We start from the raw sequence: 72089 nt of genomic DNA, 5'->3' as shown, positions 1-72089 counted from the left end.
ATATATATATATATATATATATATATATATATATATATATATATATATATATATATATATATATATATATATATATGTTGTCGAAAAGATTTAAAACTAATATTTTAAAGTTCATAGATATCAAAATATCTTTCTTATGTTGAGAAGATGTTTCAGTAATCTTTGTTGTGTATTATAAGATATTACATTATAATTTATGTTAAAAAATGAATGTTTAGGAAAGCTGAAGTTTTAATTATAATTTATAAATATATCTTGATTACATTTTTGTCCCTCCCTATTCATTTCCTTCACTCTTTGTCTCTATCTCTCTAGATCCCACTATTTATTTTTCTCTCCATCTTTGTTTTTAACATCTTTCTATACCTGTAAAAGTATATATTTTTATCTATACTTTCAGCTCTGAAAATTTATTCTTCCATCTCTATCTTCTATCTTCTATCTTATTGTTGCTTAACCCCCTCCCCCCCATTTATCGATCTCTCCCACCCTCTCTCTTTATTCCTGCAAATGTTGTAGGAGTCCTTTGATAAGATGTTTTGTTCCACCTTTTATAATTGATTTGAAACTATTACTTCTGCAGTGACATTTTTTCACACAACCATCAATGCTTACCCAATGACCTACCAAATGATCTCATATAATTCAAATTGTATTAAAAAGAAAGCCTACTTTTACTTCAAATTGACCTGCCAGACCTATTTAACATACCCATTATACATCAAAAGCGATTCCTACTCAATACATTTAGTATAATAAAAGAGAAAAGTTTTACAGCCTATTAATGATGGAAGGTCGGAAATGTTTTTTTTTTTTATAATTGAAATAAGAATCTAAGAATTACAAAGTGATTAAAAACAATAACCAAAAATAGATATAAAAGTTTGACAGACAAACGATACAAAACATTAACTACCTAAGTCTTAGCAAGGGTACACTTAGTTTTTCAACATTTACATTTTAGTGTAGATTTTAGGCAATAAAATGGTTGCACAAGTTTTTGATAAATGTCTATCTTTACACGGTCTGTGCAGATTCCAGACCATACAAACCGAGTGGAATATATTAACTTATCACAACAACAAAATGTTCACTAGGCACGTGCTATCTCAGCGGGAAATACACAGTTGTCCGCATGACTTTGTAAGCTATGCTTTCCGGTCTTATCTAGGTTTTTTTAAATATATTAAACCAATAGTTAACTTCAATATATTTGATTTTCTTGAACTTGACCTTATAGCTTAATCTAACTCCTCTCTTATCTAAATTCAAAACATCTTTCATCCAAGCATGTTAGTTTTTCTACAGTATCTCTCTTAGACAGAACCGCTGCTTTGGAAAATGATGACAACGGATTGTCTTTCATCCTTTTCGCCACTTTTTCTAATTCTACCACTGTTTCTTATATCTTGTTCACTATTTGCAGAGAGCCTTGCTATTACTCCCATAGCTGCTTATGGAAGCATGAATTGGAGAAATAATTTCCAGTCTCTAGACTTCTAGACATCCTCTATTTCCAACGATGCACTCGTCAGACCGATCCTTTTGAGCAGAAATACCGCATATAATAATATGACTCTGCAGTCTGTATGTGGATTCTTCTGCTATTGCAGCCCTTGTGAAACAGGCTACCTATTTGTAACTTTCTTTTTTGCCTACGCCACTGATATTAGTCTGTTTGATATGCAAATGGTGTGGAGTTCAAACAGATACCAGATGGTGCAAGAAAACGAAGCTCTAATGCCCACCTCCTTAGGAGAGCTTGTACTACGTAACTCAGATGGCAGTCTTGTCTGGTCTACAAATACTTCTAACCAAGCTTTTCAAAGGATGGTAATGCAAGCTTCTGGAAATCTTATTCTCTATAACACCTCTGGTATGGCGATGCAAGATTCTAGGAATCTTATTCTCTATAACATCTCTGGTGGAATCAGCTGGCAGTCTTTTGATTATCCACCTGATATCAGGCTACGAGGGATGAAGTTTAGGGAGGGGCAGAAATTTATTGCAAACATCTCTCCAAAGAATACAAGCCTAGGTCAATTCTATGCTACCATGCTTCACGGTGTCTTTGCTATTGTTAGTACAGCCTCTGCACTGGCTGAAATGTATTACAGATTTCCTGAGGAACCTTTAGGTGTAGAGTTATCTTATGCCCAGTTAGACGATCAGTCGAACAATTATTATTCTCAAGGACAACTATAACCTACATATAAAGTAGCAACACCAAATGACATACTTTACAATAAAATGGATTCAGATGGGAATTTTAAAGCGTGCTTGGTTCAAAAAACAACAATAAGATCTTACACTGCCTTTGCACCATATTTCATGAAAACGGTGCTAGGGTGTGTTTCTCCAGGAGCATGCAGAGACTATGGTGTCTACGCAAATGATCAGTGCCTTTTTCCAGGAGATGGAAATGCTTTTAAACCAATTGATGTAACAAAACCTAATTATGGATTTGCTCCGCGTGTTCCTCTAGTTTGCTCACCAAATAGTACACTCCAAGGTCATCACTTTTTGGAGCTTGAGCACGTTGCCTATTTTACTTATCGTTATGAAAAGTCTTCAATGCTAGGGTTGCTATCAAAGGAAGAATGTAAAACACTTTGCCTCAAAATTGCTACTGCAAAGCTGCTTTTTTCAGGTATAGAACTAATTTTTCAATTGGTTATTGCTATCCAGAGGAAGAGTTTTACAATTGCACTACATATGTTAAAATCTAGTCAATATCCATGGGCGTTGAGTCCTTAGTGGTTGTCATCTGTTGCGCTTCTACAGGTGGAGCAATAGCTCTGTTAATCTTATTGTGGGCATGGATAAATAAGTCTCGAAAGCATAGACAGCGGAAAGAAAAGGATAAAGATGATGATGGGGAGGATCAGGTGTAAGAACCATGTTCTAGTTAAAATTTGCCACATCATCAATTGCAGAAAAAGTGGAAGAGAATCAATCAAAACATAGTGGAATAGTCAAACTGTTTAACCATTAACAATTAGTTTATTCGCATAACAAAAATATTAAGATGTTGATCAACAATTCCACTTTTATGTATATTTAGAAAAGTTCAATGTTATATCAATAATGGTGATGACATATCACTCATCAAATCTCATTATTTATCAAGTAACATTAACCAGATTGCTGATCCAACATACAATAATTATAGTGATTACACATAATTTACATTTTCTCATATACAATGTACATAGTTCGTCTCTTGGATGATAGTTACAATAGCATGAAGTTAACCTTTCCTATTGTGTTCTTTAGCGTAGCCTATCTCCAAAGCGATAGGACATTGTCCATTTGCTATCTAAGATGGGAGTGTGGCCCAGGTGCTTTAATCTTGCCAACCATGGAGTGAATAATTCCCTGGGATTTATGATATGAAGAATTCCCTGACCCTGCCACGAGAAGCCTAGCTTCCTGGAAGAAGATGGATCAGATGGATCTGATGCGCCCATGAAAAACACTATAGTACAATTGTGTGCTTAGCAGCCTAATCACAGAATGTAGCAAGGAATTAAAAAATAAACTACACATCTATACATATGTAGTAAAACCAAATAAGCATAGCCACATACACACATATGCATTATCTGGAAAATCAAATGGCTTGGCTAAGCACTTTACAAGCCAAATTTAACAGTCGAAGAAACAAGAACAACATGTATCGATTCTATAGAACTGGCAAATAGAAGAAACTAAATGTGAAGTATCCATTCTATCTTTCCCAGTATCGCTACATTACACCCAACCATAAAGGAAAATATACACCTATATGCTAACCACAACAAGACGTACAACTAATCTGATTTACATCTACTTATGTTCATTGCCTCTTTAAGGCACAACCAAACTCAGCAATGCTGGAAAGAATACTTTTTTCATCTAAGTCACATAAAACATATATCCAATCTTTTCCTATGTTTTAGTCAACCATAGTCTTTGCTGAAATGCATACTAAATAGCCTCAATAGCCATTAACAACTCATTTTGTAGATTTTGAATGAAAGAAAAGTATTCACAAATTATTTAATCTTAACATACACTAGAAGCTTTAATAGAAAAACATTCTAAAAGCTGGAAATTATTGAAATAGAATAACAACCTCCTAAGATCTGATTCTAACAATTGGTTACTTAGCAATTTCCAAATCTTAACATTTCTCTAAAATTACATTCCTTCTTTAAACCAGAGTTACACGATGGAAGGAAAATCTTTTGTCTTACAAATTTTATGTGGAGATTACAGAAGCCATTTAAGGGTACTAATAATTTTTTGAGTTTGCATGCTATCCTATAGGATACAATCTACTCGGATATAATTCAATACTCAAATTGTTGTAAAGTTCTTTTCTTTTTTTTAACACAAAGAAATGCATACATGCTTGTCCAAAAAAAAATTCATAGATAGGGTAATAGGTAGTCAAAGAATTAGTTATTGCACAAATTTGGAGTTTATAAGCTCCTAACAGCCTGCTATGTTGTGTTCCATAAACTTTAGTGACACTAAGGTTTACAACCACTCATGACAAGAACATGCCACCAGTTCTCAAATGCAAGAAACCAATAATAAATATTTATGAAGAATTAATAATAATAGTAATTCTTCTCATCCTAAACACAAATAATGCACAAGTTTTATTATCTATGCCATTATATCAAAAATGATTTAGTTATATCAAAATGATTGTCCTTCTTGACAAATCACAAGGGCTCTTTTGATTATCTATGCAAATATTTTGAGAACCTCTAGGTATTTATGTAAAAATAGTAATAATTATTGTCACATTTCTTGTTTTCATAATATGGTCAAATCCCAATTGTGTTTTTTTTAAGTTTCTTAGACAAGAAAAACAAGATCAACCAACTCAACAATCATGATAGATAGGTATGGTGACGAGTTTTCCTTTTTGAGGTTTATGACAAACTGTGTATTTGGCATTACAGTCAATGAGAATATGTAAAGAATACTTAAATCGACGATAATCACGATATGCTTATTACCTCAAGGTTCCCCCAAATATAAAATTTTTAACCACATCAAAACTATTTTATCATACATTTAACTGATTACGGAATAAAACTTCTGCAAATACTTGATTTCTTACCCATTGGTAGCAATGAAAATGTGACAAAGCTTGAATTGTTGGTTACACTGAGCAATCCTTGACTTCTCCAGCCATCATCATTGGTTCTTCTATTTCCCCAAAGCCCTCTTTATAAAGCCTCTTTCCCATAACTGATGTAATGTTGTTTTCTTTCCTTTCCATGGTTTGGATAGATATGTCTTGGTTTTTTTTTTATGGTTTCAAAATTGAAAACATTGTTTTCAAAATACGTTTTTATTATTTGGAAGTTTTAAAAGAAAATTGATGTTTTAATAAACACAGACATAGATATATAAAAGAGCATTATATTTCTAAAATCATTTTCAAATCCAATTAAAACATTTATATATGTATATATTAAAATCAAATAACAAAACTCTTCCATTAGAAATTTTATTTATATTCATGTTCTATTTAACATCTTTAAATATATCCCTATAAATCAAATGAAGCACCTAATTCATTTCAATCTTTCAACCACACTCTCATCGTGACGATCCCTACATCCACTCAAACACTCGCAACCAAAAATGAGTCACTATCCATAAAAATCATTATATCATCATTAAGAAGTAAAAACATTAGCCTAATCACATTATTAAATCATAACATTTAAAACACTTCAATGACATCATCACCATAACATAATATCTCATGTATTTCCATATGAAGATAAGTCATTTCATTTTGGTAATCTAAGATGTTAACTTTCATTTATCTTAAATTAAGATTACTCCATTTTGACCAAGTCAACCTTTGCCACATAAGAAAGAAAAGAAAATGATTCTAGGGAAAGATGTGACATCCTTTCCCACTAGGAAAAGGCATTGTCCCAATGGCTTTCACAACAAAATTTAGTTTACACATACCAAAACTATTATCCAATCTGAAATAAAACAGCTATACAAAAAGATGGGGAAAAGATTTATGTAAATCCTCCGCATCCTCCCAAGTGGCACTATCCACACCAAATTGGTCTTATTGGACCTTATACTGGAGAACATCCCTTTCTTGTACCCTAAGGGTATTCTGCTCAATAATTCGAGTGGGTTGAACAACCATCATCCCTGGATCTTGTACCTACAACGAATGCTAGTCAAGAACATGAGATATATCAGGTTGATAGGGTTTAACCAAAGACACATGAAAGACGTTATGAAAGTAGGCTAAAGTAGGCAGTAGAGAAAATTGATAAGCAACTAGGTTGATAAATTCTAAGACCTCAAGTGGGCCAACAAATCTCGAAGCAACCTTTGAACTCTTGTTGAATGAGATTGAACTCTTTTATGGCCTAACCCTTAGAAACACTTTATCCCCAGTTTACAATTGGTGGAAAATATGTTTCTTATCCACATAACTCTTCTATCGATCTGTTGCCTCATTCAACTAACTACAAATTAAGATCACCTGCTCGTCCATCTCTCTTAGCATCTCAGGACCCACAATAACCCTATCATCAACCCTATCCCAGTTGATAGGAGTTTCACATTTCCATCCGTATAGAGCCTAAAATGGAGCCATACCTAATTATGAATGGTAGGAGTTATTATAAGAAAATTCTACTAATGGGATATACTCCTCTCATTTGTATTGGTGATCCATGCAGTACATGCATAACAAATCTTCTAACACTTTATTCACCCTCTTTGTCTATCCATCAGTCTTAAGGTGGTATGTTGTACTAAAATTAAAATGTGTACCCAAAGTGGAGTTCAAGGTTGTGCAAAACCTTGAAGTCATTCAAGTGTCCCTATTGGAAATAATGGTCTCTAGAATACTGTGTAGTCAAAAAATCTGCTAAACAAACTTTCTTTCTAATACTGAAAATTCATCCTTTAGAATGCTAGGAATGAAATGGGAAACTTTGGTTAACTTGTCAACTACAACCAAGATGACATCATGCCTGTATTGAGTCATGGGTAAACCGTGTACAAAATCCATGTTGATAACCTGCCATTTATACTGCGAAATTCGATGGGGGTAGAGAAGACTTGCCGAATGGGCATACTCAACCTTGACATACTGACATTCCAAAAATTAGGCTAAATATTTTGTCACATCCCTCTTGAGTCTTGGCTAGAAGTATAAAGCTCTCAAATCAGCCATCATTATGTTTAACCCTAGATGCCCTAAAAATGGAGTGCAATGGATCTCCTCAAGTACAACTTTCTGCAACCCTTCACGGTTGGGAAGATAAATCATGTTTTGGTATTCAAGAAAACCATCCTCATCAAAAGAATAATCATCAAACAATGAGTCAAAAGTAGTTGTATCCAATACTCACTTCACCCATTCATAATGGGCATCTCCAAGAAGATACTGAACGATATACTCTCTTATATGAGTTTGAGAAGAAGAGATAGTAGCAATATGTCTCCTACGACTAAGTGCATCTGCTACTCTATTTTCTTTGCCTTTAATATACTCTATGCTAAAATCATATTCACTAAGAAATGTGAGCCATTGTCTCTTTCAGGCATTCAAATTAGGTTGAGTGAAAATGTACCTCAACCCCATATGATCAGTCTTGGGCTTAAATGGCTTTCCCAATAAGTAATGCCACCACATATGCAAGGCATGTACTATTGCAGCCAACTCTAAATCATGGGGAGCATAATTTACTTCATGTGATTTGAGTTTCTTGGACTCATAGGCAACAACTTTATCATCCTGCATCAATACACCCTCTAGCCCATCTCCAAAAGCATCTATGGTGATAACAAAATGTCCATTCGGGTCTAGTATAATCAATATAGGAGCTTTAGTAAGCTTTTTCTTAAGTAGCTAGAAAGCTTCCTCACACACTTCTATGCACCCAAACCTTTTACCTTTGCATTGAAGGGATGTGATCAAAGTTGCTATATGGGAAAATCCCTCAATGATTTTTTGGTAATACCTAGCAAGACCCATGAAGCTCCTAACTTCAATTGTATTATATGGAGTTGGCCATTCAAGGATGGTTTTGATCTTTGCGGGGTCGACTACTATACCTTTTCTGACAAAATGTGTCCCAAATAGTGAATCTTCATATAATAAAAGGAGCACTTAGAGAGTTTTCCATATAGTTTCCTGTCTCTCAGACGTTGCAATACTATACACAAATGTTTTTTGTGCTCTTCTAAATTCTTGGAGTATATTAGGATATCATCTATGAATATATCTATGAATTTATCAAGACAATCTCTAAAAACACTGTTCATTAGGTTCATGAAAGCAGTAGGTGCATTTGTCAGTCCAAAAGGTAAGACTAAAAACTCATAATGCCCATATCTTGTTCTAACTATTGTCTTAGATATGTCTTCCTCCCAAAACTAGAGTTGGTGGTATCTAGATCTCAAATCAATTTTTGAGAATACAGTTGCTCCCTTCATTTGATTGAAAAGTTCATCAATTCTTGGAAGAGGATACTAATTCTTTATGGTCACCTTGTTCAAAATGCAGTAATTAGTGCACAACCTTAAGGTACCATCCTTCTTCTTGATGAAGATTACAGGAGCTCCCCATGGCAACACACTAAGGTGAATGAAACCTTTATCTAGGAGTTCATGTAGCTAAGTATTGAACTCATACATTTCTATAGAAGTCATATATGGTAGGGAACCTTTGATTGAAGTTTTAGTCCTGGTACATTTAATCACCTTATCCTAACAGTCTACCAAAGCCTTATGCTCACTTAACTAGTTGATGCCTAGGATGACATCATATGAGCCCAAAGGTGCCACATACAAGATGACCTCTATTTGAAAGCTAGGGAGTTCCAACCCACTTCAAAATAAGCATTGCTCTACCCTATGTTCAGCTCTATTACCATACTCTACAGTCCAAGGTTTAGCCATAAAACCAGCCCTAACAAGTATCTTGGCTACTATCTTAGGATCTACAAAACATTTAGTAGCACCAATATCTATAAGGATAGAAACAAGGTAACCAAAAAGTGTACGAGTCATCTTTATAGGATTGGCATGATAATTTGGTTGTCTATGATCAACTGTAGCATGAATGTGGTGTTGCAAAAGAAAGTCCCTCTTATTGGGTCGTTGTGGGCACTTAGCAACAAAATTGTTACTTCCACATACATAACAACCTACTCTAGGTGCTCTTCTATCCTCATTCCAGTTCTAATCCCTTCAGTTGTTTCCATTCCTTCCACTTCCATTTCTAGGATTTTGGGTTTTTTTGCTGTTCCAATTTTCCTTGTTCCTATCAAGATTCTTTTGTCCTTTATCCTTCATGTTTCTAATTTTCTTCTTCTTTCCATTTCCCTTTTTCCTGATGTCTTGATAGTTCCCTTGTTATCCTGATAAGACCTATTAACCTAGAACTTCCTTTAATAGTTTTCTTTGAATGATATTTATGAAGAAGCATCCTCCAACCTCTGTTCCTGCTTAAGGGCCTTACATAATGCAAAGTCCATGGTTTTAGGATCCTACATCTCAACCTCACTATAGATCTCTAGTTTTAAGCCCATTAGAAACTTTCGAGTTATAAATAAGTCATCATGTTGATACCGAGGAATGTACTTCACCAAATGAAAAAATCACTCATGATACTATGTAACATTCATGTTCCCTTAAACTAGTTTGTAGAAATCTATTGTTTTCTTATCATAGTACAACTAAGGTAACCATATTTTTTGGAAAACCTACAAGAATTTTTCCTAGGTTACCTCCCCATGCTGGAGTTTCTTTTCAGCCATGACATTTTCCCATCAAGTAGCTGCCTCACCCATTAGCTGATAGGTGGCCCAAACTACTCTAGATTTCCCTGTATAGTTTTGAACTAGGAAGTACTCTCCATGCTAGTAATCCATGCCTCTGCATCTTCTCTAGAAGCTTTACCATGAAACTTGGGTGGAGTAACCTTATTGAAATCTTTTCTCAAGTCATTTGTTATCTGAATTCTATCAAAATTAAGGACAACACTCTGATGGTCAACTTCCACCTTTTGCTCCATCTCAGACCTCCTAAGAGCCTCAGCTAATTGTTCATCCTCATATTTCTTCCTCAATTCCTCTTCTTATTTAAATAGGGCTTTACTGATCTTCATCACATTTCCTTGCCTCTTCTTCAGTGTGTCTACCTTAAGCCTCATGCTCTGGGTTATCCATCCTCTGGCCCTGTTTCTGTAACAATGCCCCCTATTGGGTTAGTAGTGCCATTATCTGATCTAACCTCTCATTAACCAAATTGCTGATCCAACATACAACAATTAAAGTGATTACACATAATTTATGTTTTCTCATATACAATGTACATAGTTCATCTCTTAGATGATAGTTACAATAGAATGAAGTTGACTTTTCATGTAGTGTTCTTCAGCGTAGCTTGTCTCCAAAGCCGTAGGACATTGTCCATCTACTATCCGAGATGGGAGTGTGGCCCAGGTTCTTTAAACTTGCCAACCACAAAGTGAATACTCCCCCGAGATTCTTCCTAACATGAAGAATTCCCCAACCCTACGACGAGGAGACTAGCTTCCCAGAACAAGATGGATCTAATGGATCTAGTGTAGCCATGAAACACACTACATTGCAACCATGTGCCTAGTAGGTTAATCATTGAATGTAGTAGGGAATAAAAAATAAAACTACACATCTATACATATGTGGTAAAACAAAATAAGCATAGCCACATACACACATATGCATTATCTAGAAAATCAAATGGCTTTGCCAAGAACTTTATAAGCCAGATTTAATGGTAAAAGAAACAAGAACAACATGTATCCGTTCTACAAAAATAGTAGATAGAAGAAACTAAATGTGAAGTATCTATTCTATCTTTCCTAATATCACTATATTACACCCAGCCATAAAGGAAAATACACTTATACGCTAACCACAACAAGATGTACAACTAATCTAATTTGTATTGGCTTATGTTTATTCCCTCTTTAAGGCACAACCAAACTCAAAAATGTTAGAAATAATATTTTTTTCATCTAACTCGCATAAAGAATATATCCAATCTTTTCCTATGTTTTAGTCAACCACAATCTTTGCTGAAATACATACTAAATAGCCTCAATAGCCATTAACAACTCAATTTGTAGATTTTGAATGAAAGAAAAGTATTCATAGATCATTTAATCTTAAAATACACTAGAAGCTTTTAAAAAAAAACATTATGAAAGCTGGAAATTATTGAAATACAATAAGAACCTCCTAACATTTGATTCTAATAGCTGGCTACTTAGCAATTTCTAAATCTTAACATTTCTCTAAAATCCCATTCCTTCTTTAAACAAGAGTTACACGATGGAAGGAAAATATTTTGTCTTGTAGATTTAATGTGGAGATTACAGAATCCATTGAAATGTACTAATAATTTTCTAATTTTGCATGCTATCCTACAGGATACAATCTACTAGGATATAATTCAATACTCAAATCCCTGCAAAGTTTTTTTTTCCCTTTTTTTTTAACACAAAGAAATACATACATGCTCATCTGAAACAAATTCATAGGTAGGGTAATAGGGAGTCCAATAATTAGGTATGACACAATTCTAGAGTGTAAAAGCTCCTAATAGCCTGCTATGTTGTGTTCCATTAGCTTTAGTGACAATAAGGTTTACAACCACTCATGACAAGAACATGCTACCAGTTCTCAAATTCAAGAAACCAATAATAAATAGTTATGAATAATTAATAATAATAACAATTCTTCTCTTCCTAAACACAAATTCTACACAAGTTTGATTATCTATGCCATTATATCCAAAATAATCTAGTTATATTGAAATGGCTACCATTCTTGACAAATCGCAAGGGCTCTTTTGATTATCTATGCAGATATTTTGAGAACCTCTAGGTATTTATCTAAGTATAGTCATAGTTACCATCACTTTTCTTGTTTTCATAATATGGTCAAAATCCCAATTGTGTTTTTTTTAGTTTCTTAAACAAGAAAAACAAGACCAACCAAGTCAAAAGTCATGATAGATAGGTATTGTGTCAAGTTTTCCTTTTTGAGGTTTATGAAAAACTACATGTATTTGACATTATAGTCATTAGAATATGTAATGAATACTCAAATCGACAATAATCATGATATGGTTATTACCTCAAAATTCCCCAAAATACAAAAGTTTAAACCACATCAAAATTGTAATTATCATACTTTTAACTAACAAAGGAATAAAAATTCTACAAATATTTGATTTCTTACTTGTTGGTAGCAATGAAGATGTGATGAAGCTTGATTGCTAGTTACACTGAGCAATCCCCGACTTCTCTAGCCACCACTGTTGGTTCTTCTATTTCCCCAAAACCCCCTTTTTAAAGCCTCTTTCCCGTAACTGACCTAATGTTTTTTGTTTTGCCTTCCATAGTTTGGATAGATATGTCTTGGTTCTTTTTGTAGTTTCGGAATTGAAATTTTTTTTTTAAAAATATGTTTTTTTTATTTGGAAGTTTTAAAATAAAATCAATGTTTTAATAAACACACACATAGATATATAAAAGAACATTATATTTCTAAAATCCTTTTCAAATCCAATTAAAACTTTTATATATCTATATATTAAAATCAAACAATAAAATTCTTCCATTAGCAATTTTATTTATATTCACATTCTATCTAACATCTTTAAATATATCATCTATAAATCAAATGAAACACCTAATTCATTTTGAATTTTCAAAGTTAACTCTAGAAATGTAATAAAACAACAACATGAAATTCTACATGATGTGTGTGGCTGGCAGCACGACATTCGATGCATCCCCTTCCGAGAGGCTATCCATCTCTAACTCAACCACACTCTCATCATGATGAACCCTACATCTACTCAAACACTCACAACCAAAAATGAGTCAGTATCCATAAAAGTCAATATATCATCATTAAGAAGTAAAAATATTAGCATAATCACATTATTAAATCATGACATTTAAAACACTTCAATGACATCATCATCATAACTTAATATCTCATGTATTTCCATATTAAAATAAGTCATTTCATTTTGGTAATCTAAGATTTTAACTTTCATTTATCTTAAATTAAGATTAATTTATTTTGACCAAGTCAACCTTTGCTACATAAGCAAGAAAAAGCAAGAAAATAAAATAATTTTAGGGCAAGACGTGACATCAGGTGGATTGGCCAGAAGGATTATCTCTATGTTACACATTCAAGGAGTTAAAGGGTGCTACAAAGAGGTTTAGTATGAAGCTAGGATGTGGATAATTTGGCTCAATATATGAAGGTGTTTTGGCTGATGGCTCAAAGATTGTAGTGAAGCTTCATGATAGAGCAGGACAAGGGAAAAGGGAATTATGAGCCGAAATTGAGACTTTAGGAAAAGTTCATATCATATTAATTTAGTAAGACTGAAGGTATTCTATGTGAAAAAGGCTCATCAAATGCTTGTATATGAGCATCTTCCAAATGGGTCTCTAGATCAGTGGATATTTTCCAACAATATGCATCAACATTTGTTAGACTAGAAGACTAGAAACAAAATAGTTATGAATATTGCAAGAGGATTAACATACTTACATGAAGATTGTAGAGACAAGATAATTCATTTACAAATCAAGCCTCAAAACATTCTCCTGGAACAAAATTTCAATGCCAAAGTGTTAGACTTTGGCTTGGCAAAGTTGGTTAATAGAGAAAAGAGTGAAGTGATAACTGTGATGAGAGGGACACCTAGTTATATGGCACCTGAGTCTCTAATTTATTCTAAAATGTTTGAATAGGTCTTCATAGTAAATATGTAATCCATTAACCACTATAGAAACTTAAATAGGCTCATTTAGAAAACATCTTATGTGGTTATAGTCTATCATATAATAAATGCTTTTAGCCAATGGTCATAAAAGGGTTCTCTCCTATTATCCTAGTTCTATTTTTTATATGAGCTTTGCATAATTTGACTTTATTTGATGAACAATCAATAGTTTGGGATCACCATATGAGTGCAATAGTAAAAAATATTTTTATAGGCTCTAGTAATGAGTATTATCAAAGTTAGTCATCATTAAAACTTAGTTGTGCAAAGAATTTTATTTTTATCAAAAAATTTAGGACATCAAATTTGGTAGGATTATTAATTGGAGTTTCCTTGTCAAGTATAATGTTAAATTGTCAAAATAATCTTTCATTTAATTTGGAAAAGTTTACATTGTAAACATCTAAATGATATTGAATTAAAATATCCTATGTTACAATTTTAAAAATTATAAATACTAAATTAAATAAACTTTATATAAAATTTATCATCATTATGTTCAATATTTCAATGTTTAAATAAATATTATTTAGAACTTTTCAATATCATAAATATATATTATTCATTATATACCTTGAAATAAATATATTCATCTCCATAATGTCAAATTTGTTGTAAAATATCTACAATCTAGCTTATAGTTGTTGTCTATTGGGATAAAAAAGAAGAAAAAAGAGTATTATCTCACCATCATTGATAAAATTAAAATAGTTATATATGCACCTCACAAAATTCTAGAAGATAGGAAATAAATAACATGAAGTAGATAGAAAAAACAAGAGCTCTTATTGAGCCGAGTCCTACCATGTGCATTAAATTAGGGGACTATTTGTGGGCATCATAAAAAAATATAATTTGAAGAGTTATGGTTTTCTTAACAAAAATTATTCAAAGTTGAATAGTTTCTAGAGTCATGCTTATCTCAATCTAAATGTGATGTTTGCAAGGTATTATTCACAAAGAATACTAAATCTGGCTTGGTTTGGAATCTTAGATCATTTGGAGGTTGTAGATTGTAAGCTACAATTTGTTGATGTGGGATAGATTTGTTTTGACTAAATTGAAGCTTAGAGTGACTTAATGTCTTGCATACAACACCAATGTCAAATAAATATCTATTTATCATATAAAACATTAGAAAAGATGTTCTAAGATTTGTGAATGAAGAGAAATAGTAAATTTTAGAAAAAACTTAAGTCTAAAATTAACTTGTTGATTGGTCAATGTACAACCATGTTAATATTTGAACAAATATAAATTATGAATATACTTTCTTGTTTATGATATTACAATATTTGAAACCCTATAAATATTATTAAAACTTTGGTGATAAAAAAGAGTTGAAGTATATAAACCCTTAGAACACAAATAGAGCATGAATGCACTTGTTGATGTAAATGACAATGGAGTTGCTGATGTAAATGAGAAAAATAAAATTACCAAGGAAAGTCCTTATATTTATTCATTGCGTGAAAGAGAAATTTCCATTGATAAAAAATAAAAAATAATATGTAGAAAGATTTACTAAAACAAATCTATGTTCAAAGTCTTTGAGGGCCTGAAATTATTACAACTTGTTTTACTTTAGAGTAAATTTAGGGTAAAAGCTTGAATCAATGGTTTCCCTTGTGTGACTTTAGGGTAAAAGCACAAACTTGAATCCTAAACAAAAAGCTTGTGTAACTTAAGGGTAAAAGCACAAACATTGGTTTCCCTTTATGATATCCAATAGGGTTACAACCAAACATGTAAAGGATGAAATAGTTTCATTGCTACCCACTGGGTGCCACATGGTGTCGATGTGGCATGGAGGTGGTCTAAAGGTTATGAACAAAACCCTTTGAGTTGAAATTGTACACAAAAAATATATTTTTGGCATAGTGACCCTTAGCAGGTTAGTTTCATTGTAGCAGCTTCTGGATTTGAAGGAGTGGGCCAGGGTGTTTTGGTTGTAAGAGGTAGATGAATTGTTAATATTATTATTATTATTATTTATTTTGATGGTTTTTAACTAAGTATATGTTAGTATTAATTAGATATATTAGATTTTAAGTGTTTTGTTAGTTAGATTTATTAGTTAGCTTAGTTTTTTTAGTTATTATCTATTAGATAGATTAAATACATTAGAAAATTATATAGTTAAATTTAATCTAATTAACCATGCGTGTAGATTTAATGCTGACAATTATAGTCTTACAATTTAATATCTAGTTAATTGTAGACATTGATTAAATGTAGATAAGTATAGTCAAATTTAGAATTTGTCAATTATAGTCATAAATTAAATATAGTTAACATCAATTAGTGTAATAGTTAATTATACTTGAGAAGAAGTTAACTTAGTAATCCTAGAATCCAATGTATCTAACTTATAAGGTATAGAACTAACATAGTTAACCATCAAGTAAAACTAAAGTAGAATAAATTAGTTCAAACTTATTCAAAAGATATATATCATAAAATCTAGAGGACCAACTTAGTTTTTCAACTATATATACCCTGGAGTTACGTTCCATCTAGACATCAAACCTAGAAAACTTGTTCAAACCTATAATTAACTTAGTTGTTTAAATTTTGTAAATAACTTGTATCTATAGACTTAATTTCAAATCAACTGAACTAGAGTTTTCTATTGTGCACGTGCATGTACATATTTTGTTCAAATGGGTGAGCTATACATTATTGATATTGATATAGATGTACATGTTTTAAAATGATCTATAAATTTTACTTGTTGAACTTAGACATGATTAAATAATGCATATACATAATGTTGTACGTATATGTATTACATTAAAAATTGATTATGTTTACTTACATTGTATGTGTATGTGTACATATATATATGTATTGGGTTTTCTTTTTCCCTATTTTTCCTAGTGGTCCAAGGTTGAAAGTTGTTTATTTTTTGTCAGTTCTTTGTTGGTGTCACTTTATTTTAAGTGGATGTGATTATGGAAATTATGAAGTGGAAGGATATATGATTCATTACTTTTAACATTGGAAATTGTGGCATCTCCCTGGATTTTGAAGTTTTCCCTCAATTGGGCCTATTTTCTTTGTTTTTCATTTTAATTAGAAGGAGGCTGCAAATTTTAAAGGGCCCCTTTGGCCAGTCAGTGTTTTTAATATTGAAGATGTGTTGTAAGTGAGCTCTCTTTCTGCTTTGGTTAGTGAGCTATTTTAAAGTTGTTAGTGACACTAGCATTTATTTGTTCCATTGGGCCATTCACCCATTTAAAACTTCTTTAAGTATAAAAAACATGTCAAAACCTACTTACGATCATCCTCCAAACTTCCCTATGTATAACACAACCAATAGGTATATATCTTTTGCGATAGCACATCCTAAATTATTCATAAAGCTATGTGACACAGTAGTGGTCTTCATAGATATTTAACAATAAAGAGAAAAAAGGCTCATTGTAGTAATTTAAAGTTTGGTTCTACAAGTAGAAGGCCAATGTTATCTTTCAAATAAGTGGAATCATTGAAAAAATAAAGCTAGAGCTTTATTTCTATCTATATTTTTTGTTTCTTATATTAAAAGAAACCAAAATGGGGGCTGACCCAAAGATGTAAAAGAGCTTAGTTAAACATCACTAAACATCACCGAATAGTTATTTCATATTTATTAACCTACCCCTTCCTTAATATCGAAAACCCCTAAACTAATGTATTTCTATATCTAAAGATACTTTAGTTTATAGTTATCATAATACCATTAACACAAACAAGCCTAGCCCAATTAATTCATCTGGACATAAACCAAGTCAAGAAAGTTTTAATATAAAAGTACCCATGGGCCATAGAGTAAACTATAATCATAAAACACCCCAAAAAAATTGAAATGTACCAGGAGCTAACTCTCCTTCTTATCTTTATCTAGGATCTTTAACAAGAGCCACAACTAATAATCTACAAGGAACTTATAGAGAGAACGAGTAGTCTCCCTATCTTTAGCACCATTAATCTCCACCTTCCTATCCTTAAAAAGATGAAGGGCAGTGGCAACTGAGTGCATGAAATCAATAGAGAATTTTTCCACCATATCAATATTTTCCTCCAAATCCTCATTCTTCTTGATTAAGGTAGCGATGGTTTTCTCCAATTTGGATAAGTCATCCTTCTTTGTGGGAAACCATCAAAGGTTTTCTGAGGAAGGGAATTACCCCCCTTCTAATTATCTCCTCCCATAGGTTCCTTGAGCTAAGTCTCCCCAATCTTCACAGTCACACGATTCTGAGTATCAATTTTTAAGTTTCTAATAGGGAAGGTGACACTCCCTTGAATACCAACTTCACCCCCCACCTTACACTCAGGGGTATTGGCTTCAATATTGGCTTTGTTATTGATTAAGGAAAAAATAATTTAATTTTACTTCAAATACATAAATGGATATGTGTAATTTTTCATCATTTTCCTATTGAGAATTTTTATTTATCTTCATTGGTTATTTTTAACTTAACTCCATAGATTGTAAATGGAAGAGAATAATTTTATTTCTTTTTCTACTAAGATTTATTTATTTCCCATAATTGTTATTAAGGCACGTTCTAGAATTCTAGAAGTGGAAAGATAGCTATTGACATATTTTCAATTACGAATGCAGTATTCTTGTTTCTTCTTTTGTATCATATATAAGATAAATTAGATTGTAAATATTTCACAATAAGAAAATACCCTAATAATCATATACTATTAGTATTAATAAGCTTGCACAATTTGTCTCATCCATAATTTTCTAATAAATTTTTAATTGCCAAGTTTATGAACAACATATAATACTCACCCCTAAAATGTAACTTTAGTTGAAGTAAATAGATTAAACTAACATTTATTATACCAGTCTACAAAGAAATATCGAGCAACTATCATTCCTAAAAATGACAGTCAGTAGTTCAAAACATTTTTAAATCTGAGAATAGAAGAAAAATATTAGATATTCCATCTATTTTCACTGGCTCAACTCTCAGCACAAACTATATGAAAAATGATCACATGGAAACATTAGTTGCTCGTCTTATAGAAGGGCAAATAAAATCAGAATGTCCGAAGTCAGAACTAGAATATTAGGAGTGAGCCTTGTTATTAGTGTGGGCTGATAACAATTTGTCTTATTACAGGAAGCCTCTACCTAGGTTACCATTTTCAAATAGGCCTAGATTTTACATTTTATAGCAGTTAGCAGATCACACATGTTCTATGAAGACCTATTCAAACATTTTTGAACAAACACAGAGATCACGGGGTTTTTTCTTAGAAAAGACTCGAGAAGAAAATCAGCAAACATAAAAATTATCTAGGTCCAGATAAAATAGATGGCTCGGGTGAGACGATAGATTGATTGTAAGAAGCAACTGTCGAGCGTGATAACACGGAAGGAACATCATAAAATGTGTCAATTAATCCCTCCAAAGCCTTCACCACAATGGACATCGCATGTCTTCTCGTAAAATTGTCTTGGACACACCACATCCCAACGTTTAACAATTTTACTGCTACTTTTATCCCCGTCTCCTCATCTACAAGTCCTGGTGTCCCTCTCATCATGTTTATCACTTCACTTTGATCTCTGTTAATCAACTTTGCCAACCCGAAATCTGACACTTTCCCATTGAAATTTCGGTCCAGGAAAATGTTATGTGGCTTGATATCAAAATGAATTATACGTTCTTGACAATCTTCATGCAAATATGTCAATCCTGTCGCAATATCAAGAATTATCTTTGATCTAGTCTTCGATCTAGTCTTCCTGTTGAGAAAATATTTCATGGCCCTTTTTGGAAAAAATCCATTTACCAAGAGATCCATTTGGCAAAAGTTCATAGACAAGCATTCGATGGGATTTTTCTTCACAGAAGCCCTTCAGTCTAACCAAATTAAGATGATCGATTTTTTCTAGCATTTCCACTTCTGTCCCGAACCCCCTTTCTCCATGTCCTGCTCTTTCAAGGCGCTGCACTGCTATCTTCGAGCCGTCTGACAGATCATCCACATAAACCGATGTAATGCTAAAGTCATTTGTAGCATCCTGCAATTCTTGAAATGAGAAGCGCAAGGGTGGGCCTGCCGACCAATCAACATGATCATCATCGTCGTCGTCTTCTTTCTGTTGTACTCTATTTTGAGACTTGTTTATACGTGCCCACAATAAAATAAACAAATCTATTGCTCTACCCACTGAAGCACAAATGATGACAATAATCCGTGACCGCTTACTGCACTTTGACCTAGGCTAGATTTTAATGTAAGCCGGGGTTGGTGTCAAGACATCAACCCTATTTTACTTATGCTTTTGAGAATTCTTCAAAGCCAGGATTGGTGTTAAGAGCTGAATGTAAACACTTTGCTTCGAAAACTGCTCTTGCAGAGCATTTTAATTGCATGTAGTTCAGGCATCTGAAGTCAAGTGAATATCCAATTTCTAGTCCCTGCCTTTTATAAGGCAGATAATATTGTTTTCACTTGAATTATAAACAATTAAAGGTGCTTTGAAACTTCCAAAACATTAATATATCCTGTGTTCATAGTATTTAAGATGTTAAATTTTGAAATTTATTAAAATTTATGTATTTTTCGTATTGGCTAGTTGGTTTTTGCCAGTAGTTTAATTAGTTTTGTAAATTAAAAATAGGAACTAAAAAGCGAGCAATAGCCAGCTGTAAAGATTTTATTAATGTCTGATAGGACAGTTACCTGGCTTTGCATGCTTCAATATTTATTCTCTTATTCTCATAATAATTAGTATTCAATGCGGCATTAAGTTCCTTCGATGGATGTAGCATTCAATGGTTGGATTAATATGGAACTGGATTTACTTTACTTGCCTTTCATTGTTTCTAGAGCAGATCGTGGAGCTTTCTGAATTCGCTAGGTTTTTTGTTTCCTGCTTGTATTTGCTTATGTATCTTCTGCAATCCATCTCTCAGGTATTTGTTTAAGTCGCATGACTTTGGATTTTATTTGGGTATTTCTGGATACTGATGCTTCTAATTTCTAGAATTTTGTTAGGATTTTTCATTTATTAAATATTTTAAGAGGTAGGGTTTGTTGGTGTACCATTCTCCTATGTGTCTTATAAGGATAGGCAACAGATCTTCCAGGCAATGCCTTTTAATCTTGTTTTCTTTGCAGTTTATTCAAGATGTTTTTACATTTGGTTTAGAAAGAATCTGCCCTGGCTTGGATGCTCTAATTGTTCTCTTTTCTCGACATCAAGGGAAAATCTAGTGGTGTGTTAAAGTTATTATTCGATTTCTTTTTCTTATCCCTATCTGGTTTGCCGATAAATTATGCTCTCGCAAAATTTGTCGCTGAACAATTTTTTCTTCTGGAGTTCTGGCTAGAGATCTCTCTGCTTGCTCATTTAGTCTTCTGCTACCTTGTTTAAAGAGCTTTGTAGTTCTCTTTCTACCTGTGGATGGAGATTTTTGCTTAACCTACCAACTGGGAGCATTTGGCAAGGCACTTTCATTTTTATGGTATTGTGGTCTCCCTAGAAGAGAGTTTTTTTAGGTCGCCTTCTGTAGTATGCACTTCTAATTGGGGGATTGAAGGATATTGGTTTTGCATTTTTTTTTGGGGTGAATTTTTCTTTTATCAATATTGGTTATTAGATAATCTTCTACCTGCCTCTCACTTAGTGTTTGTTCTATTTCCCTGACAAATATTGTTCTAATCAAGGCCACCAAGATATTTTATTTTTAAAATTGGGTCATTCAAGAGTCTTGTCTCTGGAAGTTGTCCCTTTGATAAAATATGTTGTTTTTTGAGTTCTACCTTTTGTTTTGATATACTTTATTCGGAAATAATGCTATTCCAATTTGGAAGGTTGAGGAATTTTGCTAACTATGGGCGTCGAAGAATCCTTTTGTATTTCGTTTGGGTTTCTGCATCTTTTTCAAGTGTTCTTGTTTTCACCATCTGGGTTGCCGAGAAACCATGCTCCTTCAAATTTGCTAAATGGAGATTTATGTCTCTAATTTGGGTTTTTTAAACTTCATGGTGATTGACAATCGCCTATCTACTTGGATTGGGTCATTGCGACTTATTGCGATTTACTGCTATGTTACGTTGAGTCCTTGAGAAACCTCTATCTGAAATTTCAATTTATGTGAACCTTTCCTATTTTTTTAATCTTATATGAGAAATTTAAACCCAATGAAGCTAAGAAAAATGGACAAATCAAAAGTGGGTTGGATTTTGATCATTCAGTAGCAATTTCTTAAGAGTCTGATGTTTTGGGTCTAACCACTAAAACCCATTTTGGGTAGATTATTCTAAGCCAATGCTTCCTTGAATAAATAGATAAATCATACATTGATACTTGAGCCTTTTATCACTACTATTTATGCTAACTATGTATCTTCTTACACGGAGCCAATATTTTGTGTCAACTGTTCAAATTAAGGACCTAAGAAATTGGCAATAGTGAATTTTTAATGCTTGGTGTACATTAGTTGTAACTTGAAGTATCTTGATAGGTTAGCATCTAATACCATCTGAAAAATACAATAACATGATTATCATAAGAAATTCTAGATGACTTAGTCAAGTGGGTATTGTTGGAGTACTAAGATATATTTGTCTTGCAATATTTACTTTTGAGGCTATTCAACCCTATCTGATAGTTTTGTTTCTTCTAGTTTTTATGTGGAGAGTGACCATTTAAATGCGATACACATTTTGGATGGAGCATATAGGAATATTTTCCATATAAGAATGTTATTACTAAAGAAATCCAATTAAGTTTTTACATGTTTGATTTCGTTGGACTTGGTATTTTTATGTTTTTTTTAAAAAACCAAATTATAAAATTGTGGTTTTCATACTAAATCAACATTTTTTTGTAGGTTAAAGAACAAAACTTATGTTTTAAAGAAACTTTTGGGTGATTTTTTTTATTGAAGTTATGATAGGTTCTATTGGTTTTTGAATGTATAGAAATTTGAGTTGACATCCAGTTTGGATAGTGATCATTCTCATGTATATCTGTAAGATAAGCTAGAATTGTTTTTGCTCAAATGAGTTGTTAACTTACTGCTTTTGTAGAGGCTCTAGTTTCTCATTTTTTTTTTGTAGCTTTTGTTTTATTCTCAAGATCTAGCAATTCTAATCCAAGGCTTAGTTTTGGCATCTTGGTTAGGAGTCGAGACAAATAATGTTACACAAGAATGTTGGCGTGTCAAGATATTGAGTTTGTCCTAAAGTCCTAATTTTAGGCTTGCATAAATGTTAGATTGTTGGCTGCAAATTCCCACCATATATTACTTATAGATTGCCCCACATATTTTCTTACAATTTTGACCACTTTTATTTAGAGCACGTGTAAAGTTTTTCACAGATTTTATATATTTTGAACAACATGACATCACATAGAGTTTGTTAAACATGTTTATATATTTTTTCAAGGCCTTAACTTTTCCTTGGAGAAGAGATTTAGTTGGCAATGGATCACTAATACTAAAATTGGAGGAAGAATATTTATTAGTGAAATGTCCAACTAACAATTTCAAAAATCATATGAACATTCATGGTGAGAAAACATAAATGTTTTTTATTTTACTTTTTCATACAGTTCCTTTGATTTCTATGAGAATTTACATTTTGATTATGATAATGTATTTAGTCATTCCTAATTCTCTCTTTATTTTGCAAAACCATTTCAACTGTTGTAAAGGTCAAGAATGCTACAAACACCAATGCCTTCGAAATTTTTTTTTATTACAAAAGTGAAAGTTACTTCTGCTTATCTTAGTGATGGGTTCTATTACAAAATTTGTATGACATTGAGTGTATGTGTAAACTATCTAATTCAGATTCAAATTTTTAGGTGGTAGTATTAGGGTTGTTCACGATCAGGCAGATGTACCAATATTATGAGGTAGTACAAAATGCTAGTAAAACACTTAATAGGGGGACCAATGGGTGGAAGGTCTCCTATCTATGCTCATTGCAAATTCACTTTGGGGTGGGGTTTTCCATTTCTAAAATGCTACATTGCTTAAACATTATGGCTTGCTATCATTTGTATCAACAACGATAGTGAAAGAAAACATTTCCTTAATTTGTTTTTGGGCACTTATGTGACCTTTCTCAATATTTTATGCCTGGCAGATGCTGATTATGGAATGCCTCCATTTTGTATCTCATCTCATTTAATAAAAGAATATTCTTTATTTATCCTTGTACTGGACTTGAGCAGGAGCTTTTTAAGTTTTCTTCAAATGCTATCATTAGTGAACTGGAGCATATCAAAAATAATAAATTATTAGACTTCAAGGTCAACAATAATGCATTGCATCTAATCAATAACACAAATTTCTATTGCTACAAATTTGAATGAAAGCTGTAGAAATGGATAGGTAAACTTGTGGTCATTCTGTCATTGTTAGGCTATGAGTCTAGTTTTTTTCCTGAATATGTAATCAAGATTGTTTTAGAAAGATGTCTTTGGTGGAAACTATTTTTGAACTTTAATAAAAAAGTATGACAATTTTACATCTTTCAAGTGAGCCATTTAGAAGGCCAAGAAACTGACTCAGAACCATCCAGCAGCTAGAATTTATTTCATTGGCCATTAGAATATCTTGTCCGTAGCATAAATCCAGATGTAGATACACTGCAGGTTAAAAGAATGTAAGAGAAAGAATCAATCCATTCCACATTCTTGAGACAACTTCACAGACACATATTAAAAGCAATAATTATGATTGCATTGATATACACCCAAAATTCTTCGGTTCTCCTTTCCATGAATTACTCTATGGTTTTTTCTCACTAATTGATTCCATGTATATGTAGAAGGCTTATTAAAACTAAATCATTCATACTAACTAAATCTAACAATTTATCTCTCTCTTCTTGTTTTTGTAATAGGCAGGGACTCTAGCTCCCATTGAGCTCTTGTTATTTTTATATTAGGTAGAATTAACTGTTGAAGGGATCTACATGTTAATGTTTGATTTTCAGATTAAAAGTGTTAAATAGTCAAAGTTAACATACTTTTTCTATACTTAATATTCTTCTTAGTGTGTAATGTTCATCAATGGTAGATAAGTCATATAAAGAATGAAAAATCCTAATATTATCTTCATGTCTATATTTCTGAACCCTCCATCAAAAAAGATTTAAAAAAAAATTGATCTATGTTTCATTAGTGGTTAAGAAGAATCTATTTCTAATGAGAGTGAATTGTACATGGGTACATTTGGTAATGGAGTTTAAATTGGATGTCAATGAAATTCAAAAATATTTGATAAATAAAAGTAATATAAATTCGTTTTGACATTGTTCTTGAATATTTAACTATTGAGTTTTTGATCTCTTAAATAGAGTGATTAAGTTCAATTGTGATATAAAATTTAATCAATAAAAGTAGGACAATTATTTAAATAATTGTGACATGATTAATCTATTATATTCTTATTAATTGCATGACCAAGAGATTTGATCTAAGTTAAAGCATTTGAGACAAATCATAGTGAGTTTCCCTAACAAAATTTCATAGTTTTTTAAATCATAGATGTTACAAACTAGCAATTTCACCTTGGTGTGTGATGAACACAATAAAGAAATGTAGAAGAGGAGCATTGAATTTGAAAATCAAATTGAAATGAAGATGAAATGCTAAATATTTACAAGATAATTATTAATTTTTGTGGAGAGCAAGCATTAAACTCAAAATTCAAAATGAAATTAAGATGAAATGCTAAATATTTATGACATAATTTTTATGTGTTGTGGAGAGAAACAACTTGTTTAAGTGAATAGAGGGGAACAATAGTTTGAGGGAAAAATTAAGCTCTATGTATGGAGAATTACATGGTTGGTAACTTTTAGAAGACATTAATCTTTAAATGTCCAATGTTTAATGAAAAATGTCAGTCAAATAAAGGTGGCATATTAAATATCTTGAAATTTGTATTTTGTAGCAATGTTTAAAGAATTAGAAAAGGTTAATTTATAAAACATTCTTCGAATGCTTGAAATTAATTTATATTATTTAAATAATTTCAATTTGATAATATTTCTAGGCATGTTGCTTATTGTTTCTATCAAGCAACATATGCGATTTTTTGTATGTGTGTATATCTTTCAAAAGTCTAGGTGGGGTGACTACAAAGATGTGAAAACTTGCAAACTCTTCAAATGGCTATGAATGTCAAACCTTTTTAGTCAATGTTGACTATATCTTTCTACAGTGTAAGACCTTGTAATTTTTATGTTGTTAAGGCTCATGTCATTATTAGTGGCATTTAATATTTCTTAACAGGATTATTTGCAGTTATGGGGATGTTTTGGATTGTGGGATGATTTCATGCCTATTAATATGTATGATTTCATGCCTATTGATTGACACATTTAACATGTAATTAGATTAGGCTATTTAAAAACCAAATTATATCAAGTTGTATGAGAGCATGTGCAGGATCATGGTCAACCAAACTATGCTCTTAAGTGGCAATAAAAAATCAGTAAATCAGGTTATGTCAACCTCACGTGCAATTTTCTACTTGATATAAAATTTATATCAAAAAAAGAAAAGAATCTCTACTAAATTGAATTTAGTTTCTAAACTACTAGGCCTTATCTAAAATTTAAAAAAAAAATATTGGTAAAAATTTTGAATTTAAATGCAATAGTACAAAACCTTCAGGAGAAAAATAAGAAGTAGACGTATGTCTGACCAGCTTAATCAAAATCAAATGATAAGATTTATTAATAATATTATAGATAGAGGAAGTAGACTCATGACTAGATGTGACACATATTTTGGGGTAGTTTTATTCCAAATAAATAATTGATTGTTAATATTCTACTTTAGTATTTTTGGAATAAAAAATTCTTGTGTATTACCAGCTTAACTAATTCAAAACACTGCAAAATTTAAATTTTCTTTAGTTTTTCCCTATGGTATAAGAAGAATAGAATGTGATGTATCTTTTTAGTTTCAAAAATGTTGTACCATTTTAAAGTTGTAGTTTTTTTTCAAGTAGTGTGTCAATCAATACTTTATGCATAACTCCATTATAAAATAAGTAATAATTACTTACTCAAATTGTAATTTGAAAAGCCTTGCATTTATGGGAATGTAAGAAAATTTGTAAGAAACCCTTTTCATTTCATCAGATTTTTGTGAAAAATAGTGGTCAGCTACATGTTTGAAGTTAAAAAATACACAAGAACGGGCCAAAAATACATTTTTAGGAGATTTTTAAAGTATAGGGTTGGTATCAAAAGATATAGTAGGCATTATAAATGTATTCATTATTTTTTTTAGTATCAAGATGGATGGGAAAAAAGATGGAATAGATTTTAAAATGCTTTGCGGCATTTTAGAACTACATATTTTTCAGATTGCCACATTTTGGCACACCATAATCCTACACATACCCATGATATAAGAATAATAATAAAACCATAATATTATGAGTGTGTGTATTGATATAGTGAATGTATAAAATTACTTATATGGTCTATTTTGCCTAGTGTAATTTTATTTTGGAATAGGAGGAGATAGAAAAAAAATTAATAGTTAAAGAAGCATTATTAAATATGAAAAAAATAAAAAACCAATATACTTAAAGGGAAATTTATAATTAGACAAATCTATACCTTATGTGACTAGTACAACTAATTTATAACATTTTGTTGTCATCTCCAACATTGAGGGTCCAACATGATTTCCTTGTAGTATGAATCATCATGCTATATACCTAATCCAAATTTTAACATTTAGGCTAAAGATGAAATTATAGGAGGTGAAAATCCCTCAATAGATAGCTAAGAACTTCAACTTCACTCTACAATATTTTCCTCCAAGACATGGTGTTTTCTAAATATGAATCAGACTACCAATAGAATCTTAGGATTCCTAAATTCAATCTAAAGTAGTAACTTTTAGGTGGTGGGACTCCCTCGATAGGTAACAAATATAGTTTCAACTTAACTACACAATATTTTCATCAAAGATACACATTTCTCTAAATATGAAGCATCTTAATGCCCACAAAATCTTACGATTCCTAAATTTAGGAATCATAAAGGGGAATTTATAATTAGACAAATCTATACCTTATGTGACTAGTACAACTAATTTATAACATTTTATTGTCATCTCCAACAATGAGGGTCCAACATGATTTCCTTATACTATGAATCATCATGCTATATACCTAATCCAAATTTTCACCATTAGGCTAAAGATGAAATTATAGGAGGTGGAAATCCCTCAATAGGTAGCTAAGAACTTCAACTTCACTCTACAATATTTTCTTCCAAGACATGGTATTTTCTAAATATGAATTAGAATACCAATAGAATCTTATGATTCCCAAATTCAATCTAAAGTAGTAACTTTTAGGTGGTGGGACTCCCTTGATAGGTAACAAATATGGTTTCAACTTAACTACATGATATTTTCATTAAAGACACACATTTCTTTAAATATGAAGCATCTTAATGCCCACAAAATCTTAGGATTCCTAAATTTAGTCTAAAATAGAAAGTTTTGATGTTTGTTGAATTTAAAAAGTAGCAAGAGGGTGCTGACCTGAGGTACAAACAAAGAACACTAGAAACTATTAAACACAAAATTAATAGCACCAGTGCAAGACATCCATGGAGACATCAACTAAGGTCTACCTTTATCAAAAACAAAGGTCCAAATGTAGCAAATCTAACAAACATAATTTGATTGCTAAGGAATAGCATGAGACAAGCCTTCATACTAGCTAAAAACTCAACCCAAAAATTTAAAAAAAGGACCCAGGTGAGCCCTTTAAAACAAACAACAACCATCTAGTCACAAGAGAAAAAGGAACTTGGACAAAGAGACAAACTCAGACTCAGAAGGCCTAAAAACAAATCACAAGCAATGGGTAGCTTTTTCTTACTACACTCTTATAGCTATAGGTCCACAACCAATAGAAACACTAATTCAAGTCAACCATCTCAAAAATATTTAGTCCCCCCACAAACTACATTCCTGCCTTAATAACAAAGGGGTCCTCCTCAATAATAGGAGGGGGAGGGAAGATCCCAAATTTAAAGTTGGGGGAGAGAAACTCCCAAACATCCACAATATCTCTAGTAGCCACCTAGGTTCCATCCCCTTTAATAAAACTAGCCTCTACCACCAAAAACACCAAAATCAACCCCACCTCTATAGGAGTTAACTCACAGTCAATATTGTACAGGACTCAGCCAGAAAAATCCACATCCACTTTGGAGGAACACTCCAAATCAACAAACAAGGCTTAGAAGAAGCATCACTCTTGATATATCTTCCTTCACCCTTAAGAATAAGGAAACCAACCTCAATGAGGATAATGAGGAGGAAAAGAAACTCCAAGAAAACCCTCTTCTGAAAACACTCCGCCTTTATGGCACTGAACAAAAGAGGAGTGTTATTCAGCCAACTATCAGCAACATCTGCACAATATATCACCACCTTAATTGATGATATCTCCACCTCAATAAGAGTTGTGCAAATACTATACAACAACATGAACCATTCCTCAAACCAAAGCACCAACTGAAGGTGCCTTTGAAATTGAGGATGAGAGTTCATCTCAATAGAAACAACAACCACCTGGCAACTAATAGGAAAACCAAAAAACATAGCCCACTTAATAAAATGGCCAATACGCATCATGAAAGAAGCACCAAAGCTTGATAAGAAGGAAAAGTGAAGAGATACATGAATTCCAACCATTGAACAACAAAAGAGCACCCAAAATTGGTAAACCCAAAAGTAGAACTCCCCTAGGTGAAGAAAGGAGGGGCAATTACAAAAACTTCCCAAAACATGAAATACCTTCAAGGATAGTTCCCCATTATTCTAAGGGAATACCAAAAACTCCCAAGCCAACCACTCCAAAGGAAAAATGAGGATTCCCAAAACTACCAACAAATAGAACAACATTACTCACCCAAATCTAGGTAACCTAGCAACACAACACTCCAGAATATAATACGAAGAGGCATGAATAAAAAGTTCCAAGCTGACAAACAAAGCAACCATCACTAAGGGAAACACTCCATAGTCTAGAGGTGAACACACCAATGACCAAACTAGGTCCCCCTCTACAAATCAACATACTAGAGAAAATGTCATCCGCAAAGGGCTCGAAAGGAAATGACAACCAAGTCCCCCACTTTGTAGTTGAATCCACCCATAGTTCGCAACAACCAACAATAACCCAAGAGTGGGTAGGCATAGGAGATTCTCTCCTTCCATCTGGCTTAGCATTAACCGAATCCTCACCATCTTCCTCACTAGATTTCATGGCACCTGAAACCGTAGCTTAAACACAACACCATGCTGCTGCTTCCACTCTCACTCAACATCTTTATGAGCTCTGATAGTTATTGAGGGGTCGAAATTATTTTATGTTGTAATATTGAGCTCCTTTTTTGATGTTATTAATGCTATTTTTTATAGTTTTAGTGTAGCTTGAGGGAGTTTTTTAGTTCTACATCAATTGGAGTACATGTTGAAGTAGTTAACTCATGGTTACTATCAGTTCAAATATTTCTATTTTGAGCTTCACTTCTCCATAAGGGTTCATGTTTTTTAATCATTTTGGGGAAATATTTTTGCACTTTGAGTGATGCATTAGTTACACTTCAATTCATGGGCAATTTTCATAAAGTTCATTCTTAGTTTGGTGCATTTTCATGCAATATTTTTTTGCATTTTCTCTCATATATGAGTCAGGGTTTATTTATTTTATATATTATATGTTCACCTCATTTTGAGGTCCCTTATTTCCTTCTCATATTTGTGCACATTTTAAAATTTTAATTTGAACCCATCTACATTATAAAAGAACACATTTTGACCCATGACTTTATTTCTTAAGAAAATGTATCAACACAGGAGGAATATTTATCTTTAGCAACACAAATAAACCACTTTTTATAGGCCATAGCTATCTATTTGGGCCTAATAATGGCCAAAAATATGGGGATTACTAAGGTTTGGGTTGATATTGAAAATCTAAAGAAAATTGATTATACTAACAAGTTTACTCCACCCAAGTGGTCAATTAAACATTTTACCAATGACTCTAAAGTTATTAATTCCATCTTTGTGGCATGGAAGGTATCTCATGAGTATTGTAGTGGTAGATTTGTTGCATATATTTCCTTAAAAATATAGGTGTAACACCTCATGAAAATTTCTATTGGGATCATCAGAATATGGTCCCAATGGAGCTTAGCGAGAACTTAGAAAATAATGTCAATGAGTGGTCATACTGGGATTATTTCCTTCTCATTACTCTCACTCGTGCAAGAAAAATACCTCATTATGGTGGTTTTATCCTTGGATATGTAATTGTTTACCATAATTTGGGTGGTTTTCTCTTTTTTATTCTTGCATAGTTTTATCTATAGGGAAATAAGTGGGGACAAATATAGGTTAGAACCTATTTCTTAAAACAATGGTTAAATATACATGTAGTCTAGGAACAATTTTCTCCTAGAGGGCTTACTCTATATATGGAATTCTTGCATAATGTGAATACCTTGGTTAGGAAGACTTCTATGGATGATTGAGAAAATGGTGTTCTTATGTTGTATGGTATGGAGCTATGTAGCAATCAAGAGTTGATCATAGAGGTTTCTATGATGGATGACACTGGTACTAAACTCTATAGGGATAAGAGATATATTGCAAAAGTGGTGGATTACTTGTTTCACTACAAGAATGATGTGAGATGATCACCAAAACCATTAATGGTGTCTATGAGCCTACTACTGTATAGAAGCCTTGGTTAAAGTTGTCAGAAGTTATTATGCAGTATGTTTCCCTCAACTATCAATTTGGGATCCTTTTCATTTATCATATTTTGATTCTCAACCATTTCCACCATGATAGATGCATTTATCTCCCTTTTTATTTGGCCTCTTACCTATATTAGAATTTGGAAGCCCATGAGAAAATACCTTGGTTCTCTACACTTTATTAGAGTTTGTTTCTTCCTATTATGGAAAAAACCACAGACCTCAGTATTGCACAAATCAACCATGTAAAAGAAAATGTGGAGTTTAAAAATAATATTTTTACACGTTATGATAGTGAAAAGGTGGATTATGATTTGAATGATTCTAATGATGATGAAGTGTATCACTTCTATGGGATGAAGAGAAATTCTATGGTTTTAGGTGGTCACTTGTCTTCTCACTAGAACAATGTGGTATCTTTTGAAGAGGAGGAAATGGATGATGAATCATCTTAGGAGCATTTAGATGACTCATTGAATTAGGCCACTACAAAATTTTGGGTCAAATTGTGACAATAGGGTAATTTGTGGGGATTTTCAGTTTTTTTTTACAATTGCCTACGATGTTGTTGCAATACTAACCTTGGCATCGCAATTGTGACACCTACGTGAGTATAAGAAAGTTTTTTAAAAAAGTGATATAAATTATTTTACATTTATTTTGATCAATCATGGAGAGCTTCACATGAAAGAGGGTGGGGAGCTTTGAACATTGGTAGAGAGCTTTGAGCTCTGAAAGTTGGTGGAGGTTTCATTTCCATGCCCTTGTGATGTTTGAATTTTGTTGTTGTGACCTTGGTGGAGATAAGTGGAGTTCTAGGGATTTGTTGTTGTACCCTTGTGATCTCAACATTTCATTTTCCTACCCTTTCTTGTCATCTCTACATTTCATTGCTATGCCCTTGTGATCTTCATGACTTTTCTCTTTGATTTTGCTGCCATTGCTGGAATTAAAGGTAGAGTAACTAAGAGGGGGGTGGTGTGGGGGTGGGGGGGTGGGGTGAATCAGTTACTCACAAAAATTAATCCATAGATCCCTTAGATGTCTTAAAGATCTAGTTACTATTGATACTCAGTAAACAAATGTTGTAACTCGGTAAATAAAACTATTACTTATCTTCAAGCATTCATGCATGCAATTGAAAATAGAATGAACATAAGAGACACCAGTTTTAACGTGGAAATCCAATATGGGAAAAACCACCAAGTAACTAGTTACTAATTTTTTACTCTTCTAAAGTGAGCCTTGTTAGGAGCCAACCCTGTTAAAGGTTGCAATACACACTATTAGGTGTGACCCTCTTAGAGGATTTAATCACCTTGTTAGGAGTGGCCTTGCTAGAGGTCTTTAGAACAATTCAACTAAACTGTCACTTTATTAGAGGATTTACAAAATGGCTGTTAAACCAACTCTGTTAAGAGATTTGAAATCACTGCTACAATGGTTAGAAAGAAATAATGAATTGACTTGAACAAGATGCAATTGAATTTGCTGGCTACAGGTCTCTATTTAGCATCATTAGATCGTCCTTGATGAAATATAGCTTTGTTGCTCCTCAATAATCTCTGATCATCCTTCAAATTCACTTCCACAATAATTAGTCTTCATAACAAATTAATTCCAAACCCTTCCACACACTTAGAATTTGCAACATGACATCTTACTTATACCATTCAGATTGTCAAGTCACCCCATTTAAATGTTACATTTACCAATAAACCATACATCAGTTGGCTATAGATATTACTCTAAATAAATAAACATTATTTCATAAAACAATAAAATCCTTTACTGGCTAACCCTGCTCGGTAAATACTGCTTCCAAAAATTTCTTGAGTTAACCTTCTTGACTCGGTTAATATTGCAATATCTGTAAAATCCTTTGGCTATCGTGTTTACTTGGTAAGAACTGAATTCCTTCATGAGAGCTCGGTAAGAACTGCTTCTGCCACATTCCCTTTGATGACTGAGTGAGCTTGGTAAGCATTGTTTCTGCCACATTTCCTTTGATGACCGATTGAGCTCGATAGATTTTTTCCTTTTCCTCGTTGACCATCTAAGCTTGGTAAACACTATCTTTTTCCTTGCTAACCTTCTAAGCTCGATAGAAATTGTCCTTTGCCTTGTTGACCTCCTGAGCTTGGTAGACACTCTCCTTTGCCTTGCTGACCTTCTGAGCTTAGTAGACACTATCTAATGACTGATATGACATTTGTGTGACATCAGAGACAACACACAATTGTAATAATTGTATCCAACAATCTCCCTCTTTGGCATTGATGGCAACACAACATGTCATAGCAGAATCAAATTTGAAAACAAATCTTTTACTAATAGAATACTTCACTTTCTTTTTCAAATACAAAAAACTCCATCTTTCATAATAATCTCTCCGTCTTATACAAACTCTTTTTGGTTTTTGCAAATTTTAGAAAGATATGATAGTATACTCTCCCTCTTTGACAACACATGCCAAAGACAACTCAAAATAGCTGAATAGCATTGTACTTGATGTACTGATTCATATGCAATGTCTTCAATTGTTTGCTGCATCAACTGATAGTTCTTCAATTCTGTTCCTGTTGATGCATAACTAGAACTATATTTTAGTGAGCTTTAGATAAGGGAATGACCCCTAACTTACCTCTTAGATACAAGAATGCATCCTTAGGTAAAGGCTTTGTGAATATGTCAGCAATTTGTTTCTTTGTATGGACATATTCCAATCTTATTTCCTTTTCTTGTACCAATTCTCTAACAAAGTGATACTTTATGGCAATATGCTTGGTTTTTGAATGCATCACTAGATTCTTGGAGATGTTAATTGCACTTGTGTTATCAAAAAACATAATAGGTTCTTTGACTTCTTGCTTCATACCTTCCAATAATTGTTTAAACAACATAATGTTTGAGCAATTTACTGCTACTGCAACATATTCAACCTTTGCTATGGATTGAGATGTACAATTTTGCTTTTTGTTTTTCCAAGAAACTAACCTTTTTCCAAGAAAGAAAGCTCATCCACTCGTGCTCTTTTTGTCATCAATACTTCCTGCCCAACCTGCATTACTGAACACCTTTAAATCCAATTTTCCGCCAAGTTTATACCATAATCCATATTCTTCAGTTCCTTTTAGGTATCTCATGATCCTTTTGATTGCCATCATGTGATTTTCTTTTAGTTTTGTTGAGAATCTTGCTACAATTCCTACTACAAGGGCAATGTTTGGTCTTGTGTGCACTACATATTGCAACTTTCCAATCATGGATCTATACAATGTCTGATCCACTTCCTTTGATTCATCATCCTTGGTTAGTTTTAATCTAGTACACATAGGAGTCCCAACTGGTTTTCAGTCTTCCATACCAAACTTTTTCAATATCTCCTTGATGTATTTAGATTGAGTGATGTAGATGTCATTCTTACTCTGTTGAATTTGAAGACCAACAAAGAATTTGATTTCGCCAAACATTGACATTTCAAATTCCTTGTTCATTTGTTGTGAAAATGCTTTGGAAAGATCATCATTTGCTTGTAACAAAGTATCATCTACAAATATTTTTGCCAAAACAATCTTATTATCTAGTCCTTCCTTTATGTACAAAATATTGTTGTCATTAGTTCTTTGAAAACTAATTTGAATAAGATAGTTATGCAATCTTTCATACCATGCTCTAGGAGTTTGTTTCAGACCATATAATGATTTATGCAATTTGTAGACCATGTCCTTCTTGTCTGGATCAAAGAAACCTTTAGGTTGTTCAATGTAAACCTCTTCATCCAATATGCCATTGAGAAATGCTGACTTAACATCCATCTGATAAAATTTGAATCCTTTGAATATAGCATATGTAAGTAAGGTTCTGACACCTTCTAATCTTGCAATAGAAGCAAAAGTTTCTCCATCGTCTACACCTTCTTCTTGAGAGTATCCATTGAATACTAGTCTAGCTTTGTTCCTTGATACCGTACCATCTTCATCTAGTTTGTTTCTGAGTACCCACTTTGTTCCAATCACATTTTTGTCTTTGGGTTTAGGTAAAAGAGTCCATGCTTTGTTTTTCTCTATCTGTTCTATCTCTTCATTCATAGGTTCAATCCAACTTTCATTGTCTAATGCATCTTTGACATTTCTAGGTTCAAAATCAGCAAGTAAACAAGTTCCTTTCAACTTACTTCTTTTAATTGTTCCTTCTAATTTATCTCCAATGATCTAATCTGGTGCATGATGCCTTCTAACATACTTGGCTAACATGGGAACCTTGCATTTTGAATGACTTGCACTATTATCCTTTTGTGTTTCAACTTCTGGTTTTGATTCTAGTTGCTCGGGCTCGGTAGATGCTAACTTAGTAGCTTTTGTTTGCAACTCAAGTTCTTGCAGCTCGGTAGGTACTGACTCGATTTGAACTTCTTGTGACTCAGTTAATGAAGACTATGGAGTTGAGAATTCTTGATTAATAGGTATACTTGGCAGTGTATTAGGTTCAATGTAAACAAATCTTTTGTGGTCTTCAGGTTCCTTTTTGCTTTCTTCTTCTGTTCTTTCTGCAAACTCATCAACTTTCACATGTGCACTTTATATGACTTTGTGAGTAGATAAGTTCAAACATCTATATGCTTTGCTTTTGCAAGAGTATCCCAAAAATATTCTTTTATCACTTTTTACATCAAATTTACCATTTCTAGATTCTTTCAGAATGTAACATTCTCTTCCAAATACTTTTAGATGACTTACATTGGGTTTGTAGCCATACCACAACTCATAGGGTGTTTTGAATGAGTCCTTTTTTAGCCATACTTGGTTCAAGGTATGAACTATAGTGCTGATAGCTTCCTTCCAATATTTGATACCAATGTCTTTCTCAATCATTAAAGTTCTTGCACAATCCACGATAGATTTGTTCCTTCTTTCTGCTATTCCATTTTGTTCTGGAGTTCTAGGTGCTGAAACCTGTCTTTTGATTCCCCTTTCAATGCAAAAGTTATTGAACTCATGTGAAATGAGTTCACCACCTTTGTCAAATCTTAAGCATTTCAGTCTTTTGCCTATTTCCTTTTCTACTCTGGCCAAATACCATTTGAACTTTTCGAATGCTTCGGATTTCTCTCTAAGGTACATGATAGTCATCATTCTTGAATAATCATCAACGAATAGAATAAATTTTTTTTCACTTGTATAACTTTCAATGCCAATAGGTCCACAATTCTTGCATAGACCAACCCCAGGTTTCTTTATGTTAGGAATACCTCTTACTTTCCTGAATTTACTGATCTTTATTAAGTTGTTAAAGTTTACATGACATAACCTCCTATGCCACAACCAACTTTCTTTGATTTGAGCAATGAAATATGAACATTCATCAAGTTCAACATAAAATAAGTTATCTTTTGTTTGAGTGCCTGATCCAATGACCTTTCCTTTTCCATCTAGCAATCTTTCTTTTCCATGCATAAATTCTACTTTGAATCCATTATTGATTAGTTGTGCCACACTCAAAAAATTATGCTTTACTCCTTCTACCTAATATGCATTATCACATACAAGTTCCTTGGTTAGTGAGATTCTTCCTTTTCCTCTTATACAACAAGGTTCATTATTACCAAATCTTACACTGCCACCATCATAGTCTTCAAAGTATTCAAACTTAATTTTATCACCAGTCATGTGATGAGAATAACCATTTTCTATGATCCATGTATCATTTCTGCTCATATGAGAAATACGTGTCATTTCCTCATCATTATCAGACTCATCTTTCATAGCAATGTAGACAATTTCATCTTCTTCTTCATCATCTAAATCATTAGAATCTTTAGCCACAAAACATGTTTTCTTACCTTTATCCTTGAATGATTTGAACTCTTTCTTTCCATTGTAATTGTGACCCTTCTTCTCATCTTTGTTCTACTTATTTGGGCACCTAGCTGCAATATGTCCAATTTCTTCACAAGAAAAATAGATTAGAGGAACCTTACCTTTGTATTTCCCTTTGCCTCTTGAATATTTTCTTGCTAGTAGAGCTTCAACCACTTCAAGATCACTATCTGAAATTTTTTATGATTTTTCATTACTGTTTGATTGTGGATCCTTCATCTTTTCCCCTTTTTCTTTGAGTGAAAGCTTGGCTTCAAATGCTGATTCAATGTTCTTGGTAGCTAGAACATAATTGTCATAGTTGTCTAGCTCAAATGTAGTCAATCTTCCAACTATGGCCTCTAAATTTGTTTTATGATTTGCCTCACATCTTCTTTTTTGAATTGCAGAGAATCTGATTGCATAAATGGGAATTAGAGTTCTAAGAACTTTGCTTATAACTGTCTCCTCATTAATGTCTCCTCTAGATGCTTTGATTGCACTAACACATGCTTTAACTCTTTCAACATACTTTGCAATGTTTTCATCCTCTCTCATCCTCATTTGATCAAATTTTTCTCTCAAACTTTATGCTTTGGATCTTCTTACATTATCATCTCCTCTATAGATCTCTTTCAGCTTGTTCCACATTTTAAAGGTAGTTTTGCAATCCTTGATGTCATCAAATTCTTCATAACTCAAAGTAGATGTTATATCTATCATCATGTTATTGTGAGTCTTCTTTTAAGAAATATCATTGAAAAATAATGTACCAAAAGGTTCTTCATATTTTTCATCAAGGTACTTCAACCCTGTATCACCAATAGAAGCTAGATGAAACCTCATCAATCCTTGCCATGCTAAGAAGTTGTCCCTGTTAAGTCTTAGAATTCCCCTTTTGTAAGACATCCTGATCTTTAGCTTAGATCCTTGAAATCTTTTCCTATAAGCACCAAAAGCTCTGATACCAATTGTTGGAATTAAAGGTAGAGTAACTGAGAGGGGGGCTGAATCAGTTACTCACAAAAATTAATCCATAGATCCCTTAGATGTCTTAAAGATCTAGTTACTACTGATACTTAGTAAACAAATGCTATAACTTGTTAAATTAAACTATTACTTATCTTCAAGCATTCATGCATGCAATTAAAAATAGAATGAACACAAGAGACACTAGTTTTAACATGAAAACCCAATATGGGAAAAACCACCATGTAACCAGTCACCAATTTTTCACTCTTCTAAAGTGATCCCTGTTAGCAGCCAACCCTATTAAAGGTTGCAATACACACTATTAGGTGTGAACCTGTTAGAGGATTTAATCACCCTGTTAGGAGTGGCCTTGCTAGAGGTCTTTACAACAATTCAACTAAACTGTCACCTTGTTAGAGGATTTACAAAATGGCTATTAAACCAACTCTGTTAAGAGATTTGAAATCACTACTACAATGGTTAGAAAGCAATAATGAATTGACCTGAACAAGATGCAACTGAATTTTCTGGCTATAGGTCTCTATTTAGCATCATTAGATCCTCCTTGATCAAATATGGCTCTATTGCTCCTCAATGATCTCTGACCATCCTTCAAATTTGCTTCCATAATAATCAATCTTCATATCACATTAATTCCACACCCTTCCACACACTTAGAATTTGCAACTTGACCTCTTACTTATACCATTCAGATTGTCAAGTCGGCCGATTTACATGTTACATTTACCAATAAACCATACATCAATCGACTATAGATATTACTCTAAAAAAAAAATGTTATTTCATAAAACAATGAAATCCTTTACTGGCTGACCCTGCTCGGTAAATATTGCTTCCAGAAATTTCCTGAGTTAACCTTCTTAACTCGGTTAATATTGCAATATCTGTAAAATCCTTTGGCTACCGAGTTTACTTAGTAAGAACTAAATTCTTTCATGAGAGCTTGGTAAGAACTGCTTCTGCCACATTCCCTTTGATGACCGAGTAAGCCTAGGAAGAACTGTTTCTGCCACATTTCCTTTGATGATTGAGTGAGCTCGGTAAATTTTGTCCTTTGCCTCACTGACCATCTGAGCTCGGTAAACATTTTCTTTTGCCTTGCTGACCTTCTGAGCTTGGTAGACACTATCCTTTGCCTTGCTGACCTCCTGAGCTTAGTACACACTGTCCTTTACCTTGCTAACCCTTTGAGCTCGATAGACACTATCTTATGACTGATATGACATTTGTGTGACATCAAACACAACAAACAATTTGAACAATTGTATACAACAGCCATGCCATGCACTTGTGATCTTTGTGCCCATTCTTTGCGATTTTCTTCAAGGGGAGAAGAGGTACCTATGAAAATGTTCTTAGTTTTTCCTTCCAAACATGTATCTCTTTATATTTCCCCTAGCAAGTGAATAGAGAAGCTTCTCTTTATGTATATGTATGTGTATATATAAATACATACATACATGTGTGTTTACCTATGTATGTATGTATGTATATAAATAAGCTTCTCTTTATGTATATGTATGTGTATCTATACATACATACACACATACACACACACATGTGTGTGTGTGTGTGTGTTTCTATGTATTCATGTATGTATGTATACAAAGAGATCTTTCTTAAGGTGCTTATTACATCTTAGCACAACAACAAAATTAATCCAGTTGCATACATATTCCAGAATATAAACAATAAAACAATAAAAATCACTCAACCCATGCTAGGTGACTTACCTCAGAATCTTGCACACAAATAATGCATACTAGGAAAAATGGGCAGAGTTCACAAGAAATTTTACAAAATATATCATAGTAGATATTTTTAGAAAGGAACAAGTAATAACCGAGTCAAATTGGTCCAAATGTTGATTAGTTGGGTTGATTAAAAATTCCTACAAAATATTAATGAGATTAGGTAAAATAAAATGAGCAACAAGCTATTCCCATCTAGAAGGAACAAATAGAGTTTTCCAAGGTGATAAAATTGCTTAAATATGCAGATGCATCACTTGCATGCCAGGGATGAAGTGCATTCCCAAACTTATAATGATTAGTTTGATATAAAGTCTCCATATTGATGCAAAGATAAGGATGGTGAGATTTAAAACTAGTCAATCCCACTTAATCCTATAAGGGAAGTACAAGATCCCCCAAATCCTTTGCAAATAAAAAAGTACACAAACAACTCCAACACCTCCCCAATGAGTAGGATGAGTGTCTTAGGCCAAATCAAGGTGGATTAAAAGGTTTCAACTAATTCTTGGTCCTAAAGAAACATCCAACACCCAAATCTCTCAAACTATCCTAAAGGGCTAATTGATTTCCCAATAGCCCTGCACAAACACAAAAGTGAATTTTCCTCTAAAACTCTCCAAAACACTCCCCAAAAAAATGGTGGGTTTAGATACCCATTAATCCATGCTACAACATATCAGAAGGGTTCCATTTGTTCCTTTGGACCATATCCTTTTGTTACCATACTTTGGCTCAAAAATGCATGAAAAGAGGGCAATTTAATAAAGCACCTACAAGTTTCTTGTATTATCAAGACCCCAAACTTTTGGTAGTCTATCTTCATGTTGTAAATGTTTAAAATCCAAAAGGAATTAGTCCTAAATCATTTGTAACCCCAAAAGCCCCAAATCAATCTCCTACAAAACCTCAAAGGTAGGGTTTCCTAAATTTCTTCCTTCGAACAACCATTAGAATCAATTGAAGGTTTTTTCACCTTGTGTCCAACATACCAAAGCACTTCCAATCATTAAACACTAACATCTAATGTCTAGAACTCTTGTTGCTGCTCCATAGCCATGAATTTAGTGTCCTTTACTTCACAAACTCCAATGTTGATCACCAATCCTTAGAACTTTTTGTCAAATAATTGTTCTAGATATTATTTTTACATACTATTATAAGATCATTCCATGAGTCTTAGACTCCTCCATTCATGGATTGATCATTTCAAGTAGAAACTCAAACTTGTTAATGAAAACAATGAAACCCTTAAAGCATTGACAACAAACTTGAAAGGAATGAACTTCATGAATCTTAGTGCATTAGGAATTGATCAAAAAATATGAAAAAAAGGCTTATGAGATTATTATACTACAAGAAGTCAATGATAGTTAAGCCACCATGCACCAAATACATGAAAAATGAAGTTTTTATAAAATCTCTTTACATAGTTCGAACAATAGATCAATCCCAATACTAATCTCTCCATACAATGCCTCAAAATTGACTTAATATAATCCCTTACAACTATCCCAACCAATTTGGGTCAGTTCAAATGCCTAGTTATGCCTAAAACTCATTAAATCTAATTTCTCCATAAAATAGAACTAACCGTAGGGATTCAAATATTTGAATTTCAAAACCTACAAATTATGGAATAAAACAACTAATTAACCCCTTAAACTTGCCTATTAGGTCCTCAAGGCCAATTTATCAAAGGACCCAATTAAATCCAATATGCCATTATGACCATATTTCACTATCAAAGATCCTAAGGTCCTTAATAAGCCCTTTAGGATTCATTACATTTTTATCATCTTTAAAACCTTCTAGGGCCATGATTGGCTTCAACACATGCCAATTGATTGGTTTAAACTTGTTCTTGCCTCTACTCCATCTTTTGTCTTCTCTAGGGACCCTTTCATGTCCTGGTGCTCTTGCATCTCATACGTTGGCCCAACAATGGAAGCCAAGGATGTAACCATGCATGTATATGCACGGTCTCCCTGCAAGAATCCCAAGTATCTACTATTGTTGTTAATTTGGGCATCACTATATGATTTGGAATGTTGTAAAGTATTGAAGCTAGTATTAACTTCTCCCATGTCTTGAGAAAATGTAGCATAGGTTTAGGGTCCCTTGGCTCTGAGGAATTTGTAGCAACTATTCTCACAGCTGAAAGCATAACTTTTAGTGAAGAGTTGAGTGTAAGGAGTTGAAGAAGCAAGTTTTGCTTATGTGTAAATGCCATAGTCATGAGGCTCATTCCCATGTAAAAGTCTCTGCCACAATGACATTTCCTCTAAACCATGCAAAGGATGTTGAAGTGGTTCCCAACCTTGAAAAACTATTATGAGTAATGTCAAAGAAAATGCATATGCAATACATATATTACTATTATAAAAAATATGTCTATGTATGTATGTATGTATGTATACATAGAGATCTTGGCACAACAACAAAATTCATCCAACTACATAGACATTCTAGAATCCAAACAATACCACAATAAAACTCACTCAACCCATGCTAAGTGACTTACCTCAAGATCTTGCACAAAAATAATGCAAACTAGGAAAAATGGGAAAAGTTCAGAAGAAATTTTATGAAAACATATCATAGCATATCCTTTTAGAAAGAAACAAGCCATAACCCAGTTAAATTGGTCTTGTTGCTAATTAGTTGGGTTGATTACAAATTCTTGTAGAATTGTCATCTAATTAGGAACAATAAAATGAACAATCAATTGTTCTTAGCTAGTAGGATCAAATGTAGTTTTTCAAGCTGATAAAATTGCATATGCAGATGTATGTATGTATGTATGTATGTATGTATGTATGTATGTATGTATGTATGTATATATATATGTGTGTGTGTGTGTGTGTGTGTGAATATATACATACATACACACACATATGTGCGTGTCTATGTATGTATGTATGCATGTATATATAGAGAGATCTTGTGGATTACAGATTATGGATTATAAGCAAAACAAAAAAGAAAACATTATTCTAATCATTCTCCATTTGTTTTGTTTGATTGTGGAGAATTGGATGCAAAAGAGGGTGGAGAGCTCCAAACGAGATTGTAGAGCTCTAAACATTGGTGGAGATTAGTGTAAATCTAATATTTTGTTGCATTTTATTACCGTACCCTTGTGATCTATTATTTGAAAAAATTAATAGACCTATTAAATAAATGTAATTGTGGTGCATTTTTTCATCTTTTCCTATTGTCCATGCATATAGGACATAGTTGCACGTGCATTCCCAATTTAGAGTGACAAAATCTTATTTTGGATAAAACAAAAAAATGACATGCACCAGAAGATGGAAAAAATGATGTCACTTTTGCAAGTGTGGAACATTTTTTGTTATATTTTGTCACATGTATTGACATGGATATAAATATTTTTTCACACATATCAGTTAAGAACATTGTTTTCTTCATATTCTAGGTTGAAATAGGTTAGACCATACCCTCAAGTCATATATCCTAAAATAGGTGAACATTGTTTTCTTTTTCATTTTGATAAGAAAAAAATAAATTTAATCATGTGAGAAATGAATATGGATTTCTCCTAAGAGTAGCCCAACTTCAAGGTACTTTAAAGACTGATCCTTTCTTAAAGATTTTAGATCTTAATAGGGAATTTAGGTATTCGGGGGGGAGGGAAAATGAGCTTCCACCCTCATGTGGTTGGCCATGATTAGTAGATAATATTAGATTATTCTCAAAACCAAGTGAAGCTCAACATTAACCTATGATTTCACGACAACTAACTACATGAATCTCTTGGTTTTAGGCAATGTAGAAGGAGACCATAGCTCAATATGCAATCTCAATTCATATGCCACAGGTTTTGGTCAATATGAAATTTCTACAATTTTAAATAATGTAAACATAATAGTTAAGAATGAGCTTTGTACATTGAAAGGAACATTAATGTATGTATGCTACACTTGACTAGGATGGTAAGTCTCTACATAGATAAAAAATACCAAGTAACCTTTCAACAATTTCATCATCCCAAGATCACTAGTTGGACTCCCACATGAGTATCTTTGTTTGTCTTTAAATATTTGATAGTATTATGGGTTCCTATTTTGAAATGGATACATGTGATCAAGCACTGTCTTAACTCTTTGTTGGTCAATGTTGCACTTGTAGTTGAACTTAATAGCTAGAGAGGAAGTAGTAGTTTGTTGAATGATCACTATTATGTATGTTCATTGTATTGACATGTATATATGTGATGATAGTTCCTTGTCAATGCTAGATTGTATGAAAGTCAAGAAGAAGTTGTTCATAGAGAAGAAGTACTTGGTAGATTGGATAAGGTAAGTTAGATTTTTGAATATGATCATGGGTTATTTCAGAACGTGTGCCTTCCTTTTCATCACTTATTATGAATTTTTCAGGTTGTTAAGAAATGGGTGAAGAAGATATGCAGGGGAAAAGGCCTTATTGAGTAGCTTGTCCATGAAACTAATGCAAAAATATTTACATTTGGGTCCTATTAGCTTGGTGTCAGTTAAATTCCTTCTCTATGTTTGTTAGTCATTGATTTCTCTTCATACAAAGGCAACACTCTCTTCTATTTTATTTTGGGTATTGATTTCAGAATTTTCTTCTCCAAGGTATATTCTAACATTTGATTATGTATGTCATTATAGTGTAAGTAGGCATTAGCTTTACAAAGATATGAACATTTGTAGGAGTTCATAATTTTGAAACATACGATAGTGTCCTTTTATATATTTAAAAATGATTACAAAGAGGAGCATCTCCTAAGTTAATGTATAAGCTCATACTAATGAGATTGAAGGTGAGGGATTTTGTTGTTGTGCTTTTGTAAGAATTTTCGTAAGGGAAAAATTCACCCAGGAACTAAGAACTCAAACACAAGCACACAGTAGACTAGAGAGAGAGAGTATGATCAGAATGATGATATATTAAATATGCCATAATAAGAGTATGCTAGGAGTGCCTATATATAAAGGCCTCTCAAGAAGCACCTAGAATGTCTGTAGAAACAACTAGGAGATAAGACAACTAAGCACCTTATCCAATATTCTAGATGAATTGATAAGAATGACAAAGTGTCATATGTGTATAGAAGATTCCTGTGTTGTAGACAACATGTGCTTAAAAGAGGTGTAGACCCCTATGATGTCATCATGATAACTCACAAGAGTGCACATACTCCTAAGTGTCCCACAAATAAAAATAATGCAAAATAATTAAATAGTGCATTAACCTAAGTAAACTTAAGTAAGTGTAAATAGTGAATACTAATTTACACCAACACCCCCCCTTAAGTGCAGCTTAGGGGAATGTCCTTAAGCTTACAAAACTAGGATGAAGATGCATAATGGGTCCCAGCTACTAGGTCATGTTAGGTACCCATGTACATAATGAAGATACAATCTCTCATAAAGTGGAGTAAGAGAAAACCTTATGGAAAAAACCCTCCCCCAAAAAGAGAGATAAATAAGGATGTATCAATGGATGGAGTAATCAAGACCCCCCCATTACGACATACATCTAGTATATACATAAGAGAATGAGAGAAGGAAGAGAGATAGAAGAGGCTCCCCCCCCCCCCCCCCTCATTTAAAGAAGAATGGCAAAAAGTGAAAGCCACTCCGATGAAGAAGCTGGTCCAAGAACGTAGAATAGTTTTCCTTCCCTTAGGAAGAAACAATGTCAAAGGTATAGTCTTGAAGATGTATGGTGGCCCTAAAACCTACTCAAGTATCCCTATGTTGATGTTGGTAGTCCCCCCTTCCAACTATGCTGAAAAGAACAAATGCAGATCTGACAAGGATGTCTATTGAACTTGTTCCATTGAACGATCTGTCTCCTTAATTGATAAAGAGACCTCCACTAATTGTTGTTCATAAGGATCCACAATCACACCAACCTATATAGATTGATCATGTAGAGAATGTACATAAGGGTCAGAGTGAGCCCTCGCAACAACTGTAGAAGGATCACCTTCATCAATGAGAAGATGTAAGTCCTCAAATTTGTCTCCCAAGTCAACTGAAGCTAGAGCTAGAAGATGAGATGTACCATGTTGTGATGGACCTTTCACTATGGAAATGTAAGCATGTGAACTAGACTGATGTGATCTCTCACTGCAACTGTCGATAGAACCCCACGTGTCTGAACCTATTGAAGCACTATCGCATGTGTCACTATTAGTTTCGACTATGTATATGAAGAGGAGTAGAGGATAAGCTTGGTGAACTTTCTTCAAAATCAACATCCTTCTCCACAAAGATCTCATGTGTCTTGGGATCCATAATTTTGTAAGCCTTCACATTGTCTTCATAACCGATGAAGGTACAAGGCCTAGGTGTCAGTGCCTTGCAACTCTTAGCAGATAGGTTAGCCCATGTTGGATAACCGAAGACTCTAAGGTGACTCACAACTAGTTTTCTACAACACCATGCCTCAAAAGGAGTCTTTCCATCTAAGGCATTATGAGGAGACCTATTAAGTATGTGAGTAGCACTGCTAATGGCTTCAACTTCTAATGTAGGATCAAGAGACTTGGCTTTGATCATGCAACTTGCCATGGTCTTGATAGTCCTAATCCTCATAGTTGCAACATTTGTCTTGTGTAGACTAAATCCTGGTGAGTTATAAAATTCAATCCCCTCAATTCTACAAAATTTCTTGAGTCTTCTATCTATATATCTATTCTCATTTTCAACCCTTAATACCTTGATCGCTTTCCTTGACTTGTGTTCAACACGAGTCTTGAAGTCTTGAAGCTTATGAACCACTTCATTCTTATGATGAAGCAAGTAGATACAAGTGAATCTTGAAAAGTCATCAACAAATGTGAGGATGTAGCGGCCCTAACTAACTGAAGTCACTGCAAAGGATCCTACTAAAACCATGTGAACTAGCTCAAGAACAATTGGAGCTCGAGAAGACTTCCCTTTATCATACTTCTCCTTGAGATTCATATCCACTGAACGAGATGAAAATTCTCCCTTAGAAAATTTGATATTAGGTAGACCTTTGTCCATATGTTTTGAGCAAAGTTGCTGAAGAGACCAGAAGTTAAGGTGACCAAATTACTCATGCCATAATGTGAGTTGTGAAGTAGAGCGAGTCAACAAGGCTTGAGAAGGACTCTTAGGCACAAACTGGGAGAAGGAACCAAGCCTCTTGTCATCATCGACTTTCCTAGCTACAACCAATGAATCATCTCAAAGACTTCACACCATCACTGAATATGAAAGGAACTCAACTTTATGACCATCTCTAAGGTGAGTGATTTGGTAAACTGATAGGAGATTGGAGCTTAGATTTGGAATGTAGAGAACATCTTTAAATTACCCATTTTTCATTTCCACATGTCCTTTCCCTTCAACTTCCATTTTAGTATCATCTCCCATGAAGATGTGTGGTACTGTTGACTGCTTCAATGAAGAAAAGTCTTCCTTTGAAGAACCCATGTGGTAAGAGGCACCTGAGTCAATTATCCATTCTGAAAAAGAACTTGTGTTTGCCCTAAGTGCTTGCCCTTTAACCTTTGAAGAGGTTGGATTTGAATCCTTGGAAGTACCTCACACTTGAATCTTGTTCTTCTTAAGTAGATTCTCTAACTCATCGATTCTTTTTGTTTTGCAATGATACTCGTCATGACTTGGCTTTTTGCAATATGCATAAAAGAGTTTGTTTTACTTTTCATTACTTTCCTTCTTGTTTGAAGAAGAATTTTCTTGTTGAGAGGAGGATTGTTGTGTCTCAAATTATGTTTTCTGCTTCCACTACTACTTCTTCTTATTGATTTCCCCCCCTTGACTTTATTTGTGCTCATCACTAGCCACCAAGGCTTTGTTCTTTGATGACTTGAGAATTCCAAAATCTACCAAGTGAGATTGTTTAACAATCAACATCTTTGCAAATGCATCAAAGAAAAGCTTGTGGTAAGCAGATCCCATGGCCAACGTATGAGTATTAAAACTCAAAACAAAGTTAGCTTACTCAGAAGGTAGCCTCTTCAGGATGTGATGAATCAACCTGTCATCCCTCATGGGATTGCCACAATCTTTAAGAAGTGCCCTATAGTCATTGACTTTGATGATGCAATCCTCAATTGTGTCAAAATTCTTAGGATCCAAGAGAAGTACATCATCCTCAACCTAAAATACCTTTTCTTCATTCACCTTATCATACAACTGTTCAAGTTTATCCCAAGCTTCTTTAGATTCTGAACAATTTTTAATGTGAAAGAGAAGATCCTCATGTACACAACTCCTGATAACTCCTAAAGCCTGTTAGTCTTGATTTTTCCAATCAATGAGTTCTTTAGCATCAGTAGGTTTGGTAATTGTACCATCAACATAAAGACTATATCCTTTTTCCATTAATCTACTCCATGCAATATCTTTCCATTTAGAATAGTTGCGTGAAGTTAGAGGAGGACATTTCAAACCCATGATGCAGAAAATGAAAAGAGCATAATAGAGAGACACAAAAAACATAGTACACCCCCCCTTTTTACTCAATCAAAAGACCCCCCAAAAAGGATGTTGTTAGCACTTTATAAGTAGTGTGTTTACAATGGGCCACTTGTCAAAATGAACAAAGTGAAGTTTATGATTTTACTTTTACAACTACCTTATGAGGCTTAAATCTATCACTTAAGCACTATAGCTTAGATTTACAACAATTCTGAAAAAGAATCAAAGCTTTACAATGTCGAAAAAGGCCTAATTCTAAAAGTGAGATTTTGGTCCACCCAACCCTAGAATCTGACTTTAGATCTAGAAAGTAGACAAAAAAGTATGCACTTACAAAAAAAATGAAACTTGAAAAAGTGACCAGATGTACTTGTACAAAGTGTTTGAAGTTGCAAAATGTAGGATTATGCACTATAGTCACCAAAAAATGCAATTTTTGAAAAATCTATGCTCCAAAACTAGAAAACAACACCACCACTGAAAAATTTAAGAAATTCTACCTAATTTCAAAAAAAAATGCACCTGAATCAGAGTCCAGATGTCCAAGTTATGGGCTCGCAAAGTCAGGCTACCAAACTGAAATGTAATTTGGAGAGGGGTCTCAAGTAAAAATTATGAGTCTAAATTTGATGGTCAAATGGCCATCATAGTAGTTGTAAAATCACTAGTAATGACGGTCAAATGACTGTCAATTTTAACATGGTAAATTGATGATGTTAGCAAAATTTGGCCCTTGGGATGACTTGGCAAGATGAGTCAGTGTTTATCCTATATAGACTGAAAGGTGGAAAATTTCCATACGTTGAGGTGGAAAAATATCTGGATTCCATGTGTTAAAGAAGTGGTTGATGGTGAAACCACTCAAAAATTGTTGCATGTTTGGAAGGTACAGCAGACGTGGCTCTTTTAGTTGAAGAATGACATGTGGCCAAAAATATTATCCCACATGTCGGAGATGCAGGGTCATGCTAAAAATTTTAAATTGCTTACCATAAAAAGACAGCGAGAGCAGGCCTATGCTAGCAGTTGCTGGATTTCAAAAAAATAGCGTAGAAAATATCCTCCATCCACCAGAAAGGAAGAAATGTGAGTGCCAAAATCAGAAGATACCCCTAGTATGTCCATTGTCCATGCCAGATTATTACAAATTGTGGCAAAAAATTGTGGTTGGGAGAATTAGTAGCTGCCGGAGGGTGGGAAAAATAATACCACACTGAGATATGCAATTGCTTATCGGGATTTCCCTTATGCTATAACAAAATTTGGTGTGATTTTCACTAAAGTCTATTCATGCACTGGAAATTGCAAATGTGTCAGAGACAGTCAATGCACAGGAGCTAGAATTATACCTTCACCGAAATCTGCTGAGTCAACACCAGAGGTTCAAACTGTTGCAGGCGTCAAGTTTTGAGAAAAATGATGCCAGGATTTATAAAAAAAATCCCACATGCATTGCAAAGTTTGAATCTCTGGCATTTTTAATGAAATGGCCACGAATCTAAAATAAAAGATGCCTGCCAGATGTTTAGCCGTTGGGTTGCAGAGTGTTCCTATTCTGCTAGTATAACGTGGAGGGGCCAAATTATTTAAGGCACAAATTTTTTTTGGTATGGCCATGGATTTGAACTAAATGCCGAATATTCCATGCCACAATTAAATTTTGAGCTGCAAATTGGGGCCTCCGGGTTCTAATTTTCAAAAACAATTTTCTTCACAATCAACTTTGGGCCAAGGTAGGCATGTTTATAATCAATTTTCACCAGTTTAGTGCTTCGAATGCAATGGCAAGGTTAGATCTAGCTCTAGACACTCTCAATTTCTACAATACTTTGAATTTAGGCTAAGGTATTGAAGCAAGCGTGGTCTCGAAATGGCTATGTGATGAAAAAATCTCCAAGTTGCTTTGATAGCATGTAAGAATTTTCCTAAGGGAAAAATTTACCCAAGAAGTAAGAACTCAAAGATAAGCACACAGTAGACCATAGAGAGAGAGAGAGAGAGTATATTTAAAATGAAGATATATTCAATATGCCATAATAAGAGTACACTAGGAGTGCTTATATATAAAGGCCTCTCAGGAAGCACCTAGAATGTCTCTAGAAACAACCAAGAGATAAGGCAACTAAGTACCTTATCCAACATTCTAGATGAATGGATAAAAATGACAAAGTGTCATATGTGTGTAGAAGATTCCTGTGTTGTAGACAACATGTGCTTAAAAGAGGTGAGGACCCCTGTGATGTCATCATGACAACTCACAAGAGTACACATACTCCTAAGTGTCCCACAAATAAAAATAATTTAAAATAATTAAATAGTGCATTAACCTAAGTAAAATTAAGTAAGTGTAAATAGTGAATACTAATTTACTCCAATAGCTTTTAATATTGAAAGTTGAAACAGATTAATCAAATTACTTAATATTGATGGCCTTCAGTAGTTTCTTAGTTTATAAGATTTATTCTTAGCCGTACAAATTCTACTCTTAATTATAAATGATAATGAAATAGATTTGATAAATTTTTTCTATAGTGGTTGAATATTAAAATTGTATCCATAATTCATTGAAATCAAGATCCAGGATCACCATCAAATGTAAGATTTTTAAGTTCCAAATTGCACTGTGAAATTTTTATGTTTCACATCATTAATTTCCTCAATTTTGACTCCCAGTCCAAATAATTGGCCATGGATGTTGCAAAATTCTTAACGGCAAGTTGAACCCCCCCACAATTTTCTACCATCCAATGGGCCAAGCTCTCCAATTTCTTAGGCAAAATATTTGCTTCATAATGAGGAAAGGGAAATAGGAAAAAGAGCTTCCAGTTGATCTCTTTAGAGAGATGTTGCATATCATACTCATACATGCTCATTTTTGTAGTAACATCTTTGCTTCTATTGGTTACAACAATTTTACACTAGTTATTTATACCAGTGCGAAGACCCAATCTTGATATCAAATCACCATCAACGCTACTCTTCCAAACATCATAAAGAATGATAAAAATTCGTTTCCAAGTAACTTAACTTTTATCAATTCAAATGCTCTATAATTAGTTATGTTATGGGGCATTTCTAAACCAATGTTGTAGGCCAAGTTAGACTATAAATTTCAAAGAGAATACATCTACGAAATAGAAATCTAGGCATAATGTTGGTATCTACCTTTAACTCTTTCATGGACATACTTGAGAAGGAATGTCTTCCCCAGGTTTCCCATACCTACCATGGAAACAATAAAAATAGAAAAATCCTCTAAAAGAAATAATTTTTTAATAATTCAACTATTAATTGCAACTTCGATGGCTAGCTATGACTTGCATAGCACAACTGTCACAAAAGAATCACAATTAGGATGACCAATCATGATGGATGAACATCACTTCTACATCATAATTGTCACATTGACGTAGCAATTTTGGTGACTAAGTGGAAGCTTAAACCATAGTGTCAGCCATCTCTATTATGATGGATCACCTCCTTGTTGTAATTTGCTGTAGAAAAAGTCTGACACTTGTTAGATGGGAGCCAAGTCATGGTCTTGTCACTAGGGAAATGGTTAGATGTCACAATTGTGATGGCCTATGATCAAAATTTAGGTCCAAACATAGTAGTGGGAGAGGTCAATAAAAATGGAAAAGGCTTGACTTAAGAGAAATCTAAATATGGGTACTAGATCTACAAGAGAGACCCATACAAACTCCACTAAAGTCACTCCTAGAAAGTTAATTCTCCTCCATCCCTTATTAAATTAGAATAAAAATAGAGGAAGGAAGAGAAAAAACAAGCTATTCATGTTGATATGTTGGTGGATATTGGTTATGATACTCCTTTGAAGAATTGATTCAGTTGTTGAGATGAGACTTCGGTGGGCAAATTACTAAGGCAAATTACTAAGTGATTTTATTCTTAGTTAATAAATTTCATTTCTTAGAAGCAAATAAATAAGAATCATCAAGAATGGCAATTTTCATCTAGATATAAGTAGTTTCTATATGGGATTTGTGAAAAGGAAACAACAACCAAGAAAAATATTCCTATGGATGTTAGGAAAGCTAACTGTGGAAAACACCTTCCAAATGCCAATCTACAGGGGAAATAAAAAATATTCTAAATCTACTTTAGAGCATTGAGATGCACAGGAATAAAAAGACCATTCAAAAATAATATTCACACAAGATAAACATAGAAGACCATATTTAATGTGGGAAATAATTTAAGGAAAAACCCACCACCCAAAATCCCTAAGAAACTTTTTATTAGAGTAAACAATTTACATACAAAAAACTCTAGTTTCTGGATAGGATCATATGCTCAGATTTCCTTTAGAATCAACTTAACTTTTAGAGTTTTCTTTTCCCTCATGAATCTCATAGACATTTATACATTATGTAATTCATTATGGAATCTAGTGCATTAACTATCAAGAACAAAATGGTTACTAACAACCTTGGAACTCATCTATCCAATGGTCAATCATCCATCTAACGATCACTCCTTTAGGTATTAGGTACTTGGTTTGGTCTTCAAAACACTCCCTTTGACCTTCATACATCTAGATGCCTTAGTCACATGGATGCCTCAGTCAAGCAGATGTTTCAACCTCCAGTGAAGCAGATGTCTCCAGTCTCTCTATCCTCACACATTGTACTCACCATACTAACAAATATCTCCATGCTCATACTCGTGTACTCATACTCATACTCATTGAGTATAATTAGTCAAAGTAGTTGATGTAATTGTATAGTGCCTCAACATATGATGGTCACATTTCACCATACAGTGAACAATCACCATATGTGCTCATCACTCTCAACATAGGAGTAGGATGAAAATAGTATAGTTCATCTTTTATTTTAGATGTATAATTAGGAAAAATAAGCATGCATGATAAGAAATACATCCGCTTGAAAATAAAAAATAGATACTCTAGCATATGAACTTGATCAAACACTTGAGAGAACACCATAGGATACTCTAATAAATGAAAGGAGAAAGGATACTCAAGTATTCTTCATGTATTTTGATTATGCAAAACCATTCCAACATTGGAAATAAGCTTAAGGATACAAATGATATAGTGTGCACCTCTAAATTAAAAACTACGGAAATTTTTTGATAAAATTTATAACCTATATGAATTTTCAAGTATTTCTTAATATGTTGATTTAAATTTTAATGTCTAACACTCCTTACAATGCAAACCCTAGTACTTTTTAGGAAACTTTTCTAGCCATTTTAGAACAAGATGAATGATTTCTTTCTATCACAATCTATTGACATGCCAAAAAGCCAGGCATGGTTTCATTGTTATCTTATGACATGAGGAGATCTCTTTTTTTCCATTATTTGTGAGTAGCATCGTTTATAGATTTTGATGATAATATTCTTATATGAGTGATTTTGGCCTAGGATCATGCTTGTGTTGTTGACATGTCAAATACTTTGGTACCTTCCTAAAAGGTCATTGTTCTTGTATACATTACGATGTGACATATTTCTTGCATATTGTATTAGAAGCCACAATTCTAATTTGATGGCCAGCAAAAATTTATGATCGTATAATCATTTTATTTTTTCTCAATTATAAAATACTGAAATATAAGAAAAAATTTACAATTTTTTATTTACATCTTGTAAAATTATAGGTTCTCATTAAAATGAATCCAATTTTTAATTTTATAGCCTAAAAGACCCCTTTAACATTTATCTCAATAATAAAATAATTTATTAATATTTATTATTGTTGATATATATGTTATCTTAAACAAATATCATGTTGAATGAGATAATATATATCATATTTTAGATATTTTATAAATCTATATGGAATATTGTTTCATATCTTATGAGGAGATGCATGGTTTCATGGGACACTCTTTATCTATTTTTCAAGATTATGTACATAAATTGGACTAAAATATTTGAAGTGAATGGTTTTTAATATTCTGCGACCTTCAAATTTGTTATTAAATAAAGTTCACAAAGGATATTACATGTAAATTTTATTCAAATAAATTTCACAATTTTCTTTTCTATATATTAGAGTAATTATATTTCATAACATATTTTCCAACTCAATACAAAAATAATATATAATTGATTGATTTTCATTCAACACACAGCCATTGTAATTTTTTTATGAAATACATTTTAAAGCTGATATGCTTCTTCTCCTAGAATTATTTTAACTAGATTGTTAAGATAATTCAATAGTTTGACATCGAGAAAATAGGACACTAGTGTCATTAAATATAGAAATTGGTTGATTGATCCATCCATGGTATCGTTGTGATCAGGGTGAGATCCTAGAGCAATGATACTTGCATATTCCTAAGTAAATTTAATGAAAATGGTTTTTAGAGGGTTTCAATAAGATGTAATTGGTAGGTATCAAGCCAAATACAATGCATAAACTTTTTAAGTGTTGATCGGACATCCTACAATCATATGTCATGTCAAATTTTGAAATATTTTTTATGCTTTTCTCTACAATGTTCCCTTATAGATCCAAGGTCAAAAGAGTGGATGACACACATAAAAATTTAGTAGGGATCTTGATGCATACCATATGAGTGGGAATTTTAGAACAAATATATATGCAAAGGTGAAGAAATAGACAATGCAACCGAATGTTAGCAAAAAACTATAAGAAATGTGTCTTACTGTGATATAATGTGTCTAATAATACATTCATATGTCTTAGGACCCCCTACTACCCCTTAATACCCCTTATGACCAAAAAGATATATTATTGGGTATCATAAATAGTTGCAAGGAGTCATAATCATAAATAGTTGTAAGGAGTCATAAGGTCTCTTATTACACATTAATGTGTCCAAGGACCCTTTAAGAGACCTTAGGATTCCTTACCATTTCTAAATGTATGGTAAGGGGTCACGATGAGTCTTATAACACATCAATGTGTCTAACAACTCAATCTGACACGTGATGACAAGGGGTCATATGGGGTCTTAGCCATGTGTCCTACAACCCCTTCTTACACCTTACAACCCTTAAGATGTATTCTTATAGATCCTAAAGTCTCAAAGGTGGTCATAAGTGTTCTTAGGACTCATTCCTAGAACCCTTTACGAGCCCTTGGGATCACTTATAATGCATAAATGTATGGTATGAAGTTGGAATTTGTCTTAAGACACCTTACCATACATACTAATAGATGTAAGGATTTTTAAGGGGTTTTAGAACATATTAGTAAACACATTTCTTAGGTTACCTATTCTTTTTATCTATTAAGTATTAAAACATATTTTGGAGTGAAATTTTTTTTTTTGTTTACTTATAACACAATATGACTAGATATTTATGTAATGTTATAAATTAGATTTCATAAAAAATTGAAAGGATTTAGAATATCAAAATCTCTGAAATTAAATTTTCTTATTAGCTTGAATATATTTGCTTCCAAAATAACTGATGAGCAGCCTATTACTCAATATGATTTTTTATAAGATATAAGACAATGCTTAAGATTAATTTAGAAGATATGTTATAGTAAAAATATATCATTTCCACTCATCCGATTTAGCAAGAAATTTATTTGAGATGTCATATTATAATTTTATAAGTGTCTAGGTTGTTGGAGGAGGTTAATACAAGAAAATAAAAATGAAATCTAGTTTTGATTAAATAGTCTAGTATTATATTACATGCCCAATTCATGAACGTTTACAGTAAGAGGAAGGAGGGTTCTATCAATGGAAAGAGAATGGAAGGTCTACTCAGCAATTTGAGTGTACTTGGATTATTATTAGAAGATTCTTTGTACATGTAACTTATAAATTAGATTCGTATATATACAATAAAATAAGCAATTCTAGTTTTTATTCATAATCTCTCTTAGTTATTAGGCAAGAACCTACAACACAATGGTAAATTGTGAGCTTTTTATATGGGAGGTCCTAGGTTTGAGTGTACTCAAGATTAACAAATAATAATGATTCTTGTTTTCATCCTCTTTTTTATAAAAAATAAACAAAGAAATAATATGTCTTAGTTATATTGAATAAGAGTCTTTTATTTTATGAAATTTTAAAAAGTTGATTTTTTGAATTTTTATTTATTTTTTTAATTTTAAATGTTTTTTAAAAGAGGGGTTTACGCTTTGACCTGGAGCTATGAACTAGTGAGGCCACAAATGGCAAACCTCATCCCCATTAGATTTGAACCTTGATGGCAAGGATAACAACTCAACAACTTAACCATCATAACATGCCACTATTGGCAATTTTTTGAAAATTTTATATTTTCTAATTGAAAAGAATTTTTCTATGAAATACAATCATATGAATCAAATTGGATGCCCTATAAAAAGGAACTTCTTAACTATTTTTTAATATTTAAAATAGGAAAAAAGAATATAGTATGACATGAGAATTACGAACACAAAATTAGGTATCAAAAAACTCCCACCTCAACAAAATTAAAGACATATATGATAAGTTAATTATATAATTTGGGATTTTTAAATGTTTCATGAATACTTCATATTTGATCAGGATATGAAAACTTAATTGTCTCTAGATTTCATTGTGTATAATTCTTGAATCAATAGTTTAAATCTTACTTTGTGATCTATCATCAAAGATGAAATAACATGAGGATTCGATTGTGTATTATTTTTTATAGTAATATTTCATATCACACTTTGTCATACATCACCACGATGAAATAGAACATGAGAAGAATGTTTTTGGTTTTGCTCATTTTCTCATTTAGCTTGAAGATAGATCATAGCACATAGTATTAAAAATTGATATAAAAAATTATATAAAGTTGAATCTAGAAACAAAAACAATCATTAAAATTTATGTTTGATTGTAAATCAACTAATATAAGTATTAATATGAATATTTTCATTATTATACTAATCATTACGGTTATCAGTTTTAATGTTATTTTCTTATTGTAAAATATTTGCAACAACCAAATGAGCTAGTATGCATGCTTGTTTTCCCACTCAAAGTTTATTTTATGTTATACATGGCTAAAGATTTTCATTGTGGTCCTAGGCATTATGCATTGAAATCATGACATCCTAAACAATTTTAATATATTTTCAGCGACCTGCTTACTGTATGCATTCTGAAACACATTGAAGTAACCCATTTCAGCTTATCGCCTTTCTGTATATGGTTCTTTTTGAAAGAGGACTTCCTGCATTAAATGATTTGGTCTAGGATAAAATTAAATCCAATGAAATAATTTGTTCTTGTATTAGTCGATCAGATGTCGGAAGCTGCTCAGGGTTATCTTTGATATTGTCGATGTATAGCCCAACCAATAGGTTTATATCTCTTAAGATAGCACAACCCATTATTCCATATTATGACTCCGAGTTTATATTGGAGTTTTTTTTGTAATGGACATAACTGGTCATGTGTATAAGCCTAAATTATTGTCTACATCCTATGGCTTGGGATCAAAGTGGATTGACTGAGCAAATTTTATGAAATAAGTATATAATCGCAAACACGATTACAAAATTTATTTGGACCCTATCTACTCATAGTGTTGACCATTATTTTTCTGATAAAGATGACTAGTGAGGCAATAAAGGTGTGGTTTGCTAAGTCATTGTTAACAGAGGTAACACAGTATCGATCCTTGAAGATGTTTGACGATAAAGAAAAAAATGGGTTTCCATCATAGATAAGATAAGAGAAGATAAATTTATTAATGTCTAATGGGAGACCAACAAGGGTCTATGGGACTGAAAACGTACAAAACAAGAAACAAAGAACCAACAGACCACCAAATAGTGGTCATAAATTAAACTTCAGTTCTCTATGTACAAGCCCGATGCTATCTTTAGATAAGTGTCATCATTGAAAAAATAAAGCTAAAGCTTTAATTCTACAATCATCGTTTATTGAGGAAAGAAATAGTTTATTTGACTTTGAATAGTTACATCGATATGAGTAATTTTTCCTCATTTTTTATAGAAATTTTAATTATTTCTGCTAGTCATGTATGACCAAACTCCATAGTTTGTATATGTAGGAGAATAATTGTTTTATTTGTCTACTGAGATCTATTTATTCCCGATGATCATTTTTAAGCCGCCTCTTAGAATTTTTAAGGTAGAAAGATAGCTATTCACATATTTTCAATGATGAGGACACCAGTCTTCTATTTGTATATTCATAAAACTTAAATTAGATTATAAATATTTCACAATAACAAATATCTTAATAATTATGAACTATTGTTATTAATAAACTTGCACAATTTATCTTCTTCATAATCTTTTAATAAATTTTAGAATTGTCTAATATAGAAACAATAACTGATACTCTTCGCTAAAATGTAACTTGTTCTGAAGCATAGCTTAAACCAACATTTATTAGACCACGGTATTTAAGAAATGACTTGGTACGTGGTATATCAAGCTCCTAAAAATGAGAGCCAGTAGTTCATAACATTTGTTATTCGAGAAACAGAAGAAAAATATTAGATACTCCATTTATTTTTACTAGCTCAACCCTCAGCGCAAACTATTAGCAAAATGATTACACAGTTGCTTGTCTAAAGATGAGCAATAAGCTTGTGGCTATACACCCATGAAAATGCACTTTCTTTACATTGGTTTTTCTAACATTTTAAAAAATTGACTAAGTCATTTCCTACATAAGGAAGTTCATTTTCGTGGTTGTATAGATGTTGCCAGCAAATAAAGTCAGAATGTTAGAAGTCAAAACTTGGATAATAGGAGCGAATCTTGTTATTAGTGTGGCTCATAATAATTTATCTTATTATAGGCGTCCTCCAGTCTCTAGTCATGTTAACATTTTTTTGATGGAGGTTAACTTTTTTCACCTAGTCTCTCTTTTTTTTAATAGAGGTCAGCTTTTTTAAACTAGCTTCTTTGGTTAAGAACCAATAACTGAGAGGTATCCATTCCGCCGGTGTACGGGGCACGATCTTGGCCTCATCTCGTTTTAGGCATTAAGGGGCCTTTGCACTTAGCAAGACTTGATCCCTGGTGGGCTCTTTGTGAGCCTTACAACTTCACTAGTAGACCAAGGACCCTTTGATCATGTTAACATTTTCAAATAGACTTTCACTTTTTATAGCAGTTAATGGATTACATAGAAGACCTATTCAAACATTTTGTAACAAAAACATAGATCATGGGTGGGGGGGTGAGGGAGGGTTCGCTTAGGAAAACCTCTAGAAACAAATCAGATTATCTAGGTCTAGACAATATAGAAGGCTCGGGTGACTAGTAAAAAGAAACTGCCGAGCCTGATAATGTGGATGGAACATCATCAAAAGTGTCCATTAATCCCTGCAAAACCTTCACCACAATCAACATCACTGGTCTTCTTGTAAAATTGTCTTGTACACATCACATCCCCACTTTTAACAATTTTACTGCCTCTTTTTATGCCCGTTTCCTCATCTTCAAGTGTCGGCAACACAAAATCTATTAACCTCCTTTCCTCTACCTTAACTTATAACAATGAAATTAAGCCTTCGTCTGAAAGCTCTCTGCACAAAAAATCAGCACCTAGGCTGAAACAGAAGGTAAACGTGCAATAGGGCAAGCAGGCTTTAGACCGAAACACTCTACTATAGATCATGTCATCACTCTTAGACACTTGATTGAGAAATTTTGGGACACTCTGGGGAATGAGGCTTTTTTTTGTTTCATGGACTTTAAAAAAGCATTTGACACTGTGCCACGTAATAAATTATGGGATAGAATGGAAGAGTTGGAAGTTCCTAAAGAACTTAGGTCAGCGGTTTACAGATTATATGAGCAGGTCAAAGCTAAAATCAAAACAACAGAAGGGCTATCAGAAAATTTTGACAGCAACATCGGGGTTAAGCAAGGGTGTCTGCTATCTCCAACATTATTCGGGCTCTATATTGACAAGTTAGAAGAGTGGATAAACAAGACCAATGGTGAGGAGGTGTAGCTGGCCCACTTTGTGATAAGATTGCTCTTATATGCAGATGATCTCATAATTCTTGCTAGAATAACTAAAGGTTTGAAAGAGCACTTGAAAGCACTAGAAAATTTTTGTCATGAAGTAGGAATGCAAGTTAACACTAGCAAAACCAAAATTATGATCTTCTCGCTAAAGAAGAATAGAGGCATACAAGACAAGTTTCTATTTGAAAATAGCCCACTTGAGATTGTGGAAGAGTACAAATACCTAGGCATCGATTTTCATAACAAACTCAATTGGGATACTTGCAGATCAAAAAGGATCCAAGGGGGCTAGAAGGCATTATACTCTTTACAAAAAAAGTGCAGGAACATAGAATTATGGGATTGGATGACCATGAAAACTCTTTTTTGTTTGCTAGTCACTCTCATTATTCTATACGGATGTGAAGTGTGGGGAGGTAGTATGTCTGAACAGAAATGGCCGCAAGTAGAAAGAATTCAAAAATACTTCATCACATGCAATCTTAAAGTCAAGACCATAGTTCCGTATGAGATCCTTTTGGAGGAGGTGGGTTCCTTTCCATTAGAAGCCGTTGCTTTGGTCCAGATGATAAGCTACTTAAAGAAAACCAAGGGTTTAGAAACACATCGTTGGCCCAAGTTGATCATAAAGAAAAAACTTGTGAGGCAGAAAAGCATATGGATGAAGCAAAATGACAAATGGATGTGAAAATGGGATATCAACATCCAAACTTGCCTGAATAACATTACAGAAATAAAAAAGTTTGTCAGTGAAAATTTTTGCAATATTCTATGGACAAGATGCATAGGGCGGAAAAAATCTTATTACATTAAAGAATTTAATCCCACTTCTAGTCATGATGAAAAGGCCTATATAAGAGCACCTATTAACTGGAAAGCAAAAATGTCGATGGCACAACTTCGAACTAGTTCACATCAGCTGCAATCTGAAACTGGTCGGTGGCAAGTTCCAAAGGAAGAGTGGGCAGACATAACATTTTTATTTTGTAATATGGGAATAGCTGAGACAGAGCAACACTTTGTCAAGGACTACCTGGCTTACAATGACATCAGATCTGGTTATACAAAAATACTGCAGAACAAGGACTTCAACTATTTATTCGAAGAAGATCAAGTGAAGAGAGCAGCGGATTTGATTACCAAACTTCAGAGAAAGAGAGACAAGTTAACCAAAACTTTACAACTGACTAGTTCCGCTCGTGACTTGGGAGGGTGATTGCATGGGTCCCATAGACTACTTTAGTCTCGTAGATGTCATTAAAATCTATCATATCATATCATATCATATCCTAAACCCCTCTTCTCCATGTCCTCCTCTTTCAAGGTGCTTCACCGCTATCTTTGAGCCGTCTGACAGATCATCCTCATAAACTGAACCAATTCCTCCACCGCCCAAATGAATGCTACAGCCATTTGTAGTGTCCTGCAATTCTTGAAAAGAGAACCGCAACGGTAAGCAGGCCGGCCAATCAACGTGATCATCATCATCATTGTCTTCTTTCTACTCTATTACTCTATTTCGAGGCTTGTTTAGCCATGCCGACAATAAGATAAACAGAGCTATTGCTCCACCTACAGAAGCACAGATGATGACAATAACCCACGAGGGCTTAATTCGCTTGGACATAGACCTAGGCTGGATTTTAAGGTAAGCAATGGAGTTGTATAATCTATCGGCTGGGCTGTTACTTTTCATAGAATATATATTGAGCTCAAGATAGCAATAATTACTAGAAAAATTGGCCCCGTACCTGAAAAATGTAGCTTTGCAAGAGCAGTTTTTGAGGCAAAGTGTTTAGCATTCATGTCTTGACACCAACCCTGGTTCTGAAGAATTATTGTAAGTATAAGTAAAATAAGAAACGTGCTCCAGTTCTAAAAAGTGACGACCTTGGCGCATACTGTTCTGAGAGCACAGCAGAGGAATGCGCTGAACACATTCGAAACTGAGTTCTGTGACATCGGTCAGCTTGAAAGAATTGCCCTCTGTTGGACAGCTGCACTTACCATTCGTAAAAAAGCCATAGTCTCCGCATGCTCTTGGATAATCGCACTCAGCCACTTATCTCGTGAAGGATGGCAGATAGTCAGGGGAAGATCTTCCTGCTATTTGGAGAATGAAGCAGACCCTCAAATGTCCCTCTGAATCTAATTTAAAGAAAAGAGATCCTTTAGGTGCTAGTGCAACTATTGATGGCGAGAGTCCTCGAGAATATATGTTCGAGACTCGTTCTCGAACTGGATATAAGAAAAATCCACACCTGGAGGTGTGTCGGGAAACCTAAAATATATTTTAGCCGGTGGAGGGGCTGTAAACATTCCAAAGCTGTCGTGAAGAAAGGAAAAATAGAAAAGGCCCTGGCTCGTGTTCTTGGTAGCAGTGTTTGCAATTGGCTTCTGTCCCACCTTACACTGTTATACATTTTAATTTTAATTTTGGTAGTTGTTAAATAAAAGTTGAACTGCTATATGACTACTTTATTTATATAATGAATCTTGATGAATAGAAAGAGTAAATTTTCTATTATGTTTAGATTATTTTCTATTATATCAGATTTCTAGGCCTAACATAAAAGTGATAATCAAAAGACTGCCAAATTATCCCACCAGAGGTGTTATATAGAACAAGGTTCCTAGTTTCTTGCATCTCCATCCTTTGAAAAGCTTAGACGGATGTGTTTGTAGACCGCACGAGCATGCCATCTAATGAGGTTCTTAACAGAAGTTACCCTTTGGAAGTGAGTGTTAGGGCTGCATTCTCTTGCACCATGTGGTCTCTGTTTGAACTACAACCATTTGTATATCGGACACCCTATCATAAGTGTCTTGGACAACTAATAATATTGCAAAGTGATAGCCCGTGTCACAAGGACTGCCATCGCAGAAGAATCCACAACCATACTGCAGATTCATATCATTGTATGAGACATTGCTGCTAAGAAGGATCGGTCGGACGAGTGGATCTTCGTAAACTGAAGGTGTCAGGAAATCAAGGGACTGGATATTGTTCTTCCAAGTTCTCCCTCCATAAGCAGTTGTGGAGGAAAGAGCAAGGCTCTCTGCAAACAACGAGCACAATATAAGAAAGAGTGGCAGAAGGATAAAATTTAAAAGACGAGAAGACAAAAAACTGTCCGTTCTTATCATTTTTCTATACAACAGCAATGCCCAAAGTGTGAGAGCGCAGAAAAATAAAATGCTCAAACAATGGATGTTTTGAATTTAGAGAGCTTTAACGGCAATGCATAGGGTTAACTCATAATGCCAAGTTCAAGACACCAAATGATATTGAAGTCAATGATGGATGGGCAGAGGCATACAAAAAATAACAAAAAAATACCAAACACAATGTTTTGTGGCACAATAAAAATATATTGTATTCCATTCACCGTGATGTCAAATGAATATAGAGTGCCTTTTTATAGGAAAGTGTACAATATTCTACAGGAATTTAGCATTAGCTGAAAAGACAAAATATCTACAAATTTCTAGAAAATACTACAGTTGACTCAAACTTTTAGAAAATACTTCAGCTAACACAACCTAAACCTAAACCTAATAAGCTAGAAACACCTAATGATGGACCATTAATTCTAAGTAGAAATTATTATTTCTAATACTCCCCCCTAATTTCTATTATCTACATCATGAATATTTACAATTCCCAATGCTTCCCTCAGAATCTCAAACTATTCCTATGCTAAAGCCTTGGTGAGGATATCTGCAAGTTAACCCTCTAATCTACAATGTTGTAGATTAATTTCTCTATTATTAACCAGCTCTCTAATGAACTGAGACCTTGTGTCAATGTGCTTTGTCCTCTTGTGAAACACATGGTTCTTTGAAAGTGCACTAGCCTACTTGTTATCACAATATATTGTAGTAGGTCCATCTTGAGCTTGCATTAAGTCTTTCAAAATCATTCACACCCATGCTGCTTGACATGTGCTAATGAGAGAGTTACTACAAGTTGCTTCTTTGATGCCCAAGCTACAACACTTGTACCAAGATGAAATGCATATTCAGATGTGCTCCTTCTATACTCAGTATTCCCTACAAAATTACTATTTGTATATCCAACTAATTGAAAATCATCTAAAGTAGAATAAAAAATGCCATGATTCATAGTTCTTGCAATATATCTCAAAATTCTTTTGCTTGCCTGCCAATATGAGTTCTTAGGTGATTCCATGAATTTAGAGATTAAACTCACTCCATAAATAATATCTGGTCTAGTAGTAGTAAGATACATCAAACTACCAACCAATCTCTTGAATATAGTTGAGTCAAAACCTTTCTTAGTATCTTCTCTGTTTAGTCTAGTGCCTACTACAACATGTGTAGAAACTAGACTGCAATTTATCAATCTAAATCTTTTCAAAATATCTTTTGCATATTTAATTTGAAAAATGAAAATTCCTTTATCATTTTGAGTAACTTCAATTCCAAGAAAATATTTCATCAATCCTAGATCTGTCATTTCAAATTCCTTTTTCATTGTTGACTTAAACATGTCAATAGATAAATTTCTTGTGAAGATTAAATCATCAACATATAAACAAAAAATCAAAATCTGACCTTGTTCATTAATCTTGGTATATAATGGTATATAATGTAGGTTCACTAGTGCTTCTCTTGAATCCATTCTCCATCATGTATGAATATATTCTATTGTACCAAGCTCTTGGAGCTTGCTTCAATCCATAGAGCACCTTCTTCAACTTATAAAGTTTGTCTTCATGTCCTCTTATTTGATATCCTGGTGGTTGCTGCACACAGACTTCTTCCAAATATACATTCAAAAATATTGATTTGACATCCATTTGGTGAACTATCCATCTGTTTTGAGTTGAAATAGCTAATACTATTTTGATAGTATCAAGTCCTACTACAGGTGCAAATGTCTCATTATAATCAACCCCATATTCTTGTGAAAATCCCTTAGCAACTAACTTTGCCTTATATTTTTCTACATCTTTTTTAGCTTTAAACTTAGTCTTATGAACCCATTTTAAAACAATGCAATCATTATTCCTAGGCAAATCAACTAATTCCCATATATCATTTCTCTCAATTGATTCGGTTTCACCATTCATTGCATTAATCCAATGTTCTTCCTTAATTGCATCTTCAAAATATATAGGATCTTGAGAAAATAAAGAAAAATTTGACTGCAAATCTATTTTACTTCCTTGATCATAAATCACACTCAGGCTTCTAGTTTTCTTGCTTGTAATCCTTGATCTCAATTGTGTAAGTATAGGGTTTGAATCATTACTTAGTTGTGAATTCAAAGATTCTCCATGTTCAAATTCATTTTCTAAGTGATCTCCTAGTTGACTTCGTGGTGGAGTTCCTTCTTGGTCACTTGGTTGATCCTCTTGATCTTCATGATCCTTTTTACCTTCTCATGTATGGTATTGTTGTAGCACCTGTAACTATTTTATCTATATTTACATCCCGAGATTCATCCTCTTTAACTACAACATCCCTACTAATAATTAATTTTTTGGTGATAGGAATAAAAAACCTATATGCTCTATATTGCTCATCATAGCAAACAAAAATGGATTTCTCAGTCTTATCATCTAACTTATTTCTAGTTTATTTAGTAACATGTGCATGTGCAATACGACCAAATACTTTGAGATGAGAAACACTATGAATTTTACCATTCCATCCTTGTTGTGAAACCATGTCCCTCACAATCTTTGATGGAATCCTATCCAAAATATAAATAGCCAAAGAAACTACCTCAACCCAATACTCATTAGGAAGATTCTTACCTTTCAACATGCTCTTTGCCATCTCCATTATTGTCCTATTTGTTCTCTCTACAATTACCATTTTTTTGTGGTGTATAACTAGTAGTAAATTGCTTTTTGATTCCATTATCCCTAAAATAATCTTTAAAACTCATTTGACTTATACTCTCCTCCTCTATCAAATCTCTACACCTTATAGGTAAACCACTTTGCTTCTCAACTAAAGCTCTGAATTCTTTAAATTTGCCAAAAGTTTCTGATTTGTATTTAACAAAGTAAACCCATGTCTTTCTATTGAAGTCATCAATAAATGTTGAGAAATAAGTGCTCCCTCCTAATGATGGTGTTTTCATTGGGCCACATATATTTGAATGCACAATTTCTAAAGGTACCCTTGCTCTATATAATATCCCTTTTGGAAAAATCTCTCTATGATGTTTGGCCAAAATACTACTTTCACATGGACTTAATGATGCTTCAATTAGGAGTAAGCCTCTTGCCATTTCCTTTCTTTGCAATAATGATAATCCTTTGAAATTTAGATGTCCATATCTCAAGTGCCATATCCATTTCCAATCTTGACTTGTTGCCTTGAAAATTGTTTCAATTTCATCAACCATATTTCCCTTCATCCGAAGTGGAAACATTTTGTTATTTGTCATTTGTCATTTCTACCCTTGCAAACACCAAGTTACTAGGAGGCATATCAAATATAGTGCACATATTTTTTTGAAAAATAACTCTATGTTATGACTTAATGATGGTTCAATTGGGAGTAAGCCGCTTGCCATTTCCTTTCTTTGCAATAATGATAATCCTTTGAAATTTAGATGTCCATATCTCAAGAGCCATATCCATTTCCAATCTTGACTTTTTGCCTTGAAAATTGTTGCAATTTCATCAACCATATTTCTCTTCATCCGAAGTGGAAACATTTTGTTATTTTTCATTTCTACCCTTGCAATCACCAAGTTACTAGGAGGCATATCAAATATAGTTCACCTTTTTTTTTTGACTAAGTTGCCCCACACTTATAAGATTATGTTTCAAACTAGGTACAAAGTATACATCAAAAATAGATTTTTGACCATGCTTTGTTATGACATTGATTGTACTCTTTCCACTTACTTCCATTATCTCATTGTTTCCCAACTTCACTTCTGATTTAATTGACCTATCCAAGCTTTCAAAATAATCTTTGTTTCCTATCATATGATTGCTCCAACCAATATCTAGAAACCAAAAATCATTTGTACTCTCTTGGGCTACATTGCAAGTAATGAACAAAGTCTTAGAACTACTCTCAGAAAATTTGCATTTTGCTTACTCATTTTAGCTTGTTTCTTTCTACACTCATTTGCAAAATGTCCAACCTTCTTGCAGTAATAACATTGAACATTTGTTTTATCATACCTTTGTGATGTTTGGTTGTTACTACATCCCCTTGAGTTGAAGTATTAATTTCTCCTTCCTCCTAGATCTAAACTATTTCATTCTTCCTTTTGAAAATTATATTTGCCTCTTCCTCTTCCTCTAAATCTAAAATTTCCTCTTCCTCTACCTCTACCAAATGTCGTTTTTGTTTTGAATGCATTCTCCAATGAATTACCATTACACTTGTTCAAACTTCTAGAAATTACTTCAGCTGAGACAACCTAAACATAAACCTAATTATCTAGAAACATCTAATGATGGAAGATTAATTCTATGTAGAAATTACTATTTCTAATAGTCAAAGTGCGCTCAGTTAATATTGACTAAGAAATAATGTAAGATGTGAAAAGTATTGCTCTACAAAGTCTTTGACAGTCGTAAGGAAAGGTAGGTGGTACCCAATCAAATAAAATTGCATTTATTCCACTCAACTAAAGACAAGTGTAGATCCATTTTTTTATTTCTTTATTACGTATAATTAATTATCATGGACCCAAGTGTAGCCATGGTGAACACAGAGCTTAAACATTACATATTACTAGATTCTATAGTTGATGTTTAATGTTGGCTCATAATGAATGGTACATAAGTCACATGGTGATGAAAAGTCTTAAATATTATTTTCAATGTTTATTTCAATCAAATTTATTGGTTTATGTTTCATTAGTGGTTGACAAGAATCTATCGTGGTGGATGAAAATTTATGACAATCTTCTCAATATTCATTTCAATCAAATTTATTGATTTATGTTTCATTGGTGGTTGAAAAGAATTCATCTCTAATGTAATCAATGGTAGAATGATACATTTACCAACTAGAAATCACACCTTAGTGTGCAATGGGTATGTTGAAGATATTTTGAAGATAAATTAAAAATAAATTTGATCTATTTATGTATACATTTTTGTAGTATGTGATAGCTTGAAATCAATTAGAAATCTACTTAAAACTAGCCATCACACTTTGGTGTGCAATAGGTATGACAAATAAGTTTGGAAAATTCAATAGGAGTAAATTTAATAATAGACTTAATGATAAAATTTTTTTATTTCAATTTTAAAACCACTATGAAAATGTATTTTATAAGTATAGCGACTTTCCCTTTCAAATTCTAAAACATCTACCTTAAGCTCTTTGTAAATAGATAAATTTTATGATCAAGTCAAACACATTTGAAATATCCTCTGAATGTCCAATTTTTTAAAACTTTAATATGTGGTCAACACAAAGAAAAATACTAAAATAAAAGGCATAAATTACTAGTCCTAAGTATGTTTTTGTAGGGATCAAATTTATTTATTTATGCCCTAAAAGACTGGGATCTATTTGATCATCTTTCATTTTCTTCCATAATTTAAATTTGGGTCAAACACTATATTCATCATGGCCTCTTCAATGTAAACACACTAAATACAATTGATATCTTTAGCTCATTCCCAATTACATTACCTAGTATCAAGCTTAGGAATTATAGTAGCTTTGTCCACGAAAGCAATGAAAACCATAACCATCTCATTTCTTGAGATCAACTTGTTTTCTCCATTTAACTATTGATGACATATATGAATTTTTTGGGACATTTTATGTACCTGATTGTTAAAAAGAAGTGCTTTATTAATATTAATTATTATTTCTCTTAAATCAACTTAATATATACCATTGCGTATAATAAATACAAAAGCAATTTTCATAAATACATCAATAAACACAAATTGATATTTTTCCCTTGAATTATTGGTAGAGCTTCTACACATATTCATAAGTATAATGTAGGCTAATTTAGAAATATTTTAATTAAAAATGTAAAATTTTCAAAATCCATGTTGAATAGATTTTTCTTTTGGAATTAATTGTGAATATAATTTAAAAAGTTGATACAAAATAATCTGAAAGAAGCACATATTTAAATTGTCTAATTTCCACCATAAGCCAAAAACTATGATAAGACAACATTTTGAAAGTTAATAAAAATATTAAGAAAGTAGATATCACTCTGTTGGTCTGACTTTTTCTGCAGTAAAAATTTTTTTCAGTTAAACCATAGAAAAGTCAGATGTTCTATGTCTAAGTGAAGTATAAGGTTTGGATAAACCATCTATAAGAAGTATTCGCCATATAAGCCCTATATTCATCCCTATTCATAAATGGTCGGGCGCGAAATTTTCAAATTTCAAAAGAAGCGAATATGTTTCCGTATTCCTTTTCTTTTCTCTCGGGTTACCTTTTTCCTATTTGTCCCAACCGTCAGATCCGATTAGATCTACCGCTGGCGTTACCTTGCTATTGGGAGTTGCATGCTCATTAAGTATAGCGAGATAGCGAGTGTTGAGTTTTTAAGCGGTGGGACCATGAAGTGAAGGTGCGACGATCGGAGATTTGCTTATTAATTGCTTTATTGTGCAGGTACACTTTGCAATTCGCCATAAAAAGGGGGGAGAAGGACCCACTAGAATATCTGACATCAGAGCCGGAATGTTGATTTTTCCAGAAGTTCTGCCACCTCGCTATCGGAAAATTCAGGCACTTCACCGTTAGCGAAGTAGCGAGGCCACGTGAAAATCTAAAAATGATGACATTGCATCTTGCTTATATCATAATTACACCAGGTGGCATGACCAGTCATAAATACCGTTGTCAGAATCAGTTTTAATTAACAGAAGTAATTACTGGGTACCCCTTGCATTTTCCGGCACGGAATCCTTTAAAGTGCCGAAGCTCGCTACCTCGCTATCGGAAAATTGAGGTGCTTCACCGTTAGCGAGTTAGCGAGGCCCCGTAAAATGGTAAAAGATCGGCAAGATCTATGATGACGTGTAATGACAGATGACTGGGATAAATTTTGACATGTGCCAGCTATGCAGAGATCCGATTCTCATTAATACCTACTTGACTAAATGTACAAGAAATTTGGAACATCAGCTTGAAGTGAATCAACGGAGCTCGCTACCTCGCTATGAAGAGTTGCAAGGAAGATAATTACAGCGACATAGCGAGATGGGCCCACCGCCTTCTTTCTTAAGAAGTCCTGTAGTGTATCTTTCGATCATTTCTTGATCCGATCAATGGTTGTCGCCGCCTCGTTATGGCAAGGTGCTTGTTCTTTATGCATAACGAAGTAGCGACATGCTGACACGTGTTCTCCGACGTCAGTGGGTCTAAAGGTAAGCACCATAAAAAGAAAGAATTATGTATGTGGCAAGCTCTCATTGGGTAAAATAACTGACATGGCAAATATAACTCCTAGTTGTTCTCTTTGTACCGCATGATCATAGGATCTTTGAAGATCAACGGCGCAGTTTTAAATAAAAAATGTAGTGCCACTCTCTGTATTAATTAGACAAGAAAGCTTTGTCCGTGAGAAAAAACAGAGTATAATACAGAGAGATTGCATCAGTTTCATTTCACGCGACAAAAGATTTGAAGCCATTCTTGTGCAGAAGCTATTACTGAAAGAAGAGCGTGCCAAGGTTGATAAAAAATTGTCAAGTTATCTGTTCGATGAAATTTTGCAAGAATACAGAGGAGAATTGAGACAAAATTCAAGTAAGTAAAACTGGCATCATCTTTGTGAGCTTTTTAGTTTTAAAAAGGATAGCCCAAGATGCCTCCTAAGAAGGGATTTACAAGAGCAGTAAACTACCTGGATAGAAATGTACATGATGATTTGCTTGAGTTACTTCCTAAGTCCACTGTAGAAACGGTGCAAGTTAAGAGGTTAACCTCACTCGACCCTAGGCTTAGGGTAGCTGATGGATTGTATGATAAGGGTAATTGGGTCTGGGATGCTCAAACTGCTCAAACTGGTTTGAGTTTATTCAAGAAATGGTTTGCAGAGAGAAAGTTATATGCCCCTCATGCCAACATTTGGAATTTTGATCTTGGGAAGCTTGTTGTCCCCAGCGTGTTTATGGATTTTGACCTGCTTGAAGCCATAGCAAAAAACTATGACCAAGCCACTAAGGTAGTGAGGAGAATAGATGGTGAGGCTTTAGTTACCATCAGTCCCGAGGAGATTAGGAAGGTTTTCAGTCTGGGACCCCTCACCATGTATCATGTGCCCATTAATCTGATAGATTTAGAAAAAGAATATATATCCAAGAGGGATGTAGTTAGACAGGGTGCATTGAAAGCCCACATAGGCCGAATTGGAGGCCTCCCAACCATAACATCATCTTCTAAAGAGCCCTTCAAGAAATCA

At 33.4% G+C, this 72089-nt stretch overlaps 1 protein-coding gene and 1 pseudogene across 1 annotated transcript; one reads left to right on the top strand and one right to left on the bottom strand.

Annotated features, from left to right (window-relative positions):
• Positions 1 to 1572: 1572 nt before the first annotated feature.
• LOC149547259 (EP1-like glycoprotein 3) lies at positions 1573 to 2205 on the top strand. Its single transcript, XM_089794116.1, has one exon. It carries the CDS (start codon positions 1573 to 1575, stop codon positions 2203 to 2205), a length of 633 nt encoding a protein of 210 aa, XP_089650242.1.
• A 16950-nt stretch (positions 2206 to 19155) lies between these two features.
• Positions 19156 to 63838, bottom strand: LOC149547258 (G-type lectin S-receptor-like serine/threonine-protein kinase SD2-5; annotated as a pseudogene).
• Between the last annotated feature and the right edge of the window lie 8251 nt (positions 63839 to 72089).

The sequence above is a fragment of the Cupressus sempervirens genome, chromosome 7 (assembly GCF_028749045.1).
Source record: "Cupressus sempervirens isolate cs-2001-9-10 chromosome 7, ASM2874904v1, whole genome shotgun sequence".
NCBI lineage: Eukaryota > Viridiplantae > Streptophyta > Pinopsida > Cupressales > Cupressaceae > Cupressus > Cupressus sempervirens.
Note: the sequence above shows the minus strand (reverse complement) of the source record. Positions and strands in the feature narration are given on the sequence as shown.

Bases quoted from the DNA above. Each gene is read 5' to 3' on its own strand.
- LOC149547259 (XM_089794116.1), top strand. From the start codon at position 1,573: ATGACTCTGCAGTCTGTATGTGGATTCTTCTGCTATTGCAGCCCTTGT.